At 41.8% G+C, this 72,089-nt stretch overlaps 1 protein-coding gene across 5 annotated transcripts; it reads right to left on the bottom strand.

Annotated features, from left to right (window-relative positions):
• Positions 1-42,891: 42,891 nt before the first annotated feature.
• LOC116315866 (polypyrimidine tract-binding protein 2-like) lies at positions 42,892-70,644 on the bottom strand. 5 transcript variants are annotated; one of them, XM_031734299.2, is made up of 14 exons: positions 70,457-70,627; positions 69,430-69,457; positions 67,016-67,076; positions 65,787-65,959; positions 65,388-65,528; positions 65,006-65,152; positions 64,818-64,928; positions 63,897-64,107; positions 53,415-53,530; positions 51,553-51,586; positions 50,756-50,848; positions 44,757-44,973; positions 44,437-44,514; positions 42,892-44,305 (listed from the first exon to the last, which is right to left on the bottom strand). In XM_031734299.2, the coding sequence occupies exons 1-14, from the start codon at positions 70,462-70,464 to the stop codon at positions 44,176-44,178; spliced, it is 1,548 nt and encodes a 515-aa protein (XP_031590159.1). In that variant the 5' UTR covers positions 70,465-70,627; the 3' UTR covers positions 42,892-44,175. The 5 variants fall into 5 exon arrangements, with proteins under 5 accessions (XP_031590159.1, XP_031590161.1, XP_031590162.1 ...); XM_031734301.2 differs by having other exon boundaries at positions 63,909-64,107; positions 70,457-70,626; XM_031734302.2 differs by having other exon boundaries at positions 67,058-67,076; positions 70,457-70,625.
• Between the last annotated feature and the right edge of the window lie 1,445 nt (positions 70,645-72,089).

Genomic DNA, 72,089 nt, shown 5'->3' with positions numbered 1-72,089 from the left:
ACGAGTATTTCAGACATGCTTTTCATAATCAGAAAGAGCAAGTCAAAGAAAAACAACTGAAACCTCTAATCATTCTCACAGCACACACATAAACTGGAGTAAAAACTAAAACACACCAGCATTTATTGCTCAAGAGAGGTTACTACTGAAAGATATATAGTGGTCACTTACTGTACATCCACAGTAATAAATTCAAACTCTATTTATACAATTGTAGTGAGCAAAACCAGCATCTCAGTCACAGGCATTTAGCAACATTTGCAAACAATAGTTATAAAGCTCAACAACACTCTAAACCGAGAGCAACAATCTCCATGCGCGTCACCGCTCCTCATTAGCTTGGTGGTGTCCACATATTTAATTCAACTTCTCAAACCTGTAGCTTTAGCTGTTGTATACAGGGTTTGGCTTATTAGTTGTTAGTATAGGTTTGCTCTTCATCTCAACAATGTCTCATCTAGGATGACAGGTTTACAAGCAGGTCAAGTGTCTCTATGCACCTGATTAGATTTGGTATTTTCCTTATTTTCTTCATCTCATATATCATTGTACTGAGTTTGAGCAAACCTTAAGCTTGAATCAGACTACTTTTAACAATCTTCCACCTCACATCATAACTGACTGAGGTGCCTCTTCTTATTAATAGTATGTCATTATTAATGTTATCATTGTATTGTTTTTCCTTTTTTATAACAGCAATAGTATATTACAATACACTACTTCACTACTTTACTACTAATATACAATAGTTTATTTTAATATTTTATTATGTATCCATCACGGGTCTGTGTGAATCTGCAGCTTCACACCTTCCCAAGCTGGAGACACACTTTCCTTGGCTGAACAATGACACAGCCGTAATATACCTTATGCATCTCTCTTTTTTATTTGATATATTTTCGTGTGAATTATCTGGTTTCATGCATTCTATTCATTCAGCTTGGTTGTCTTCCCAATTTTGTTTCATTTGTTAGTACCAATTTACAGGTTGGTATCCTTCCTATTATCAGTTTGAATACATTAGATAAGCTCTAATTTAATTTAACCTTTTGTTTATTCCACTTCATTCCTCTTTCCATGCTTTAAAATATTACAACTCTCGTGTACGCTTTGATTTCTTTTTAGGATCCTTTTCAGTATTCATTTCTGCTTGGAGGGTTTCTTTTAATGTAGTCAATGTGGAGGGGCTACATTTTCCCTCCCACGTGGGACATTTTGTTTTCTTAGGATTTCTTCATGTACATGCACTAATTTGTCCGGCGCCTGGACATTTTTTCTCTAACCACTGCTCGTCAGCAGTGAGTTTTGAAGCTTCGTTACCCATTTTAATCCTTTACAACTACACAACTGTGGCACCTTCTCTGGCACGAGAATCGAGAGAGGTAGTTGACACGGCCTTCTACTTTCAAGCTATTCTTGAAAGCGGTGTCATCTTTACGTGATGAAACACGACCTTTTTCTCTTTTCACCAGTACTTGGGTGGCCAACAGCAAACAAATTAGTGGAATAGTTCAGCCTCCTTATTGTGCTGTAAAATCAACTTATTCCACCAACAAAAATAAAACAACAACAATACCTTTTCAACGCGTTCTACGGCTTACGGATGAGGTTTATCTAAAAATGCTTCCAGCCCTTTTTCAGGCGAGCCTTTACTTTTAGGAATGCTACCAACCCCTCTGGGCGAGCCTATACGTTTTACGCGAGGTGTCTCAGAGTGTTAATATTCACCTGGTTGCTGATTCACTGCCGGTCTCTCAGGTCTGCCTCATCGACCCCCACCGCCGTGGACCACTTTTAAAAACGCTGGCCAGAACCCGAATGTCACGTCTCTGGACTTTATCCTGTACCTGGACAGGAGCTGTCGACAGACTTCAGCGCGGGCTTCTCACGACGTCAGGACTCGATGAGGTTTTCCTGTGGGGTCACACAAAAGTGCTGTGTCCCATCCGGCTCGAAGGACCAAGAAATGTCAGGAGATTTCCTGTATTGCAACTCAGGTCAGAATAAAGACACTCAGACAGGTTAACGTGTACACGGGTGAGACTCACGGAGACTTGCACCCTGGAACAGTTGTCAGGCTTTATTTATACCTCAAGCATATTCGTGTAACATGTACAGGAAGAGATAAAATAGAACTGTGCTGCATGCAGGCTTCCTGTTGAACAGAGCGTAACTTCTCTATTTAAGCTGAATACTGAAAGAGCAAACACATCTAGATAATGAAATGTACTTTTAAGCATAACATAATAAAAATCCTAAAATCCTAAAATCCCTTAACATAATGTTTTGGTACCGTTTGAAGAATGTGGTCAAATGTTCATGTTAAAAGCACTTTGAAATAATAACAAATGGTACAGGTTGAGGAGTTTTAGCCTAGCAATGTTTGTCTGTACTTTGCCTGTGCAATGCACATATGTTGCAGATGTATTTAGTGTCAGATTGGGCAGGAAAAAAAGTCACTGCAAAATGGCCTTCTTTTATGTAGTCCCCTCTGTTTATGGGGTTTTTTCAATAAAGTTGTTGCTTTTGAAGTCTATAGTTCTCTTTTTTTTTGTCTTATAAGCAGTAGGTAAAAGTCTTGAATATAGGGTAAATGCACTAGAAATAGAGAATTATTACAAAAAAGATTGCCTAATACTAGTAAAAGAATGCTAACTTTAATACATTTTGTCTCGAAATGCCAATTTCTATTCTTATTTCAAGTAAGGTGTTGGACTTAAACCTAGAATGGTGTCACATTTTTTAGAACTGAAAATAAGTTATATACACTTAAAACAAAGAGGATGATGTTGGGAGGTTTATAGAAAAAATGCTACTTTTGAGGGGAAAATACTACTTTTGAGCACCACAAACTTATTATGAGACACAAAACTTCACAACACTAGTAAAATATAGCTAAGAATGAGTTTTTCCAGCTAATTTCAAGATCTCATAAGGCTTGATGAACTGTCTTATTCCAAGAAATCTTGTCAAGAGAATTTTCACTTGTTCCATTGGTAGATTTTTTCACTTATTTCAAACAAAAAATATCTTTTATTAAGTTTTTTTTTTCTTGTTTTTGGAGGGCTATTTTTTCCAGTGTATGTATGCAGTTCCAAGCAGGAAAACACCAAAAAATCATCCCAGGCCTAAATGACAGAGAACATGCATCTCCTTTTTGTTTTGCATATTTATTTATATTTTATTGTGTGGTGGCTTGCAGTGTTTTGTGTTGTTTCACTTTAAATTTGTTTAAAAGGAAAAAGCTGAAAATCTAAATAGTTAAAAGTAGAATTGTAAATAGTTGGGTTTTGTATTTTATAATTTTTTTTTTATTTCATGTGGAGTGAATAAATAAAAGCATATTTATGTAATAAACATATTTAAATTAAAAAAACAATTTTTTTTACATTACTAATTCATTTTGTGCAGAATTTTCTATTGTTGTTGATAATAAATTAATTAAAGCAACAAAACAACCTGAAGAGCCGGTTGGGAGCCAAAAGAGTCCGCACTTTGTGTTAACATCTTTGTGTGGAATCCGTGTACCTGCACTCATTTGCTATTTTAACTGTTTAAATGGTTGTTGAAATAGTTTTGTGAGCTTTAACCTGAGATTCTGGCGTTTCTGGTGTCTGTGACAAAATACATTTATATTTAAAAATCGATTCAGGATTTAATGATTCGATATCCCTTTATTCAAGCTAAAATGGATTTGAATCAGAAAATTGATTTTTTTTAAACCCACCCCTACTATGTGATGGCCACAACATGAAGCTATGTTATTGTTGAATTATCAGTGATACTTTGATGTGTTTGTGTTGAGAAATGTTGATGATGTCATTAAAAGAAATCCTTACAATAGTGAGAAAAATCACTTCCAGGCAGACGGTCCTCCATTCTGGGGGATGGACCATATGGTAGTGCAATTTATCCCGATCGGCGATTGGTCAAAAGTCTATAGTGAAAGAAGTCTATGTGTAGTGCTCAGTTCTCCAATCAGATTGTAGCTCGCTGCGTCATGTTTCGCTGTGACCGGGTTTTATTGGAGTGAATGGATGGCTGGAGCCTACGGTGGCTGGGAAGTGCAAATTGCAACAAATTAAAAAAACGCAACAAATTAAAAAAAATCTGCAACAAATTTTAAAAAACCCGCAACAAATTAAAAAAAAACCCCGCAACAAATAATAAAAAAAAACAAACCCCGCAACAAATTAAAAATCCTTGACGGAAAGGGATTGCCTGAATTACCGGAAGTGACACAACGATTAGGCTTACTCCATATTTGTAGCTCAGAAAAGTGATTCGGGATGTCAACAAACGTCGAGAAACTCACTCCTCACAGCGCTTCCTTATTACCCTGACGGTGCTCGCTGCACTACATAGAGAACCGGAAAATGTTTTGCCCATTTTGTGGCGTTAGCTTCAGCCTCTTCACCCCTTTTTGTGCTTCCTGTGGACGGTCTCTGGAGCTGCTGCGGGACACAGACCAGGCTGAAGGGTCAGACAACCTACAGTACTGCATTAAATATTTCAATGAAGGTCACTCATATAGTGTTATCGTGGACATGATGTTAAGTTTGCATGGTGTAAAGATGAGTTCAAGGAGTCTTAAAAGTAAACTCAATAATGCTGGACTTTACCGAAGAAAACATTTTCACTCCAGAACAACGATCATTAACGCAACCAGAGTGGAGCTTCAAGGACCTGGGCGATTGTTTGGGTATCGAACAATGTGGCAGGTACTTAAACAAAAGCATCATCTTAAAGTGAAGAGGGATGATGTGATGAAAATACTCCGGGAGCTTAATCCTCATGGATGCCAGATGAGAACACGCAGAAGATTCATTAGGAGAACCTATCATTCGCTGGGACCCAACTACATGTGGCATGCTGATGGTTATGACAAGCTCAAACCATTCGGTTTGGACATTTCAGGGTGCATTGATGGATTTTCACGCAAGGTTTTGTGGCTAGAATGTGGACCAACCAATAATAATCCAGTGGTCATAGCTTACTATTACTTGTCATGTGTTGGGAGCCTTGGTGTTGTACCGATGAGACTGAGAACTGACTGTGGGACAGAAAACGGCATTATGGCTGCAGTTCAGTGCGCACTACGTCACCATTATGATGACCACTTCAGCGGAGAGTCCAGTCACATGTTTGGTTCATCAACGAATAACCAGCGAATTGAGTCCTGGCGGTCCATATATCGAAAAGGAAGGTAAATATAACATTTAAGTTTGCCTGATATTTAAAGGTGTAACAAATTTGAATGTTGTACAAAAGTTGATTTATTGTCAGTCTGCCCCAGGGCAGCTGTGGCTACAACTGTAGCTGCCTCCACCAGTGTGTGAATGTGAGAGTGAATGAATAGTGGAATTGTACAGTGCTTTGAGCGCCTCGAAAAGCACTGTACAAAATATAAATGCAATCCATTATTATTATTATTATTATTATTATTATTATTATTATTATCATTGTTATTATTTCAGTAATTCAACTTAAAAAGTAAAACCGATATTATATGCCAAACTAGACATTTTTAGCCCATTTAGTAATTATGATGATTATGATTTGGAACTTAAGAAAAACCCAACATCCTTGCAGAAGTCCACTCTGCAGGTGGGGGAGAGACACAGGAGAGGTGGAGAATAAACCTAACCTGGGTGTCTGTTGTCTTGTGTAGTCTGGAGATGATTGAATGTTGGGGTGGGTATAGTTTCCTCTGCGGTGGGGTGGGGTGGGCTTCCCCAGGTCCTGTGGGGCTTAGCGGTGCTGCTGCCATAGGCCCCGGTCTGGATGGGCCTGGGCTCCCTTGCCTTGGTGGGTACTAGAGGACGGGGTGCCTACTGGGGTCAGCGGGGAGCTGGCCCTAAGGAGGGGCATCTTGCCCTCCTTCTTTCCTCCCATCCCGGCTGCCTACCTCTTCCCGCTCCACCACACCCACCCACACAGGTAGGGCCTTGGGGTGCGGGTGTGTCACCAGGGTGCAGGGAGGCATCCCCCCTCTGTCCCCTTCTAGCCACCTGTGCCTCAATTTTATTTCACAACTTAGACATCCACATTATTCACACTCTCATAACACACACACACATATATATAGGGGGCCTTGAGGGTGACCACGTTAACAGCGTCCAGAGGACGGTCTGTGTATTCAACCCACCTCTGGCGCCGGTGCCCACCTCTCAATTTTAAATCCATGTAGACATTGAGGGTTCTCGGGAGGGCCGTGCTAACACCTGCTGCTCTCTGGCAGCAGCACCATGCCCTCCCTTGTTTTAAATGTACTTTAGAACAACACGCAGCAACACTACACATGAGCGGGAGGAGGGAGGTATGGGGTCTTCACACACCCCTGTTCTCTACTAGCCATCGGGCGGGGGCTGGGAGGAGGTGTTGGCTGTCCGATTGGCCTCCCTGCTGCTGCAGAGCCTGGGGCGATCTGCTTGCCTCCACCCCGGGGAAAGGGTCACATCTCTTGGGTCTGGTGCCATTTCCCCTCTGGGGCGAGGGTACCTGGACCCGGGGTATAGAGTATGTTTGGGGAGTATGATTGTGTGTACATGTCTATGTATGTCTGTCCCTACGTTGGGTGAGTGCTGAGTGTTTGTATATGTGTGCATGAAGGTGGGAAAGCATGTTTATGTCTGTGTGTGCCTGTTGTCTGTGTCTATATGTCAGGTCGGGTCTTAGACTCCACCTCCCTGGTACTCCCAGGCCCTCCAAAGTGTGGAGGCCTATCTCCCTCACCACACTCCCTGCTGGTAACTGATGCCCTCAGGGGTTGGTGCATTGGTGGTTCTTGGTGTCCGGGCTGGGCGCTCAGGTATGCACCAGCTCACTCCCGTGGCTACTTGGCGGGGGCCTGGTGCCTGTCGCCGGTCAGGCCTCTTCAGGGGCAAGGGGCCCTCGGGCCTCCGGCCTCGGGCCTGCAACTCGGTTCACTCTGGCACAGCTGGCTGCCGGCAGAGCCGGCGGGCATGCCAGTGCAGCCCCTCTGGCTTCTGCTCCGTGGCTACTGGGTGACCCCTCATCTGGGGATCTCCTCAGCCCTTCCCAGGAAGGTGGCACGGATGCCCCTCCGGTGGTACTCCTTGGGCTCTCGCACTCTGGGGCCTCTGGATGTCTGGAGCCTGGATCTCCTCCATGCCTGCTTCATGCCCTGGGGACGGGGCTATGGGCCTCCACACCCTCTAGCAGACCGTTACATGGGGAAACCTTTTTTGTATAGAAGCGTTGATCCACACAGGTGTGCACACGGGTGTTCACTGTTCGTGAGACATAAACTACACCTTTCTTAGCTGCTACTTCAAAGCACATTGTGCGCTGTCTGTCCTGCGTGCTGCACAACAACTTTCAATATTTAGTATTTACTGATGTTCACACTTAGCTAGATTAACGTGATGGTGTTGTGTTTAGTATGTTGCTTTGTTTTTGTTTGTTTTTTTTTTTTGCTTGTCTTCTCTTCTTTTTCTCTCAACAGGTGATCCAGGAGATTTTTTTTTTTTTCTCTTTGTCTTTGTAAGTGCCCTTTCTCACTGTCTCTTTTCCCTTCTGTTTTTCTTTTCCTTCCTCTCTTTCTTTCTCCCTTTCCTATCCCCCAGTCATGTCTGTCCCATCTGTAACAACTGAAAATAAAATAAATAATAACAACAAAGTTTGATCAAATGGACCAATACGGCAATGCCATGATGATCCATTTGGCAGAATAAATCCATTTGGTATCCTTGTTGGTCTTCAGACAACAATTCTGACGGCTAAAGAACCAAATGGGACAGACAAAAAGAAAAAAGAAAAAAAGAAAAAAGAAAAACCCAACTTCAAAACCAGAATATTGTGAAAAGGTTAAATATTTTAGAGTTAAAGTGCCACTCTACTATGAGCTAATTAATTCAAATCATCTGCAAAGGGTTCCCAAGCCTCTAAATGGTCTTTCTAATTCAGAAGGACTCACAGGATGGACATGACTGCTGTCCTGACAGCTGTGGGAAAAAAAACATAATTGACACCCTCCATAAAGAACACCTTAAAAGAAGTTGGATGTTCCCAGAGACTATCAAAGCACATTAATAGAAAGTTTTGTCTAATGTAAGTGTGGATGAAAGGGGTGCCACATAGTGTAGTGGCTAAGACCTCAAGGCTGCTACTGAAGCATCCTGGTCTTCCATAACACCTCAACAGATCCACAGACTGATAGCATCTATGCCATGCTGCATGGAGGCAGTAATTTATGCAAAAAGGACCCAAACAAATAGAACATACAAATTGTAAGAGACTTTGAATTTGTGTTTTTCATAAGTTCTACGTCTTAATCATTAACATTATAACAAATACTTGAAATACCTCACTTTGTATATAATGAGTTAATATCGCTAATTTCACATTTAATTTGAATTACTAAAATAAATGAACTTTTGCACATTACTCAAATGTTTTAGATTTTTGCCTGTATGCAATCCCTTTCGATAGAAAACATTTAAACTGACCGGAGTCAATATATAATTCAGTTAAAATGAACTGTAAAGTGCCATGCGATGACGTGTTGTGAAATGATGCCATGTAAACAAACTAAACTATTTCTAAACAATTTTTTTTTTTAAACAATTTCTGTAGGGCTCAGTTTTGGTTGGACCTGTTTGCGGATCTTTGAGACGCTGGACACTTCAATGGAAGTCACGAGCATCAGTGCCTTTTGAGATTTTGCTTCACTGCACTGAGGGTTTTCGGGAGGACCCGTGCTGCTCTCTGGCAAGAAGCACCATGCCCTCCTGTGTTTTAAATGCACTTTAGAACAGCACACAGCAACACTACATATGAGCGGGCGGAGGGAGGTTTGGGGTCTTCACTCACCTCCGTTCTGTTAACCATCGGGGCTGGGGAGCTGGGAGGAGGTGCTGGCCATCGGATTGAGGTCTGGGATGCGGGGCCTCCCTGCTACTGCAGATAAGGAAGCGGTCTGCTTTCCTCCACCCCAGAGAGAAGGGTTACATCTCCTGGGTCCGGGTACGGTTTGCCCCTCTGGGGGCAGGGGTACCCGGACCTGGGATATAGAGTATGTTTGGGGAGTGTGAATGTGTGTACAGTGTCTATTTGTGTCTGTCTCCACGTCGGGTGAGTGCCGAGTATTTGTTTGTGTATATGGGGGTGGGAATGCACGTTTGTGTCTCCGTGCGACTGTTCGTCTGTGTCTATATGTCAGCTTGGGTCTCAGACTTCACCTTTCTGGGAACATCTCAGGCTCTCCGAGGTATGGAGACCTATCTCCCCTCACCACACTCCCTGCCGGTGGCTGATGCCCTCAGACGTTGGTGTGTTGGTGGTTCTTGGTGTCTGGGGCTGGGCGCTCATGTATGTACCGACTCACTCCTGGTGGCCGATTGGCGGGGCCTGGCGCCTGTGGCCCGGCTGGGCCCCTTCTGGGGGGTGGGGTGCCCTCAGGCCTCTGGGCCTGAGGCCCGGTCCTCTCTGGCACAGCTGGCTGCCAGCAGAGCCCGCGGGCACGTCACTGCAACCCCTTCTGGCCTCTGCTCCGTGGCCGCTGGATGACCACTCATTTGGGGCTCTCCTCAGCTCTTCCCAGGAGGGTGGCACGGTTACCCCCCGATGGTCCTCCTTGGGTCCTCGTATTCTGGGGCCTCTGGATGTCTGGGGCCTGGATCTCCTCCATACCTGCTTCATGCCCTGGGGGACGGGGCTATGGCTCCCCACACCTCCTAGCAGATCGTTACATGGAGAAACCTTTTGAATACAAGCATGCTGATCCACACAGGTGTGCACACAGGTGTACACACGGGTTTTCACAGACACAAACTACACCTTTCTTGGCTGCTACCTCAAAGCACATTGTGCGCTGTTGATCTTGCTTACTGCACAATAAAATGTAATATTTAGTATCTACTGTTATCTACTGTTAGCTAGTTTATTGTGATGGTGTTGTATTTATTATGTTGCTCTTTTTTGTTTGTTTTCTTGTCTGTTTTTTCTTATCCCCATACAGGTGATCCAGGTGTTTTGTTTGTTTTTCTTTCTTTTTTTCTTTTTTTTCCTCTCTTCCCTCCTTTCTCACCATCTCTTCTCCCCTCTATTTTTCTTTCTCTCCCTCTCTTTCTTTCATTTTTTCTCCCTGTCCTATCTCCCAGTCATGTCTGTCCCATCTGTAACAACCGAAAAATCAAATCAAATAAATACATAATTATAATAAAGGTCAATCAAATGGACCAATACAGCAAGGCCATGATGATCCAATTGGTAAAGTAAATCCACTTGGCATCTTTCTTGGCCTTCAGACAACAATTCTGATGGCTAAAGATCCAAATGGGACAGGCAAAAAAACAACAACAAAAAACCCCCAAAACAAAACAAAAACAAAATAAGACGCAGTTGGTAGAAGCTAGATTTGACTACAGAGGACACTTGTTTGTCAAATTTGAAAGAGCTATCCAGCAGCACACCTAGATTACTAACAGTGTCAGAGAGAAAAGTGGCAAGGGATCCAAAGGTATCAACTAGTTGGCCCCGGGGGATATGACTGTCAAACACCACAATTTCGGTTTTCTTTTCATTTAAGATAAGAGAGTTGCCCAAAAGCCATTCTTTGACTTCTCTCATGCATTCTAGGAAGCAGTGCAGTGACAGAGCAACATCATCAGTTAGCTGGAAGTAAATTTGTATATCATCAGCATAGCAATGAAATGACATGTTGTATTTTTCAAAGATTAAGCCTAGAGGTAGCATATACAGTGAGAATAACATTGGGCCCAACACAGAGCCTTGAGGCACGCCACATCAGAAGGATACAGCAGAGGAAGAATAGGTACCCAGAGTGACAGAGGATGACCTGTTCGAAAGATAGGATTTAAACCAGTTAAGGGCGTCACCTCTAATGCAAACTGTATATTCTAACCTCGTTAGTAGAATATTATGGTCCACCACATCAAAGGCTGAGGACAAGTCCAATAAGACTAAGACCGCAGAACAACCTGAACCAGCAGTTAGGAGAAGATCATTAAGGACTCTCAGCAGAGCTGTTTCAGTACTATGACGTGGTTTAAAGCCAGACTGAAATTTATCACTGATGTTGTTAGCATCCAGATAGGCCTGGAGTTTAAGATTTTGGACAGGAACGGGAGTTTGGAAATCGACCTGTAGTTCACAAAATCATTATGATCGAGGCTCCTTTTTTTGAGAACAGGCTGCACTACAGCATGTTTCAAGGCTGACAGAACATGGCCAGAAAGCAATGAAGAATTCATTAGAGATAAAATACTGGGCCCAATTGCATCAAAACCATCCTTGATAATGCGTGATGGGAGAATATAATGTACAGAATTTGTATTTTTCAGTTGTTCAACTATTTGCTTAAGGGCAGTGAGTGACACCAGCTCAAACTGATGAAAGGTTGATAAACATCCTGGGGTGGAAGCAGGGCTCACAACTAAAGGGTGTGAAGACTTGAGAGATAAAATTTTATCTGTGAAGTAATTTAAAAATTGTTTGCAGAGAGCCGGAGAAGACACCATCGGCATTTCATGACAAGGATTGACCACTGAATTAAATATTTTAAACAGTGTTCGAGGATTATGGCCATTAGTCTCAATAATTTCACAAAAGAAAGCCACTTTAGCCATTTTAGCAGCATTTTGAAACTTCAGGCGGCTGGTACGTAAGATATCAAAGGATACCTGGAGCTTATCTTTTTTCCACCTCCTCTCAGCTCGGCAACACACACGTCGTAGGGCACGTGTAGAGTCATTTAACCAACGCTGGGAATGGGTTCTAGGACATTTCATTTTAATAGGTGCTACAACGTCAAGGATAGAGGAGTATGTGGATAGCAAAGAATTAGCAAAGTCATCAACTGTATGAGGTATGGGACAATCAATAATAGTGGGTACAGAATTAAGGAAGGCCACAGAAAAATAAGCCACAGTTTCAGGATTAATTATGCGCATAGGGCGTCGGAGGCCCTCAGGGTGCAGTTCTGTATTGCATAAATCAACATCAAAAACAACTCGGAAGTGATCAGAGAACCCAACATTGTCAATGTCCTTAATACAAATGTCCAGGCCATATGAAAAAACCAGACCAAGGGTATGGCCTTTAAAGTGGGTTGGTTCATTTACCCACTGAACAAGGTTAAGAGAGTCAGTTAGAGCAAGAAAATCTTTGGTTAATGGATCATCCTTACAACAGATATGAATATTAAAATCACCAGTGATAAGAACACAGTCATATTTAAAAAGAACAGATCCTAATAGATCAACAAAGTCATGAATAAAAGCCTTGTTGTATTTCGGCGGTCGGTAGACCACAACACAAAGAGTTTTAGAAGAATCAGCCAACTCCAATAATTGAACTTCAAAGCTAGGGCAGGTAGGGGAGGGGAGCTGCCGAATTTTATGTTTATTTTTAAAAACCGAGGCTAAGCCACCACTTCTGCCCGTAAGCCTAGGTGAGCTGAAGAAGGCACAGTCTGGGGGGAGAAGCTCGGAGAAGGAGAACGACTCACCAGGGTGAATCCAAGTCTCCGTCAGGAACAAAATGTCCAGCCCCGAGGTGAGGAAAAAATAATTTAAGAGAAAAGTCCTATTCACCAGCAACCTTACATGGCCTTACATGGCATTACCTTGGCCTCCAGTAATGCTGTGAGGAACCTTGGAGTCATTTTTGACCAGGACATGTCCTTCAATGCACATATTAAACAAATATGTAGGACTGCTTTATTCCATTTGTGCAACATCTCTAAAGTTAGAAATATCCTGTCTCAGAGTGATGCTGAAAAACTAGTTCATGCATTTATTTCTTCCAGGCTGGACTACTGTAATTCATTATTATCAGGAAGTCCTAAAAACTCCCTGAAAAGCCTTCAGTTGATCCAAAATGCTGCAGCAAGAGTCCTGACAGGGACTAGAAAGAGAGAGCAGATTTCTCCTGTATTGGCTTCCCTTCATTGGCTCCCTGTTAAATCCAGAATTCAAAATCCTGCTCCTCATATGCAAGGTCTTAAATAATCAGGCGCCACTGCTTATCCAGTTCATGCTGGTGCCAAGGTTGATCGTATGCCAACTGTTATAGGACAGATGATTTTTATGCGAAAGGGGAAAAATGTATTAAAGACTGGAGGGAAGGAAAACTTTAATCTTCAATTGTTGGTGTTTTGCTGTGCTTTGGTGTGCTATTCTACTTGTTGGGATGACCCTGCTGAGGAAGTACGCTGAAGAAGTTTTTGGACTCTTGCTCACAAAGTAAAAGTCATTTTTAAGGATTATGGAATCATTTCATGACTTTTTGTTAATTAAAGGTTAATGAAACAACTCAACTTGTCTCCTTTATTATAGGCTCAGGTGCGTTTGTACCCTGCATAGTTTTATTGTATGTATCCATGTATCATTTCAAATAAGAAAGGGAGAAAAGTTCTTGTCACTGTATCAGTTTTACATTTCATATAAAAAGACAGCTGTCCAGGACAGTCCAGGAAAGATGCAGATTGCTCAACGATCCAATTCAATTCACTTCAATTCAATTTTATTTATATAGCACCAAATCACAACAAAATCGCCTCAAGGCGCTTTATATTGTACAGTAGATAGCACAATAATAAATACAGAGAAAAACCCAACAATCATATGACCCCCTATGAGCAAGCACTTTGGCGACAGTGGGAAGGAAAAACTCCCTTTTAACAGGAAGAAACCTCCAGCAGAACCAGGCTCAGGGAGGGGCGGGGCCATCTGCTGCGACCGGTTGGGGTGAAAGAAGGAAAACAGGATAAAGACATGCTGTGGAAGAGAGACAGAGATTAATAACAGATATGATTCGATGCAGAGAGGTCTATTAACACATAGTGAGTGAGAAAGGTGACTGGAAAGGAAAAACTCAATGCATCATGGGAATCCCCAGCAGCCTACGTCTATTGCAGCATAACTAAGGGAGGATTCAGGGTCACCTGGTCCAGCCCTAACTATATGCTTTAGCAAAAAGGAAAGTTTGAAGCCTAATCTTGAAAGTAGAGATAGTGTCTGTCTCCTGAATCCAAACTGGAAGCTGGTTCCACAGAAGAGGGGCCTGAAAACTGAAGGCTCTGCCTTCCATTCTACTTATAAATACTCTAGGAACAGCAAGTAGGCCTGCAGTGTGAGAGCGAAGTGCTCTAATAGGGTGATATGGTACTACAAGGTCATTAAGATAAGATGGGGCCTGATTATTTAAGACCTTGTATGTGAGGAGCAGGATTTTGAATTCTGGATTTAACAGGAAGCCAATGAAGGAAGCCAAAACAGGAGAAATCTGCTCTCTTTCTAGTCCCTGTCAGGACTCTTGCTGCAGCATTTTGGATTAACTGAAGGCTTTTCAGGGAGTTTTTAGGACATCCTGATTATAAAGAATTACAGTAGTCCAGCCTGGAAGTAATAAATGCATCAACTAGTTTTTCAGCGTCACTCTGAGACAGGATATTTCTAATTTTAGAGATGTTGCGCAAATGGATATAGATATAAGATATATCCTGGTCAAAAATGACTCCAAGGTTCCTCACAGTGTTACTGGAGGCCAAGGTAATGCCATCCAGAGTAAGAATCTGCTTAGATACCATATTGCTAAGATTTTCAGGGCCGAGTACAATAACCTCAGTTTGATCTGAATTAAGAAGCAGAAAGTTAGCGGCCATCCAGGTCTTTATGTCTTTAAGACATTCCTGCAGTTTAACTAATTGGTGTGTGTTACCTGGCTTCATGGATAGATAGAGCTGCGTGTCATCTGCATAGCAGTGAAAATTTATGCTATGTCTTCTAATGATGCTGCCTAAGGGAATCATGTATAATGTAATTAGAATTGGTCCTAGCACTGAACCCTGTGGAACACCATAATTGACCTTAGTGTGTGGAGAGGACTCTCCATTTACTTGAACAAATTGGAGTCTATTAGATAGATATGATACAAACCACTGCAGCACAGTACCTGTAATACCTACAGCATGTTCTAATCGCTCTAATAGGATATTATGATCAACAGTATCGAACGCAGCACTGAGGTCTAGCAGGACAAGCACAGAGATGAGTCCACTGTCAGAGGCCATAAGAAGATCATTTGTAACCTTCACTAAAGCCGTTTCTGTGCTGTGATGAGCTCTGAAACCTGACTGAAACTCTTCAAATAAGCCATTCCTCTGCAGATGATCTGTTAGCTGTTTGACAGCTACTCTTTCAAGGATGTTTGATATGAAAGGAAGGTTGGAGATTGGCCTATAATTAGCTAAGACTGCTGGGTCTAGAGATGCTTTTTAAGTAAAGGTTTAACTACAGCCACCTTGAAGGCCTGTGGTACATAGCCGATTATTAGAGATAGGTTGATCATATTTAAGATCGAAGCATTAATTAATGGCAGGACATCTTTGAGCAGTTTTGTAGGAATGGGGTCTAAAAGACACGTTGATGGTTTGGAGGAAGTAATTATTGAAGTTAACTCAGAAAGATTCAATTGGAGAAAAAGAGTCTAACTTAACATCAATGGTACTAAAAGTAGCTGTAGATAATATTACATCTGTGGGATGATTATTGGTAATTTTTTCTCTAATGATAAAAATTTTATTTGTGAAGAAGTTCATGAAGTCATTACTAGTTAACGTTAAAGGGATGGTTGGCTCAGTAGAGCTCTGACTGTTTGTCAGCCTGGCTACAGTGCTGAAGAGAAACCTGGGGTTGTTCTTATTTTCTTCAATCAGTGACGAATAGTAAGATGTTCTGGCTTTGCGGAGGGCTTTCTTATAAAGCAGCAAACTATTTCTCCAGGCTAAATGATGATCCTCTAAATTTGTGACACGCATTTTCCTCTCCAGCTTACGGGTTATCTGCTTTAGGCTACGTGTTTGAGAATTATACCACGGAGTCAGGGACTTTGGATTTGAGGCCTTAGTTTTCACAGGAGCTACAGTATCCAGAGTCGTACGTAGTGAGAAGGTAAAATTATTAACAAGATAATCGACCTCTGTTGGAGTAGCGTTCAGATAGCTGCTCTGCTCTATGTTGGTACAGGGCATTGAAGATGATAACAGTGGGTGGATTATATTCTTAAACTTAGTTACAGCACTTTCAGAAAGACATCTACTGTGATAAAGTCTACTCTCCACTGCTGTGTAATCAATTATTGTAAATGTAAATGTTATCAGGAAATGATCAGACAGCAGAGGGTTTTCAGGAAACACTGTTAAATGTTCAGTTTCTATGCCATATGTTAAAACAAGATCTAGAGTGTGATTAAAGTGGTGGGTGGGCTCTTTTACATTTTGAGAGAAGCCAACTGAGTCTAATAACAGATTAAATGCAATGTTGAAGCTGTCATTTTTAGCATCTACATGGATGTTAAAATCACCCACAATAATTATTTTATCTGAGCTGAGCACTAAATCAGATAAAAAGTCTGAGAAATCAGAGAGAAACTCTGTGTAAGGCCCAGGTGGACGATAGATGATAACAAGTAAGACTGGTTTCTGAGTTTTACAGCTGGGGTGGACAAGGCTAAGCATCAGGCTTTCAAATGAATTAAAAGTCTGTCTTGGTCTTTGGTTAATTAATAGGCTGGTGTGAAAAATTGCTGCCACACCGCCCCCTCGCCTGTGCTTCGAGATTTCTGGTAGTTAGAATGACTCGGGGTGTTGATTCATTTAAACTAACATACTCATCCTGCTGCAACCAGGTTTCTGTAAGGCAGAGTAAATCGATTTGTTGATCAATTATTAAGTCATGTACTAACAGAGACTTGGAGGAGAGAGACCTAATATTTAATAATCCACATTTCACTGTTTTACTCTTTGGTTCAGATGTGGATACTGTATTGTTCTTTCTTTGTGATTTTTATGTTTAAGTTGTTTATTGCTGGTTTTTGTTTGTTTTTTGTCTGTTTGGGAGCTGACACAGTCTCAATGGAGATGGGTTTTGGGGGTAGCAGGAGGAGAGAAGCTGCAGAGAGGCGTGTAAGACTGCAACTCTGCTTCCTGGTCCCAACTCTGGATAGTCATATTTTGGGGGGTTTAATAAATTGGTCCATATTTCTAGAAATGAGAGCTGCTCCATCCAAAGTGGGATGGATGCCGTCTCTCCTAACAAGACCAGGTTTCCTCCAGAAGGTTTGCCAATTATCTATGAAGCCCACATCGTTTCTGGGACACCACTCAGACAGCCAGCAATTTAAGGAGAACATGCGGCTAAACATGTCACTCCTGGTCTGATTGGGGAGGGACCAGAGAAACTACAGAGTCCCACATTGTTTTGGCAAAGTTACACACAATTCAATATTGATTTTAGTGACCTCCGATTGGCGTAACCGGGTGTCATTACTGCCGACGTGAATTATGATTTTACTGTATTTACGTTTACCCTTAGCCAGCAGTTTTAAATTTCCTTCAATGTCGCCTGCTCTGGCCCCTGGAAGGCAATTGACTATGGTTGCCGGTGTCTCTAGCTTCACATGTCTGAGAACAGAATCCAGCGATGAGTAGCGAAGCGCTGCTGTCTTAAGTTGGGCTCAGGATTAGTGGAGATCAGCACCAGGTCTGTAATGAGCCTGTAATGAGCACCGCCCCGGAAGAGGAGAGAGAGAGAAAGCAGTAAACAAAACAACACATGTTGCCTAACACGGGGTCAGCCAGCGAGGCACGGGGACCATGACACATGTGCACAAAATTACTTAACTGACTTACTTACTCAGTAATTACTTACGCTGTACTTAAAACTACTTGCAGTACAATTTGTGTCTCCTTCACTGTAAAATACCTTGATGTTAGACAAGATTAATGGACGAGCGGTAGAAGGTCAGCAGCAGGAGGTAAGTGACGGAAGTGACGGACAAGGTAAGCGACTGACGTCAGACGCCGGAGATTTTGGCGGAAAATTAAAGCGAATGGTAGTTTAGATTTGAACAAATTCCTTTAAGGTTCAGTATTACCAAATACACTTATCAATTGTCTTATAACTAACAACATTTGTCTAAATAATCTCCAACACCCTGGAGAACAACGGGGAGAGTTTAGAGGCTCTCCAAGATTACATTGATCAGTGCTTTCAGGATCTCGTGATGAAGAAGGCCCAGTGTGCAGCTTCCCCGGCCAAATCTGAGACGCCGTCGTCGAAAAGACTTCGCCAGGCAGATTCCCCCGGCACAACATTGCCAGCCGGCAAAGATATTGCAGACATCCTAGAGTCAATCGACAAGCGATTGTCCAGTTTCGACGCAAGGCTGTCCTTGGTGGAGATTCTTCACCGGGAATTTAAATGCTTGCGAGAATCCCTGGAGTTCAGCCAGCAGCAGGTGGAAACGCTCGCTGCTGAAAATGCCACGCTAAGGGAGTCGGTGAAATGTCTCACTGAAAATGTTACCCAGCTACATAGAGAAAATAAAAAAATAAAAGAAACAGTTATAGATCTACAAGCCCGTAGCATGCGTGATAATCTGGTATTTTCTGGTATTCCAGAAGCCGCTGGAGAGGACGCGGAGACCACGGTGAAAAGCTTCATCAAAACCCACCTGAAGCTGCCGGAGGACACGGTGAAGAACATCGTCTTCGATAGGGTGCATCGCCTCGGCCCTATTCGGGCTGCAGCTGGGAGACCACGTCCTCTCGTGGCCAAATTCGGCCACTTCAAACAAAAGGAACATGTGAAAAGCCGCGGCAGGGAATTAAAAGGAACGGACTTCAGCATGAACGACCAGTTCCCCAAAGAGATCCTGGAACGACGCAGGGTCCTCTTCCCAATCCGACGCGCTTCATCCAGAAGGGCTCCAGCTGTCATCGCTGTGGACCGGCTCTCACGTGGACGGACAGCTCCATCGCGACCCCGACATCACTCCGTGGCTGTATTAACTTCACACCAGATAAGAATCCGCTACACCCTTTCCCCATTCACTAACACTAATTTGCATTAACATCTGTTTAACTTACCAGTATCAAATCACATCTTAAGTGTGGTATCATAGCAGAATTAACACCATCACTCTCCGTCAATGGTTTGATTGGAATGTTTCCGGGGTTTTCTTTCTTCTCGTTTTTTTTCTCTCTTTTTCCCCCTCTTGTTTTTATGCTGCTCACACTTGTCCTTGGTGTCTTTCTTTCTTTTTTCTTTCTTTTACTGCTTCGATCACCTGCTTCCACACTCATCCACAATCAACATCCTTTATTTCGACACATATGCACAGCACGATCACGCACAGTCATGCGCTCAACGGCAGCACATTTACATCAGTCACACAGCGCACACAGACCTACAGGATACACACACTTAAGCCAAGCGTACTCATATTAGTAAATATGCACACACATAGTCAGACTCAGGGAGCATCTCGCCACACATTTTTTCTCTCTCTCCCTCTCTTTATTTATGAACAAGTGATGTATTCTCTCCACCTGTCTAAGCGACACACAGCGTACACCCCTAGTTATACACAGACATCTATGGGTGCACTAAGATTTGTTACATGGAATGTAAATGGAGCTGGCTCCAGAGAAAAGAGGTTAAAAATATTTAACCAACTCAAAAAACTACAGGCAGATGTTGTCCTTTTACAAGAGACCCACAGACCTATTAGAGCTTTAAAAGAACTTAAAACACCTGAGTTTCCTAATGTGTTCTCAGCTTGTTATAATTCTAGACAAAGGGGAGTAGCAATTTTAATCCATAAAAATATTAATTTCACAGTACTCGATACAGTTATAGATCCAGAGGGCAGATTCTTAATCATTAAACTATCTATACTTGATAAAAAGCTATGTATTGTAAGTGTATATGGTCCAAATGTTGATGATCCCTCATTCTTTCACAGTTTTTTCAGTGCACTCTCTGAACACTTAGATGGCACACTTGTTCTTGGAGGCGACCTCAACCTTGGACTAAATGAAGAAATGGATAGGCTCAACACACCAGGAACTCAGCGCAATTGGCAGTCCACAAATATAATCAAACAGTATATGAGCGACTTTGGTCTTTGCGATGCATGGCGCTCCCTTCACCCCAACAGTAAGGAATATGCTTTTTTCTCACATGTTCATCACTCCTACTCTCGTCTGGATTATTTTTTGGTCAGCAGCTCACTGCTGAGTGATATTTCAGACACTGAGATTCACCCTATAGCTGTCAGCGATCATGCTCCTGTATCTTTAACACTAATGCACAAGAATAATTCTACGCCAAGTAAAAACTGGAGATTTAATACATCACTGCTTAAAGATGAAGACTTTATTAAATATTTTAAAAAAGAGTGGACTTCATATTTAGACTTTAATGACACTCCCAGAACATCAGCTTCTGTTTTATGGAAAGCAGGGAAAGCTGTGATGAGAGGTAAAATAATTTCTTTCTCATCACATAAAAAGAAAAAAGAAAACAAAAATGTTCAGGAATTAGAAAAAACCATCAAATCCCTAAAAGAAGCCTACGTGTCCCACCAAGATCAGGAAACATTGAACAAAATACGCAAAACAAAACTAGAATTAAATGAGATAATTGATAAAAAAACAAAATTCTTAGTACAAAGACTACGCTTACAAAATTATGAACATAGTAATAAATCCAGTCAATTTCTAGCAAACCAGCTAAAAATAAATAAAGAAAAAACAACTATATGTGCTGCTCAAGATTCATCTGGGAACACAATATATGAACCGAAACAAATAAACAACATTTTCAGGGATTTCTATAAAACGTTGTATTCACCACAAATAAACCCATCTAAAAAGGAAATTGATCAGTTTTTAGACAACATAACTCTTCCAAAATTATTAGACTCTCAAGCAATGGCACTGGATTTGCCACTGACATCAGGTGAACTCCAGGAAGCCCTGATAAGTATGCCCAATAATAAGGCTCCAGGTCCAGATGGCTTTCCTGCAGAATTCTACAAAGAATTCTGGACGATTCTAGCACCAGTTTTTTACAGAACGTTGTCGGAAATCAAAGAAAAGGGCAGACTTCCATCAAATATGAATTCTGCAAACATTAATCTCCTGCTAAAACCAGGCAAAGACCCTGTATATCCCTCAAGCTATCGTCCAATATCCCTTATAAATGTAGACCTAATAATCTGCAAAGCTCTCTCAAAGAGACTAGAGAAAATAACCCCCATCTTAATTCATCCTGACCAAACTGGTTTCATAAAAGGTAGGCACTCATCAACAAATACACGTAGATTACTTAATTTGATAGACTACTCATACAGTAAAAACATTGAAACTACAATATTTTCTTTAAATGCAGAAAAAGCGTTTGACAGAGTTAACTGGAAATTTCTGTTTGCAACTTTACACAAATTTGGTTTTGGAACCTCTTTCATTAACTGGTTAAAAATATTATATAATTCCCCAACAGCTTGTGTCAAAACAAATGACCAAACATCCTCCAGCTTCTGTCTCCTGAGGGGCACCAGGCAGGGATGCCCACTCTCCCCTTCACTGTTTGCAATTTTTATCGAACCACTAGCAGCAGCAATTAGACAGAATTCAGTAATTAAGGGCATAAAATGCAAGAACATGGAACATAAAATCAGCCTTTATGCGGATGATGTGTTACTTTTTCTCCAAAATTCACAAACCAATATCTCTGGGGTGATTGAATTGATAAACTCTTTTGCAAGAATATAAGATTATTCAATTAACTGGTCAAAATCTACAGTCCTTCCGATTAATTGCTCCTTCCATAATTCCTCTTCTACTCTGTCTACCCATATCTCTCTCTTAGTTGTTCCCCGTACACGACTGAAGACAAAAGGGGACAGAGCCTTTCAGTCTGTTGCACCAAGGCTGTGGAACAGTTTACCACTACAGTTACGTTTGCTTGACTCTGTGGATTGTTTTAAAAAACAGTTAAAAACTTTTCTGTTTAAACAAGCCTTTTGTTGATCTCTTCATATTTTATATTTTTTACATTATTTACATTTGATCTTTTATATTGTGTACATTGTCTATCGATTTTATTGTTTATTTTAATATTTATGTACAGCGCTTTGTGATTGTCTATCTGCGAAAAGCGCTTAATAAATAAAGTTTACTTACTTACTTACTTACTTACTTACTTACTTACTTATTTACTATATCACTCATGGGAAGGGTTGCCGCTATAAAAATGATGGTATTACCAAAAATAAATTATTTAGTCTCAATGATCCCAACTAAACCGCCGCAAGATTGGTTCAGATCTCTAGATTCATATATGTCCAAATTCCTTTGGAAAAATAAACCCCCACATATAAGCTTAAAAACACTACAAAAGACCAAGGATAAAGGAGGATTAGAACTACCTAACTTTCAGCACTACTTCTTAGCCAACAGGCTCCAATTTATCTCAGGATGGCTAAAACATACTTTCTTAGATGAACCTTGGCTAGATGTAGAACAAGCACTTTGCAATAATCTAGAGATTTCAGATCTACCATTTATCAGCTCAAACATCCAACGACATGAATGCTTCAAAAGCATCAACATCAGCTCCTCTCTGACAGCATGGTGGGAGTTTCTGAAGTTGACGGAGTCTTCATTAATCCCATGCAAACGTACACCTATCTGGAACAACCCTGACATATTACAAAACAATAATATGATAAACTTTCCAGATTGGAGTGGTAAAGGAATCAAATATTTAGAACATATACTAGAAGGAACAGAATTTATTCCATTTGACAGACTAGTTACACAATATGGGATCAACAAGAAAAGATTTTTAGAATATCAACAAATTAAATCCATAATGAAAAAGAAATTTAAACCGGGTCAAGTTGAACTACAAACACCACCAAGTGTGGTTCAATTTCTTACTCTTAAAACCCCAAAATTACTTTCCAAAATATACAGAATGCTTTCTAAAACAGATGAATCAATATCACTTCCTATTGCAAAATGGGAAGCGGATTTATCAGTTAACTTAGACCAAAACTTCTGGTCTCAGATATGCTTAAAAATCTTTCATCTAATTAGAAATCCCAGTCTTCAATTAATTCAATACAAAATACTACATAGAGTGCACTATACAGGTCATCAGATGTTCAAGATGGGCTTTACGTCTACCAACAACTGCTCACACTGCCAAACCAATTCACCGGACAATTATATCCACGCTCTTTGGTTCTGTCCACCAGTTCAGAAGTTTTGGCGTGAGATATGTGAAGACTTATCAAAGTGTCTGAAATGTAACATTCCAACTTCCCCTTTAGTGTGTTTGTTGGGCAGCTTAGATAATGTCACTACGGAAAAGAATATAGCCCATATGGCTTTCACTGCCCTATGCATAGCCAAGAAAACAGTCCTCATGAACTGGAAAAATAAAAATAATCTTAATTCTAACCAATATAGAAATTATCTATTAGATTACATTAGTCTTGATTAGAGATGGCACGATACCACTTTTTTATGTCCGATACCGATACCGATATCATAAATTTGGATATCTGCCGATACCGATATGAATCCGATATAGTGTGTTTTTTAATCAATAAAACTGTTTTTTTAATATCTTGCTGCATTTTGTATAAGTTCATACTCAAGTTTAAATAAACAATAACACTAAAGCTATTCTGTTATACCTGTATGTAAAAATACACTGCACCCAAAATATTTCATAGTTCAGGAACACTGATCAATCTAATAAACTTAATCCTCCCTATTCTGGTATTTTAAAGAGTACTTAGCAGAAATATTAAGCAACCTAACTAATAGGGTTGCAAACTCCCAGCAAAAAAAAAATAGGGAACCACCCCCACCCTCCACCTCATGATGCTTAATCGATGTAATCAACTTTAATTTGATGCAGGGTGAAAAAAAATGCACAGAAATAAATTATTTTTCAAGAATAATTAAATAGATTCAACATCTCTCTTCAACAGAATTGCAGAATTCACAGATGGTACCTTCTCAAAGAAAAAAAGTACTATAGCTTACTAGGGTATATTAGACTTAACAGTTACTATATACAGTAATGGACTTCTATACATTTTACATCAGATTAAAACTTTGGGTGTAAGATTCAGATAATTATTTATTAAAAGCTAGGCATTTTAAATGAGAATAAGAAAGAAAAGTATGTCTTTGTGCCCCTTTTCCCTGTTCATGCCCTATTGGCCCCCTGGCTACACTTTGCTAGATCCGCCCCTGCACAGTTACCAGCCGTCAGCTACGTGAAAAGGATCCTGGTGTAGAAAGTAATATTAAATACATTCTAACAACAGCTTATCAAGGTTAAACGTGCTGCTGTTGTTCAGCCGCTGGTTTCCTCTTTCTGGTGCAAAGTGGACCAAAAACCAAGAAGAGAGACGGACTCGCGACAGAAAAGCCGATCAGCTGATCATTAAGCAGTTTCACGATTGAAGTAGCCGCGGGAAGGTGAGGGAGAGAGAGTCAGTCGCTCCATATATCGGTTGTTAAGCTTAACATGGGAACGCTTTACAAACATTCAGAGATGAACTTACACACTTGCTTTACTTCTCTCTGGGATAACTTCCTCGGAGATGAAATGCTGGTTTGGTAGCGAGGCTACAAATACACACAGCCGCTCTATCACGTGAGCACACTGCTCCGACGTGCTACGGTTATGAGCCGAGTTACGCCGTGTCGCAAGTTTTGTGAGGTGTTTTTTTGATATTTAATGGATCAGATTACATTTTTTATTTCTCGCCGATATCCGATCCAGTAATTTAGGTCAGTATCGGACCGATACCGATACGTAATATCGGATCGGTCCATCTCTAGTCTTGATACAGCCTCTGCCACCACATCAGATCAATTGCTCTGGGCTCCTTTGATCAGCTCCATCACCTAGTGGGGGTGGGGGGTCATAGTTTGGTCCCACCTTCACTGTTGTGAGTGGTGTGGGGGTAGGGACAGGTTTAGGGCGTCGGGGGGTTCCCCAGGAGCATCTTCCTTGGGGGGCTCAACCCGGGGCAGCGGTCATGGCCAATTAGGGGCTCTGTTGGCTCTTAGGTCAGTGGTTCCCAAACTTTTTTTGCCAGGCCCCCCTTTTTTACAAGAAAAATGTTCGAATAGCAATGGGAAGGTTGTTCCACAGGTTAGGTGCAACCAGGGCAAACGCACTGTTACCTCTGGTCTTAAGCCGAGATCTAGGCTGTACCAAGAGTAATTGGGCTGATTATCTGAGGGCTCTCCCAGGGGTGTATGGTCTAAGAAGTTCAACAAGATAGCTAGGCACTGTATTATTTATAATTTTGAAGGTAAGCAGCAATATTTTAAATTAGATGTGGTATTTGATGGGAAGCCAGTGCAAATCAGCAAGGACAGGGGTGATAGAGGAAACCTTCTGGTTCCAGTCAAAAGGGATGCTGGAGCACTTTGGACAAGCTGCATTCTATGGAGAAGAGCAGCATGGAGACCAAAGTAAAGGGAATTACATTAATCCAATCTAGAGGTCACAAAGGCATGAATAAGCTTTTCAAGATCCTTATGTGGTACATAATGCTTAGCCTTCTAAATAAGACGACACTGCTGCTGCGAGTCTCGGTCTGGATGGGCCTTTCCCTGGCGGGTCGCAGAGTATGGGGGTGCCTACTGGGGTCAGCGGGGGAGCTGGCCCCAGGGAGGGGTCACTAGCCCCTCCCTTCCTTCCCTCCCCATCTCCAGCAGCCTCCCTCTTCCCGCTCCACCACAATCACCCACACACACGCAGGGCTTGGGGTAGGGGTGTGTCACCAGGGTGCAGGGGAGGCATCCCCCCCCCTCTGTCCCCTTCTGGCTGCCTCTGCCTCAATTTTATCCCACAACTTAGACATTCACATTACTCACACTCTCATAACACATACATATAGGATCTTGGGGGTGGGCACGCTACACAGACTCCAAAAGACCATCAGGGTGTACAACCTCTCCCCTGGTGTCGTTGCCCACCTCTCAATTTTAAATACACGTAGACATTGAGGGCTAGCAGGAGGGGCTATGCGCTTACCTGCTGCTCTCTGGCAGGTAGCTCCACGCCCTCCTGGGTTTTAAATGCACCTTAGAACACACATGCATCAACACTACATATGAGCGGGCAGAGGGAGGTTTGGAGTCTTCACACACCCCCGTTCTCTGCGGCCTGTTGGGGCGGGGGGGCTGGGCGGAGGAGTTGGCCATCTGGTTTTACTTACTTACTTACTGATTGGGGTCTGGATTGTGGGGCCTCCCTGCTGCTGCGGAGTCAGGGCGGTCTGCTTCTCCCCACCGCAGGGAAAAGGGTAACACCACCTGGGTCTGGGTGCAGTTTCCCCCTCCAGGGGCAAGGGTACCCAGACCCGGTTCTTAGAGTACGCTTGGGGAGTGTGATTGTGTGTACAGTGTCTCTTTATGTCTGTCTCCACGTTGGTTGAGTGTGGAGTAATTGCATATGAGAGCATGAGGGTGGGAATGGATGTTTGTATCTGTGTGTGCCTGTATGTCTGTGTCTATATGTCAGGTTGGGTATCAGACGCCACCTCTCTGGGGACATCTCAGGCCCTCCAAGGTTTGGAGGCCTATCTCCCCTCACCACTTCCCCTGCCGGTGGCTGACGCCCTCAAATATCGGTGCGTTGGTGGTTCTTTGTGTCCGGGGGTGGGCACCCAGGTACACACTGGCTCACTCCTTGGCGGCTGCTTATCGGGGCCTGGAGCCTGGGGCTTGCTCGGGCCGCTTCGGAGGTGGGGTGCCCTCAGCCTTTCGGCCAGGGGCTCGGTCACTCAGGCGCAGCTGGCTGCCGGCGGAGCTCACGGGCACGTCACTGCAACCCCCCCTGGCTTCTGCTCCGCGGCTGCTGAGTGACCCCTCATCTGGGACTCTCCTCAGCTCTCTCTGGGATAGTGGCGCGGCTGCCCCTCTGTTGGTCTTCCTTGGTCTCTTGTGTTCTGGGGGCCTCTGGATGTCTGGAGCCTGGATCTCCTCCACACTTGCTTCATGCCCTGGAGGACGGGGCTATGACCCCCCACACCCTCTAGCAGATCATTACATGAAGGAACCTTTTAAAAAACAAGCGCGCTCATGCTCACAGGTGTACAAACGGGTGCTCACACACACAAACTACACCCTTTTTGGCTCCTAGCTCAAAGCACACTGTGCGCTGTCGATCTTACGTGCTGCACAATAATGTTTAATATTTAGTATTTACTGTTATATTCACATAGATCATTGTGATGTTGTTTATTCTATTACTCTCATTTTCTTCTGCTTGTTTTCTTTTTTCTTTCTCAACAGGTGATCCAGGTGATCGATATATGTATTTTTTGTCTGCTTATTCTGTTGGTTTTTGTTTTTTGCCCTTTTCCCCCGTCCCTCTTCTCAGCTGTTTTTCTTTCCCTCTTTCTTTCTCCCTTCTTTCCCACAGTCAAGTCTGTCCCGTATTCAGCAAGTGATAATAAAATAAACAATAAAAGGTGAATCAAATGGACCACTACGACAAGGCTGGGATGGTCCATTTGGTAAAGTAAATCTGTTGGGCATCTTTCTTCGCCTTTAGACAATAATTCTGATGGCAAAAGAGCCAAACGGGACAGGTTAAAAAAAAAAAAAAGAGAAGATTAAGTTACACATAAACAGGTCTCTTGGGAAATGGGAGTAGTAGCAGGTTTGTTCTTATTAAGACCGACAGATAAACTTCTGAAATCCATAAAACTGATAAAGAATTCCAGAAAGCATGTGTCATTTTTAAGAAAAAGAAACTTGTGGAAGTTATAGGTGGAGTGGCTATATTAATTTCTTAGCGTTCTCTCTTTCTCTTATATTTAAAATAACCACACTACGGACAGACAAGCGATTGTTTTTTATGCGTCGGTTCATCGTGTGGCTCCGCCGTTCACCTGTTTATTTTCCACAAAGACTTTTCACAATAAAGCTCAAGATCCTTTGAGAGTTTTCAAAATAAACTGAAATGATGACAATATACATTATTGTCAAACATCAAATTTCAGAATATGCATCAAACAAGTTACCTCAAATTGAAAAATGAAGTAACTATAAATGGCGCTTACAATGGGTCTGTTTTGTCTCTGTCTTTTCTCTCTACGACTTCTGTGTGGCGTCCTCCTATATCACAGATTTTCAGCTCAAGGCAGCAGAGTGAAGCACAGATGTTATCCATCTTCTGTGACAATGAGGGAAACAGAGAAGAGTCCTGCCCATAACATACTTTGTGCAATAGTGGTTGTACACATTGATGATCAATGTAAGTCATAAAAACCACAGTGACATAAAAGAAGAGCTAAATCTCCTAGATCGTCAGTGAAGCAAAACACATTAAACCAGGAGGCTGGGGTTTTCATGGCTCTGCACCTCAAGGGTGAAAAATGCTAATAAAATACAGATTATAACAAATGGATCATGTGTGGGCTTTGAAAGATGAAGAATGAAGATTCCTCTTTTAATTTGTATATCCTGCTGCGATATTTGAGATGAACAAACCATGTCTTTTTTTAAATAAATAAACACAATCTTTATTGCAGGTGTCATGTGAACTGAAGCACCGAATGAAGTCATGAATTCATCTTAGAAAGACAAAATTGGACATGGGAGGTGTAAGAGATGAGGCCAGTGGGACATATAAATAATAATTATGATATTCATAATTCTTCAGCACAGTGACAGAGGTACGCTGATGTAAAATTAACTTTTTTCACTTGCTTTGCTCAGGTAACATCAGCACTGTAGTGTGCTGTGATGTGGCTGAAGAAACGTGCCTTTTACAAGTTTTCATCTAAAAATGTGTCCTTGTTGTAAAACAGAATAGGAAAAGTGATGCTTTCATCCTTATTACATGGCTATTATAATAAGCAAAAATGCTATCTGTGATAACTTTATAATAGAATAAATAGACACGTCAATGTTTTACACAACCTCTGCATGTGTGACTTCCCACACTGTTGCACACACACTTACTGTTGATCTTGCTTTGAGTTTGTTAGGAATTGAAATATTTTTAGGCTTGTAGATTTTCATAAGTGCAAATATAATCAGATTTTTTATTCTGTCACCCTTATTTGTGTTCACTGGCTGTTCACTGAAAACTGCAAACTAACTTATATTCTCCTAAATGTCACCATCTAAACCATTTTTATATTCGACTGCTCATAAACTATGAAAATGGAATCTTATGGTAAAAATCAGGAGGGAGCATGCACAAAGAGAGAGTCTTAGGGAGGACCAAAAGGGTTTAACAACTTTACAACAGCTATAATTTGTTCACTATCTGAGAGCTGAGCAGCTCTGTCCTTCTCTCTGCTGACAGACGCTGAACTCAGCTTTCCAAATTTCAACTCCTCCTGTAGGAAACTCAGTGACTCTTTTTTCTTTGTTTGGCCAAGAAAAATGCCCAAAAGATTTATTTTCTCAAGTGGATCATTACAGCTTGTGCTATACTGGTCCACTTGATTGTCATAGTTTATTTGATCTTTAATATATATATATATATATCTAGATTAGAGATGGACCGATCCGATATTACGTATCGGTATCGGTCTGATACTGACCTAAATTACTGGATCGGATATCGGAGAGAAATAAAAAATGTAATCCGATCCATTAAATATCAAAAAAGCACCACACAAAACTTGCGACACGGTGTAACTCTGCTCATAACCGTAGCACGTCGGAGCAGTATGCGTCACGTGATAGAGCGGCTGTGTGTATTTGTAGCCTCGCTACCAAACCAGCATTTCATCTCCGAGGAAGTTATCCCAGAGAGAAGTAAAGCAAGTGTGTAAGTTCATCTCTGAATGAACTTACACACTCTGAATGTTTGTAAAGCGTTTGTAAAGCGTTCCCACATTAAGCTTAACAACCGATATATGGAGCGTGAAACTGATCAATGATCAGCTGATCGGCTTTTCTGTCGCGAGTCCGTCTCTCTTCTTTGTGTTTGGCCCACTTTGCACCAGAAAGAGGAAACCAGCGGCTGAACAACAGCAGCACGTTTAACCTTGATAAGCTGTTGTTAGAATGTATTTAATATTACTTTCTACACCAGGATCCTTTTCTACGTAGCTGACGGCTGGTAACTGTGCAGGGGCGGATCTAGCAAAGTGTAGCCAGGGGGGCCGATAGGGCATTAACAGGGAAAAGGGGGCACAAAGACATACTTTTCTTTCTTATTCTCATTTAAAATGTCTCGCTTTTAATAAATAATTATCTGAATCTTACACCCAAAGTTTTAATCTGATGTAAAATATATAGAAGTCCATTACTGTATATAGTAACTGTTAAGTCTAATATACCCTAGTAAGCTATAGTACTTTTTCCTTTGGGAAGATACCATTTGTGCAGTCTGCAATTCTGTTAAAGAAAGATGTTGAATCTATTTAATTATTCTTGAAAAATAATTTATTTCTGTGCATTTTTTTTCACCCTGCATCACATTAAAGTTGATTACGTCGATTAAGCATCATGAGGTGGAGGGGGGGGGGTGGTTCCTATTTTTTTTTTTTTGCTGGGAGTTTGCAACCCTATTAGTTAGGTTGCTTAATATTTCTGCTAAGTACTCTTTAAAATACCAGAATAGGGAGGATGGAGTAGGTTTAAGTTTATTAGATTGATCAGTGTTGCTGAACTATGAAATATTTTGGGTGCAGTGTATTTTTTACATACAGGTATAACAGAATAGCTTTAGTGTTGTTGTTTATTTAAACTTGAGTATGAACTTATACAAAATGCAGCAATATATTAAAAAAACAGTTTTATTGATTAAAAAAAACACACTATATCGGATTCATATCGGTATCGGCAGATATCCAAATTTATGATATCGGTATCGGACATAAAAAAGTGGTATTGTGCCATCTCTAATATAGATATATATAATATGTATGTATATATATATTAGTTTGAAAGAGAAGATGAGAAGAAGAGGGAAAGAAAAATAGAGGAGAAGAGGGACAGAGAGAAAAGACACTGAAAATCCGCTAGATCACCTGCAACAAAAAAAAACAAGCAAAAAGAGAACAACACAGTAGGGAAACCACGGCAACAACCAACATAAGCATAAGTAACAGTAAATGATAAATATTGAATGTTACTGAGCAGCATACTGTACTAATAATGCATGATATGTTTGGAGGCAGCAGCCAACACAAGATGGAGTGTGTCTGTGAAAACACCTGTTTGTACTGTTTGTCTGTTTGTACACCTGTGTGTGTGAGCACCCTTGTATTTATTAGGTTTCTCCATGTAAGTGTCTAACAGTGTGGTGGTGTGTGGGAGCCATAGCCCTGCCCCCCAGGACATGAAACGGGCATGGAGGAGATCACGACATGGGTGGGGGACCACCGCAGGGGCATTCATGCCACCAACCCAGAAAAGAGCTGAGGAGTTCCCTGGGCTGCTGGTAATATGGTGATACCATAACATCACCATATTACCAGCCAACAAGGGAAGGTGCACTGTTGTTCTAAACACAGAGGATTATCACACAAAAATGACTACACTCCTCAGTGACAACAACACCTATGAAGCCTTAAGACGAGACCCCACAAGCAACTACAAAAAGAAAGTTATCAGTTACCTACAAGAACTTGAAAAGGACAAAGTCATTGACCGCCCTACATATCATTGTCTAAAGGCAAGGGAGGCCATACCCTGTATTTACAGACTTCCAAAGAGCCACAAAGAAGGGGTCTGTCAGGTTTATATAGTGGATTGTCATTTATGCTTAGAAATATCTACTCATATATGCTTAGAGTTTTATAATCAATGTCATGTTGGTAGAGGGTTGATCCTTAATAGTCTGCAAAGACCTTGTGTGCATTCCAGAGTGTTCTGGCATTCACACCCACATCCTGGGAGCATGGGAGAGGGCATACCTTCTCTTATTGTTTTATGGTAGAATAAACGTATCTATATCTGTTTTGCTCTAAGTGCCTTTTGTTTAGATCAGGGGTGTCCAAAGTCCCCCCCGCGGGTCCATTTTTAATTGGCCCTCAAGTAATTTTATAAATAGAATAGAAAGTGGCCCGCACTTCAACTTTTGCTTGAGTGTATTGCACTTCTTAGTTTTAACACCAGGGGGAGCTACTGTTGATCAAGGCAGTTGCTCCACCAAAAAGGACAATCGCAGAAGAAATTTACCCGAAGTTACTAAACATGGCAGAACCAAAGAAGCAAAAGGTCGAAAGTGAGTGCAGAAAATTTCAGACACGGTGGGAGAGTGAATATTTCTTCAAAGAATTCAAGTGTGTCTGTTTGATCTGCACTGAAACTGTGGCAGTTATGAAAGAGTATAATGTACGACGTCATTATGAAACCAAACATCAGGCCTATGCATCCTACACTGGTGCTGAGCGAGAGCAGAAATTAAAGCAAAGGGTAGCTCTCCTGCGGGGTCAGCAACAGTATTTTTTTCGTGCTCAAATTGTCCAGGAAAAGGCTCCAATAGCAGCTATGAGGTCGCCCAACTCATCGCAAGACATGGCGAGCCTTTTTCAGATGGAGACCTCATAAAACACGGCCTCGTTAAAGTCACCGAAATAATGTGCCCGGAAAAAGTGCAGGACTTCAACAACGTCAGCATGTCCAGAAATACAGTTGTGCCACGCACTGAAGACTGTCAGCCAACATTAAACTGCAACTGTCTGATAAAGCTGTGCTTTTGATTTTTACTCCATTGCATGCGATGAGAGCACCGATGCCACAGACGCTGCACAGCTGCTAATTGTTTTTTCGGGGAGTGGACGAGAGCACGAGTGCTTTAGGTGAGTAAAACTATATTCCACAGTACCCATGTGTTAATAAGCATGCATGTGCAGGTACACATGCTTCAAATATCAATAATGCGCATCAATTCTGTCACTACCCTGCTTTTGCGCACCACTTTCTTATATGCGTTTTTCTTGTTAACACACAGAGTACACACCGCTGTGCACAGCGCACGCACACGCAAAGTCAGCTGATCTCATCTGATGCAGATCTGCTCCTTCATCAAGTGACATTTGTCCGGATTTTTGGCACGAGTGGCGTACGATCAGCACCAATAATAAATCAATAAAGATCCATTTATGGAAAGCTGTGATGAAGGCAGTTTTGTCTTTAATTATATTCAACAATATAACACATTTGACCACTTTTAAGTGATTTTTCTAACTTTAATACACTACAGTTAAGGTTATATACCTAATTTCTAGTAAGTGGCCCAGCCCCTCCTATATTTGTAAGTATGTGGCCCTCAGTGAAAAAAGCTTGGACACCCCTGGGGTAGACGAACTGCTGGACTTCCAGACCAGCAGGTTTAGGGAAGTCGTTTATCGGGTCACACTCTGACCCCCCCCCCACACACACACACACACACACATATACTTACACAACGCACAGGCAAGGTACTCTTTGTGTGTAGGTAGATGTCATATGTTAACCCTCTGGGGTCCCGGGTATAATTGGCCGTTTTTGACTACTTTTGATTTTACCTCTATATTTCACCTTTAAAATATGTTTTTCTTGCCTTGTTTGGTATCATTATTTTCAGCACAACCTCAAATATCTGAAATTTGAGTTATTTTTTCATTTTGGTATACTATATTAGCACAATTGATCTAAATTCAGACAAAAAATTCAAAATCCAAGTAGAAAAAAGTTATATTTTTTACTGTAAAACCCACAAACATGTTTAACGAATCATTTTCATAACTTGAAATGCAAATAGAAATTGTACATTTCTAAAAATTATGCACAAGTTTTGCAAACAACAAAGTTATATGGTACCATTTACCTAAAAATGCAGCCAAGGCCTCAGGCGTTTTTTATATGACCATTTAAAACTATTTAAAGAACAATCAGGTGCTCTGCATCAAATAAGAAGGCACACAAATTATTTGTGCCAGTCCCATCAAAATAGTTTGTGTTCAGTATAAGACAGAGGAGAACACCACAGGCCTAAACCCTGCAGCTCTGACTGCAGGAGGTGGATCAATCCTGTTTTTCATGTGGACACAGCGTTTACACTGAAATCTGCCTTTTATGGCTTTTTTGGAGCTAATATGACATTCAGCAGTCTAACTGACACACAATACAAAACAATAACTACACATCAAACTAACTACAGCCTCCAAACACGCTAAACCTCACTAATGTCTCACATATCACTCGCTCTCTCTCTTTCTTTTGCTCGCCCGCTTTCCATGGGGTGTCCCTCCTAAAAACTTCCCCTTCTCCCTAAGCAACCAAGTGTCACATGTTCCCATATCATTTTTTGATTGGCTGACATGGAAAACTCTAACACCAATAGGGAAGGGGTGTTTTTTTCTTTTTCTTTTTTCACTCGCAAGCGGGGAGTGTTTGCTAGCGCTGTCTGTAGAAAACGCTGTTTTTATCGTTCCTCCCGCTGTAAACACCACTGTTTTATTCAGAAAAAAACATCGCATGTATTTTTTATCATAACTGTGGTTTTACGTGGCCCATCGACACAATTCAAAAACTGGGATATAGTTTGAAGTCCGCAGTTTCGACCCAAGTTGAAATGGAGACTCTGGGTCGCTGCATCTTTTAGCGGTGTCATCTTAAATTGGTCATGTGATTTTGACGCGCCGGCGCGTCCGTCGACCCCAGAGGGTTAATGAACCTATGTATATTCATGTAACCTAAATAAAAGAGCAGTGTTACGAGGAAGCAGACGAGAGCAACTGGGGTCAAGCGAAGGAACGGCGTTTGTCCAGTTGGTCTCCCTCGTATACGAGAATCATAAAGAGCTCTCCTTGGTGTTTAATGCTTTTGGCTGTGTAGTTGAATTGTCTTGAATGTTCCAGCGAATAGGTTTAAGCTACAAACCTATCAGGGTCCCACTCAGACCCATTATTAGCAGCATAAACTCAGCCACATACAACATTTCCAAACACCTTGCCACCATCCTAGCGCCCCTTTTTGGAACACCCCCATTACATTAAAAACTCTACCCATGGTCCAGAAAATTAAGCTCAATCCAGATGAAACCATGGTGTCCTTTGATGTAGTCTCTCTCTTCACTTGCATTCCTACAACTGAGGCAGTGGAGACTGTCAGAAAATGACTATAAGAAGACAGCTCCTTGGAAAATGGAACCGGCTTCACCCCCAATCAGATTTGCACACTTTTAGACCTCTGCCTTACCACCACATATTTTAAATACAATGAGGGTTTTTACAGACATAAACATTGATGTGCCATGGGCTCCCCGGTGTCACCTATTGTAGCCAACGAAAAACACTGAATACCTGGAAGGAGGCTCCCAAACTGATGGCACCATCATAATTGACAACGAGGAGTTGAAGAAGACAGAAGAGTTCCGCTACCTGGGCTCAGTCATCAGCTACGATGGAAATATCACCTCCGATGTCTGAGCACAAATAAATGCAGCCTGGTTAAAATGGCGACAGGTCACCAGTGTCCTTTGTGACAGAAGAATGCCAGATCGACTCAAGGGAAAAATCTACAAATGGACTACTGGGTGGTCCTCCCAGTAGTCCTGTCTCCGCACGTTGGCCTGCATCGACCATACATGAGCAGGCCCTAAACACCATGGAGATGTGCATGCTCCGATGGAGCCTGGGAATTACGAGATGGGACCGTGTTATGAACAACGACATATGGAAGCGACTAGGTGTAGCCCCAATCAAGGAAAAGATGCTCGAGTCCCACCTGAGGTGGTATGGACACGTGATTCGAAGCGATGAGAACTCCGTAGCAAAGACGGCTATGAGGACCAACCCAGAAGGACACCCGCTTCGAGGCAGACCGAAGAAACGGTGGATGGACAAAATCAAGGAAGACATTAAGACCGTCAACGGATCACCTGAGGACACCTTGGAGAGAACCAAATGGAGAAACCTTTGCCGAAGCACTTTCATTAACTGGCTAAAAATATTATATAATTCCCCAACAGCTTGTGTCAGAACAAATGACCAAACATCCTCCAGCTTCTGTTTCCAGAGGGGCACCGGGCAGGGATGCCCACTCGCCCCTTCACTGTTGGCAGTTTATATTGAATCGCTAGCAGCAGCAATTAGACAGGCTATAGTGATTAAAATGCAAGAATGTAGAACATAAAATCAATCTTTATGCAGATGATGTGTTGCCTTTTCTCGAACTCAAACCACTCTCTCTGAGGTAATTACATTAATGAACTCTTTTTCAAGAGTTTCAGATTATTCAATGAACTGGTTAAAATCTACAGTTCTTCCAATTAATTGCTCCTTCCATAATTCATATTCTACCCCACTGCAATCTGGAAATATTAAATATTCAGGTATTAATGTCTCTCCTAAGCTTGCAGATTTAACTAAATTAAACCACATTTCACTTCTAAAGAAAGTAGAAGGCGATCTGGCTAGATGGAAATCTCAACCCTTATCACTCATGGGAAGGGTTGCCGCTATAAAAATAATGGTCTTGCCAAGAATGAATTGTTTATTTTCAATGATCCCGAGTAAACCATCACAAGATTGGTTCAGATCTCTGGATTTGTATATTTCTAAATTCCGTTGGAAAGATAACTTAAAAACGCTACAGAGGACCAAGGATAAAGGAGGACTAGATCTGCCTAACTTTCAATACTACTTTTTAGCTAACAAGCTTCAGTTCATCTCAGGATGGTTAAAACACACCCTCTTAGATAAGTCCTGGCTACACGTAGAACAGGCACTATGCATTAATCTAGAGATTTCAGACCTACCATTTATCAGCGCAAACATCAAACGAAATGAATGCTTTGAAAGCATCAACATCAGCTCCTCTCTGACAGCATGGTGGGAGTTTCTAAAAATGACTGAGTCTTCAATTCAATTCAGTTCAATTCAATTTTATTTATATAGTGCCAAATCACAAGGCGCTTCTTCATTAATCCCATGCAAACGTACATCCTGCTCACCTCCTCCATTACTTGCCAGTAACCATTTTTCCCTCTGTTGCAGCGCTCCTGTGGTTCTGATCGCGACCTCCGTGGACAGCCTTCCCCGTGGTCGTCCCCATACCCACCGACTCCTGTTCACTCTTGTTTACCTTCGTTTTGATCTCATTCATTCTGTAAATAAAATCTTGTAAATAGTTGTCAGTGAGGGAATTGAGTCTGCTTTTGGCTCCAACCCCGGTTCTTGACAGAAACCTTATGAATATAAGCGTGCTCACGCACACAGGTGTTCACACAAGTTTTCACAAACACAGACACACACTGTGGCTGCTGCCTCTAAACATATCATGTACTATCAATCCTGTATGCTGCTCAGTAACATTCAATATTGATTATTTACTGTTACTTATGCTTATGTTGGTTGGAAAAATAAATCTGTTGGGGATTTATCTTGGCCTTCAGACAATAATTCTGATCGCTGTAGTGCCAAAAAATTAAAAAAAAACTTTTTTGTAGGATCATTTAGAAGGGTTGTAATCGGTCATTTTTCCAGAGGCTATGCCAGTGTCAAAGGGGTGTTACCAGGTTTCTCCATTCCAGTTTAGATGGATCCCCACTGGGATGAAATACTTGGGTATTAGGTTATGCTCTGATTTAACTAATATTATTTCTGTAATTAAAGTGCATTACACCAGTGTTAACTTGATGGATGTGGTACTGGTGGTTCACAGTGGGCAGTGCAGCAGCTTTTCACTGACCTTATTAATCACAGGAAATGTTTAGAACAAAGCACCACATATTTCCAACAGAAGTACCCATGCACATACATATTGTTGTGCAATCGGAGTGCTTTATGTCTGGCCATTTGTATTGCACTAAATGCTAGCTTGCAATTAATTATATTATGTTTAAATTTCAGTTAGGCCATTTTAAGTGGCTGTATCTGTTGCTGAGCTACAGAGCAATCAGCCTCTCCGATCCTCTAACCAAAGTCTCCTACCTGTCCCTCGCTCTGATTTCAAAACTAGAGGTAATCGTGCTTTGGAGGTTGTTGCACCCAAACTTCAGAACAGCCTTCCTGAGTCAATTAGCTCTGCTGACTCTACTAATTGTTTTAAACTACTACTGTAAACAAATTTTTACAGGTTAGCTTTCCCTTAATCTTTGCCCCTTTATTTTCAGCCATAGTTTGGAACTAGTTGTGTATATGTGAGTCTGTTGAAATGAATGTCTGACTGTGTGGTTGATTGTGTCTGCATGTTTTAACTTGTATACTTCAGTGTGTGGGTTTTATTCAAACTGTGAAGTACTTTGTAACCCTGTTTTGTGCTATACAAACAAAGTTAGTATTATTATTTCAGACACAAAATGAATGAGAATTTCCTACTTTCAAACTCGTAGTTCCAATGTGTTTTAATAGTCAGGAGTGCAGAAACCCATGAGGTAACAGCAGCCATGAGCCTTTGTCCTGTCATCTATAATCTGGGTGACAGAGAGCAGGATCAGAGTGTCCAGCCCTAGTGATGCATTGCATAGACTAGATATTGATTAGCTCCTCTGGTTTGCATTGATACATCATGTCATCTTTGTTTTCAGAGCCCAATCCAGGACACAAGCACTTCCACTGAACGCTCACAAAATAAAAACCCATGGCACTAATAGTGAGCTGCAAGCGTCTGCATGATGATGGATCAGGCCATCTGCGCAGTCCCAGGACTGGACTGTGGAGTGCCATCTTCATCAAACAATGCCTGACAGGGGCGTCCATCATCACAAATTCATGTCGATGTACCCAGTCCCTGATGGAACGAAGCCTGTTTACATCAACACAGCGACAGCAACTTTATTATTTTCATTCTTTTAAACGTTCCACTGTTCTTTACAAACACACGTTCAGTATTGTCAGGTTATACATGCTAGGAGACATTCTTTGTAATGGATTCCCCAATTACATGAACAAACTGCAGTCTATTGATACAGTGCAGTACGTTTACTACCTATAGCATGCTGTAATAGGGGTAAGATAATATTACAGTCAATATTGTGGAGAACTGGGTTTTTTTTGGGGGGGGGGTTGTGCTCTTGACGAAGGCGGTTGCACTTTTCTCCTCTCCTCCTCCTCTCCTCTCCCTTAGCTTCCCTGCTTAGCCTCTTGTGTCCTTGTCTAGTCTCGTGTTTTTTGTATTACTTTCCCTGAAACATTCTCTCACAGTCTGTTCTCTAAAACCTAAAAGAGGAATTATGGATTTGATCAACTGGTCCCTGAATGCAATTGACACCCTTTTCTCAACGAGAAGTCTGGGCTTGGGTGAGCCTGAGTGCTGAAGATATCTACCTATTCGGAACCATGATAACAGGGTTCTTGCTGATCGGAGCTGGCTTGGCCCTGACTTATCGAAGAATTAAGGAAGCGGAACCGGCTGTTCAAACCCCCACAAGGCTGCCCGCTGGGATTGAAACGATGGGACGAGGCGTGAGTTTCTCAAAATGGGCTCATTGAGTGCAGCACGGATAAGATCTTGGAGAAACTTACGGCTGCCGTGAATACTCAGAACAAGACCTCTGAGTGCAAACTGATTACATCTTGGAGAAGCGCACTGCGGTCGTGAGTTCTCAGAATCGGCTCTTTGAGCACAAGAATGACAACATCATGGAGCGTAAGTCTGATAACATCAGATCCTGATTTAAGAAATATCTCTACCTTCTCTCTCTTTAAGTCCCAACTCAAAACCCACTTGTTCAAAATAGCTTATCCCACATAACCTCTCCACTCTGCTATTTTAAATTTGTTTATGTTTATGATTGTGTAAACTCTTTGCTTTTATGTTGCTTTTTACTCTACTGTGTACAGCGACCTTGAGTGTTTTGAAAGGCGCTTTCAAATAAAATGTATTATTATTATTATTATTATTATTATTATCATGGAGAAGCTCACGGCTCTCCAACGGGAGATTGAGAGACCAGTGTCGGACTGTTAGAACAGCTTTGAAATTCATATGAGTTGTTCGCAGTAAAGTAAAAACCACCATCACTTCATGCGGAGACCCCTTCGGCGCCAGCTGTGGTCTCAAGGCTGGAGCTGAACAACAACACCCTGATAACAGACTGTGCTTTGACTGTTCTTCCCATTCTATGCAAGGCCACCTGGGTTGGCTGGAAGACTGTTTACTTAGCCTGGCAGGGTGAAGGACACTGTCTCAGCTGAACTCTGGACACACACACACACACACACACACGCAGACATATATACACATGCAGATGTACACTCATCCCCCCTCCCCCCTCCAAACGCCTTCGACGCTTATTCCCTTCCGATGCTGACGGTGGATCATGGAGACCAGCGCATAGGCTGCAGGCCCGGATGTACTGTCTACATTGGCTGTCTCTCACCCTTTACCCGCCCCTGTTCCTTGTCATGTGTTTCTTTGGTGTATTAAGAGTTTTTTCATGTGCTATGTGCAGAGGTGTTTTTTTCTGTTCTCAAACTGATCTCCCTGTTGGAGCTCAGTCTGGGGGGAGTTATTTCTTTCTCCTTATCTTTCCTCATGTTGTGCTTTTCCATGTTATACCCCTCTGACCTGTCTTCCCCATGTGATGTTTGTGTAATGTATGTATAGTCGGAAGGGTAAGACGGCGCTGGCACGGCTGGCAGCCTTAACCCAATTTCCTTTGGGATGAATAAAGTATGATCAATCAATCAATCAATCAATCAATCAACTGGCAGGACAAGCAGGGAGATGAGTCCACCGTCAGAGGTGAAGATTATTTGTAACCTTCACTAATGAGTTATTATCTAAAGGCTTTTTAATTACATGGGTTACACAGATAAAAACACTGTCACTTGTAACAGGAACAGGAAGTGATAGTCTACTGCAGGGAGACCCAACACCAGGTGAGGTGCTGTATGGTGTGTACTGGTTAAGTCTGTGGCACCAACACTTTAGAACAGTCTCCCAGTACAGCTTTCGTTAGCAGACTCTCTGGACTCGTAGAAAGCAGCAATTTTGTTTAACCAGCCTTTTATTAAAATGTCAAAACTGTCTTTTAAACGACACAATGACTTTATTTGTATCAATTTTCCTTTTTTATCTTCCCGTTTTGTTCTATAATGCTTTGCAGCTGCTTATTGTCCTTTATAAATAATTTTTTCTTACTTTTCCTTTATTGCAGAACAGAAAACACAGACAATAAAAAATCAGAACTAAATACAAAAAACACAAGTAAAAGACAACACCGTGGATTTGTGTATGTGGGCTTATTCTACTTTTCACTTTTTCATCAGTAGAGTCTGATGAATATGACAGAAGCAAGTGAGCTTTTAAAGGGAAAAAGGGGAATATTAATGTTATTACAGGTAGCATTGTCACCTTATGAAAATGATTGTGATCAGTAAATGGAAAGTAGTGTGTTGACTCTAACATGAAGGAGGAGACAGGACACAAAAAGCACCGGTGAGAGGGCGTTTGTGTTTGTTTTCAGTAGCACTGCCTGATTTTGGCTCCTTTTTAAGTTACCTCTAGACCTAAACAGGAGGCAGCAGGATCAGTGGGCACATGGTGAACATTAGTATCAACAGCTTTGTTCTTTCCAGTCCAGCAAAGACGTTGCCAGTTCTTGATCTTTTATTCCTTTAAGTGCCGTCTCCAGTGGTGGAAGATGCTCTTGTTCAGACTGTGAGTTTAGTTGGTGCTGGTAGTGATGACAGTAATTTTCCAGTGGTTTCCACTGTTAGTGGTTCCATTTATCAGAGCGGGACCCACCCCCACCCCCAGCCCCCAGACATCTTTTCAGACTCCACCAGACTGTCAGGACATTGAATGCCTTCCTGTCTTTACCCACTCGGCACTCCAGAAGACAGGACTGTAAAACACATCCACAGGTACAAGCACCATGCCTTACACCCAACTTTTGAAAGAAACTTGCTCTACATCAGTCATGTAGTTTCCACAGTAGTCGTTTCTTTACACTACTTCCAAGCACTTTGCAACTATTTTATTCTCTAATGCATGCCTTTCTCATTTTGTATATATCCCTCAATTTTATATATTTATCCTGTTTGCTATTCAGATTTTAATCTGACAGAGTTTGTTGTCATCGTACATGTACAACAAAGTTGTGGTTGCTCCACACAAAGGGCTATTCTATTCCAGTTTAAGATACAACACTGTTCACACTTGGTGTCCCTCACAATCACGGAGTGACAATCACATTTTTCCACGTTTGTTAATCACTAGAACTATACCATTGGATGCACTGGTTTCTTTAAATTAATAAGAAAACTGTGGTATAGTGTGAGTACTAGCACTTCTTCCAGTGTTTAAGTCATTTCTAGCTCGGAGAGTAAATAGTAAACGGACTGCATGAGCAAAGTCAAGTGCTTTGTCTTATCCAGCCAAGCACATTTGTCTATGCTTTTCTAGATAAGTGCTTTCTATCCATCCAGCTGCATCGGAGAGCAACTTGGAGCTATAGGATATTTGGCATGTAGACTATAGCACCAACTATAACCACCAACTTTCTGGTTAACAGAAAGAAGTAGATTAATAGTGCTCTATTAACAGATTGAAATTCACTTTTAATCTGCAAATTTAAGTGCTGTGTCAGTTACATGTAATACCATTCTATACAATTTAATGGGATCTGTCAGCTTCCCAGTTTAAACCCCCAGCTCAGCTGGAGGCCTTCTGTGTGGTTTACATGTTCCCTGTATATTGTATATTGTATGAGGTTTATTTCTATTGTAGACCCGAGTGCCGGCTAAATCAAAACCCTTCACATTTTTGTGCAAGGACTAAAAAGTGCCTGTTACTGATGCCTGAGGTTGTGTCAAGCTCTCCCAAACAGATGGTCAGGACAGCAGTGGTCCTTAGGCTAATCAGAAAAAGGGGAAATACCAGAGGAGAGAAGATCGAGATATTAAAGGAACAGATTGAGTAAGCTGGCAGAGTGGGAAACATATCGAGAAAGTGTCCTATAATCTAGAACCTTCACAGGGTTCAATCTGGCTTATTAGAGCTTGTTTTCAAGTGTCTCCAAATTGATTTTGGTCTTCTCCCACCTAGGACTGAAGATGGGTTATGAAGTGAGGAGAGCAGACATAAAACAGAGGAGTGAGACAGAGGAAGTGAATGCAGAGCTACAGAAGAGTTTTATTAGACATGCTGCAAAGGTAATGCACATAAGAGACACCATGAGAGGGGAAACTCAAAAAACAGAAAACCAAGTTGAACCTCTGTTGCTAGAAAAAAGAAATAATCCTTTAATTGCACCAGCTTGAGTCCAAATCCTTACATTTTGAACTACATTTAAATAAAAAAAACATAGCTTTGACGATAAAAAAAGAAAGAATATACACCAGGATTAGTTCAGAACAAATGCCTATGAAATCAGGTTTGTGATTTAAAAATAAAACAATTCGGTGAACACTTTGAATCGTTGACATTTTCCCCACATACACAACAATTCTGAGTTTAAAATGCTCTTTTTTGTTCATATGACTTAACACTAAAGGCACAGAAACTTTGGTCCAACTGAGTAGCCCTCTCAAGTAAAGTGTCACATGACAATGCAATCACAGTGGACTCATCTTTTTACTGCTTCCACAGCATGCAACACTTATGTGAGATCCTATCATCATGCATGCTTTGAAAAACACTGTCACCAACTATTAAACCTCACTGCTATAGAAAAGAAAAGCAAGGAAGGCTTCAAAAATCACATAACAAAATACTTTACTACATTGTCATAGTTTCTTATGCATGGATTGTGCTAGAACAATCTTCCTTTGAACATCCCTTTGAAATAAAGGCGTTCCAGTTAAACCGCCTGTCATAGGCTACCAAAAACATTTTGCCTCAGGAATATTCAGTCCTCCTGCTGCTAAACTAAAAAGGAAAATGTCATCTAAAATTGGAGAATAAAAGAAAAACACGGCTATGCCCAGTCAGAGGCACAGCTTCTAGACTGTTCTGTCTAGATGAATAGAAAACAGCTTGCATTCTCATCAACTCCCAGAAATATTCAATACCAATGTGCCTCAGTAGGAGTTTGATAAATTAACATGTCCAACTGTAGGAAAAGATTGTTGAGTAAGGCACACGAGTACTGTATCTTTTCATTTAAAAATTAATCACCGATTTACACCCAACTAACGTACAGGGGGACAACCAACCATTTCAAGGTTTTGCTTGACAAAAAAAATAAGGAGATACAGTTAAGAAAGAGCTGGGGAGATCCAATGTTGTTCTTTTTAAAGAAAATAAAAGGATATACAAACATATCGAGGAATGATACAATCAAAATAACTGATTCAATCTATGTGGTCCCCCTGGTGTTCAAACAGTCTAAGAGCTTTAAATAGTTAAACCATCATAGTCATACTGTCAGGAGCCTGTGGGCCACATTCTTAAATGGTGGACTTGGAGAACGAGACTCTCAGGTGCTGGTTGCCTCCCATGTTATAGTTGTGAAGGTCGATCAGTGCCTGGATGGCTTCCTCCACTGTTGACATCTGGATCAGAGCCATCTTGCGATCTCTTGAAAACATGAAGCAGAGACAAATACCACAGATTAACTAGATGGATGGAAGTGGTAGGATAGAGCTTTTCGGGAATCTTTAACAAATATTAGCCTGGACTTGTCCAGTAGGTAGGACAGCTGTACATACTGGAAAAATTTGAATGCTTTCACAGTGCCTCCAGTGTTGGAGAAGAGCAGCCGCAGGTCATCTTCTGTCACATCTTGTCTGCCAAAGTGAAGGACACAGACTCTAATCAGACATGATTTTAGCATCAGCTCTTTTCTCCAAGTCTAATCATTTGGCAGTTTTAATATAAACTGTTAACACTGAGATCTGTTCATTAGCCAACACACCAATGACACAGTTAATCTCTTGCATTAACAGCTGTGCTAGTTAGTAGGGGTATTTCAAACATCCTTCAGTGGCATGTCCTCTTTGTGATGCCGACTGACCTGACTCTTACTTACGGGATATTGGAAAGGTGAAGAGTGGCAGAGGGTGGAAAGATGTTCTGGAAGTTCTTGGAACCTGGTTTCTTGAAACGATGAAGTGGGGAGTTGGCAAAATCCTTGGTTAGACCTTGATCGTCCAGGCCGTCCCGAGGCAATGCCACCGTCTGGTGCTTGGACAGTGTCACCCGGATGATCTTCCCGTACATCTTTTGGCCATTCAGGTGGCTCATAGCTTTTGTGGGGGTAAAAGAAATATCAGAAGGATGAATGCTATGTATCAACAGATCCCAAAGTTTTTACATTCCTATGCCATTTTCACACACAGTGAAATCTTTCAACACATCCACTCAGATGTAATGTAAGATGGCAGTGCACGTGGATGCAGTGGCTCGTCTAGGGACAAGTGAGAGTGGAAGTTGTGTGTGTTTGCAAATCCAACATTCTGGCTGTAAAACTTACGGCCAAGAGACCTTACTAAAAATCAGGGCAAAGTACGTTGTTGGAACTACAATGCTTGATTGTGACTTGAACATATTAAGTCGGTAAGCTAAATGCTAACCTCCATCACCCATATTATCCAATGTCCGCTCCCTCGACAACAAACTGGACAAGCTACGTCTGCTGAGAGAAGCCCACAGGGAGTGGAGAGACTGCCTTCACGGAAACATGGCTCCAGGATAACATACCGGACAGCCATACACCTGGAGGGAATGACATTGTTCCGAGTGGAAAGAGACGCAGCTAGCTCCGGCAAGTGTCGAGGCGGAGGTCTGTGCATCTATATTAATTTATATTAAAAATCATGCGTTAATGTCAGCTGAGTGCAGTGTTGTGTGACTAATGTGGCAGAGTTTCTCATTGTGAAATGCCAGCCATTCTACCTGCTGAGAGAATCTACCATTGTTATCGCAGTTGCTGTTTACATAACGTCCAGCGCTAATACCGAGGCCACTGCTAATGAGTCACTTGAAGGGATACACGACGCCATGAATGAGCTACAGACGAAACATCCAGAAAGAAACCCATATGCTGTCTAAATGACTACCATCCCATTGCATTGACACCAATTGTGATGAAGTGTTTTGAACAGTTTATCAAACTACACATCATAGCCAGGCTTCCTGCAACATTCGCTCTAGTTTGCTTATCATTCCAACTGCTCCACAAAGGATGCAATATCCACCTTGCATTCTGTTATCACCCATCTGGACCGCAAAGACACCTATGCTAGAGTCGTGTACATTGATTTTAGCTCAGCGTTTAACACCATTACTTCAAAGAAACTGAGAAACTCCTCTTACTTGTCCTGAACACAAACATTTATGTCTGTGGATCCTGGACTTTCTGACTTGCAGACCTCAGTCTGTCCGTGTTGGGAAAAACATCTCCAAACCCCACTGTGTCCTCAACCTACTGTTGTATGCACTGATAACACACGACTGTGCATCCAGATATGAGGGGAACCTAATTATTATGTTTGCGGATGAATCACTGTACAGGAGAGAAGTTGAACACCTTGTGGGCTGGTGTAGCGAGAACAATCTGGTGCTAATCATAGCCACAACGAAAGAGATGCTCTTCGAGATATGTACATTACATATCTCAATCAACAGTCTTGGTAGGGTTTTAGTTTAAGGTTTTAATATATCTATCATTCTCACACAGTTTTATTATTATTATTATTATGTATTTCATTTTGTATTTATTTAGTTTTTTTCAAGTGACTATTTTATAGCGACACGTCTGGCATGTATAATATACGAGTGTCTGAATGTGGGGGATGAGCGAGAGAGATAAATATAAAGCCATACTGGCTCGGACGTTACCCGGATTAAAAGGTCCACATCAGGTGTTGAGGAACCAGGGCACCCTGATGGGAAGTACTACTGGAACAAGACGGCATCGGTGGGTAAGAGACAGTAGCTGTTGGAATGCTACTACGCAAGTAACCCCAGCGGAAGGGGTTACATGAATAGGATGACGGAACTATGGAATTGTCGATACCCAGCATCCACATTCATGGCAAATCAACTAGGACCTCAGTGTTGAATGAATGGTGGTGGAGAATGACCGAGCTAAGATCCTGTGGGACTTCCAGATACAGACAGACAAAATGGTGGTGGCTAACCAAGCTGGAAAACTACCAAGAGCTCAAAGAAGAGCGTGAGAAGATGTGGAGGGTGAAGGTAACAGTGGTTCCAGTGAATCGAAGCACTCTGTGCAGTGACTCCCAAGCTAGCCGAGTGGCTCCAGCAGATCCCGGGAACAACATCCGAGATCTCTGTCCAGAAGAGCGCAGTCCTAGGAACAGCTAAGATACTGCGCAGGACCATCAAGCTCCCAGGCCTCTGGTAGAGGACCCGAGCTTGGAGGATAAAGACTGCCCACAGGGGCGAGCGGGGAATGCATTCGATCTCAAACACAGCACTACAAGCATTTTGTTATGTTAAATAAATAGATGGATACTTTATTGAGCCGATAAGGGAAATGTTTGTGTTACAGCAGCATGATAAAGTAAAAATAGTAGATTCTACAATACACAATAATAAACAACAGTTAAAAAAAAAAAAAAAAAAAAGAGTGTCACAGGTGTCCAATAAGGTCCTTTTATTATGAGATATAAAAATTCCTGCACCATTTACAACAGTGACAAACAAACAAGGAAAAGTATAAATGGTTAAAACAGTAAACGTAAGACTGGCACTGTGTAAGAGAGAAGTGTAAATTGCATTAATGAATAATATGTAGACTATAAATCTGCCTCAGAAGTGTGGAGTGGAGAAGGTGTGATGGGTTGTCCATGGTGGAGAGCAGTCCTGTCCCTCAATGACTCAAATGCCTCCAAGTTCTGATTTATGATACTTCCAGCCTTGCGGATTACTTTATTGATCCTGCTGCCATCTCTGGCACTGACGTATCACTGCAGACCCCACCCACCCTGGCAATGGACTGTTTAAACTGCATCCATCTGGTAAGCGGTATAGAAACATACAAACACGCGCCACCAGACTGAGAGACAGCTTCTTTCACAGACCTGTGAAATACATCTAAATTCTATCTGTGACTTTCTGCACACATGCACATACAGATAGTGTCCATTCAACTGTTCTATAGTGCACCTCAAACCAACTCCAGTCCTTTTATTTGCTAAACTGATAATGACATCATGAAGGAACTGCCCACACCTGGCCATGAAATCGTCTTTGAGTCAATTAGCTAATTACTTTTGGTACATGTTAAGGAGCAAAAACTCCTAAACCCTTAACCCAATTTGAATGTGGATACCCTCAAATAAAAGCTGCGAGTCTACACATTGTCCATATCTGTTATATAACTATAATTGGAATATGTTTCAGTAAACAGGTATTAAAAATAAATCAATAAAAAAACAAACAAAAAAAAACAAAAAAAAAAAACTTGTGTCTGATGTGTGCCGAGTTACCAAAACAAAACTTCGTTATGTGTGAACATGTATTGACAATAAAGGATTCTTGCTCTTCTTCCAGCCTAATCCAAATAGTTCCTCACCACTCCTGCCCAACCGTAATACACCCAACCACTGCAGTGTCATCAGAAAACTTCTGCAGGTGGCATATTTCACTGTGGTACTGGAAATCTGACATGTACAAGGTAAAAGAGGTAGTCAGCAATCCAGGAGACTGTAGAAGTGGTGATACCCATCCCGAGCAGCTTCTCACTTGAATTGGCTGGATGGTATTAAAGGAACTGGAAAAACAAAGAATATGATTCTCACAATGCTACCAGTTCCACGCATGTGAAAGCGAGCACATTACAACAGGCAGATAACACCATCATCTACCCCCACAAGAGGCTGGTAAGCGAACTGAAGAGTGTTGAGAGCATGTTTCACCTGGAAGCTAAGTCGGGCAAGAACCAGTTTCTCCAGCACCTTGATGATATGTTAACGTCAAGGCAACTGGTCTGAAGTCATTAAGACCTGATGCGACCAGGGTCTGTAGCTTTGCTTTGGTGTAGCCCCTCCACTTACGTTCTTAGCTGGACACCAATCACAGTCATGTATGAAGGGGGAATTTTAGAGGAGCGTGGGAGTGGGGTTGGTTCCGAACACCCAATCTCTGCATGGAGAAGGGGATGTGTACTGGTGGATTGTTTGATGGCTGAGGAGGTGTTAAGATTGGTGCTGAGTGTGGAGGGGCAGCAGGGGGTCCAGTACTGACCCTGTTAAGATAGAGAGTCAGTTCATTGTTCATGTTGTGTCCAGGCTGCTGCCAATTTCTTTGATTGAGGGCACCAGCTGCACCTCTCTCCACACCTCTTTGATGTTATTCAGCTGGAGTTTGGTCTCCAGCTCCTCTCTATGCATCTACACCTTCTTAGCCCCACATTCAACTCATCTTTGTTCCCAGACCTGAAGAGCCTCTTTGTTCGTTCAGTAGGGCCTTCAGGTCACTGTTGATCCAGGGCTTATTGTTGGAAAAACAGCATACAGTCCTGGCTGGGATGATGGCATCTTCACAGAAATGTATGTAGTCAGTGATGCAGTCTGTGTTGCTGTTGATGTCATCCCCATGTGGATGGTAAATGGCCTGTATTTGTATAGTGCTTTACTAGTCCCTAAGGACCCCAAAGCGCTTTACACATCCAGTCATCCACCCATTCACACACACATTCACACACTGGTGATGGCAGCTACATTGTAGCCACAGCTGCCCTGGGGCGCACTGACAGAGGCGAGGCTGCCGGACACTGGCGCCACCGGGCCCTCTGACCACCACCAGTAGGCAACGGGTGAAGTGTCCTTGGGCACTGTCCAAGCCGGGGCTCGAACCGGCAACCTTCCGATTATAAGGCGAACTCCCAACTCTTGAGCCACGATCACCCCAGAGCATGTCCCAGTCTGTAGTCCTGCAGGGGCTCTGTCTTCCTTACCTCGCCTTCTCACAGATTTGGTGGCAACAGGAAGCCTTAGAAATGCAAGAACTGTGCATTGTCATTGTCATAGCAACACCGTTGGGCGTTCTGTGACGTAATTAGTATGTGACGCGAACGCTACAACAAAAGGTGGACGGTCGAGGCGATGATATGCCTGCTGCTCGGTCTGTGGACCGTGGCGTTGTTTTTTCTAGCCATTTCCCTTGTTGCCAGGTTTTAAAAACGGCGGTTTTGATTTTCATGAATGAGACGCTCTCGTGACGCCACTGACTAGCCAATAGGTGGCATGCAGTCTGTTGACATCACATTTTGGGATCATTTGGAACCACGGCCAAGTAGGTTCTAATAAAGGACCTGGTACCTGGTACTATGACCTAATGGCAAACCCTGAAAACTGTGGCGAGCCGACGTGAATATGTACTAATGGAAAAGGGGCTTGAGTGTGCTGTATGTTGGCACACAGAAGAACTCTTTATTTTTTATTTTATTTTGTTTTTGCACAAATGGATAACAATGCGCTGGTAAATTGCAAACTGCATCCAGGACAAATAACCATGTTACACTGCTAACTTCATCACTTTTAAAATACCTGCAGAAAACATGCAGACACAGAACAAGCCAATGAAAAAGCTGAGTGCATGCTGACCCCGAACCACGTGTAACAAAGGCAGCGATGAACAGTCAGGCTTGAGCACTGTAGCCTCTATTTCTACCTATGCGTGTGTTTCTACAGTAAAATCACTGGTTTTCATCTTTGCTTTGTGTTCTTATCTAAAAATGTAAAAGACAGTGTGTATGTGTCCTCATGATATGCATTTGTGCTGGTGTGTGGGACTGTAGCCTAATGTTTGCATTGTTAGCTGGCAATTATACAAACCTGCATTTCAGCTCATTTTACTGAGTAAAAAAGTAACAGAACAAGTCGTGTACAGAATTACTTTCTCTGGCAAGTAATGACTGTGCTGCATTACATTTAAGAAAAGTAGCAAGTGTAATGATCAACACAGGACCAAAATATCTATTACACAGCATACTACGGGACTTGCATTACAGACAAGTCAGACATCCATATAACAGAGGGTGAGACGATATCCACTCACCTAGCTGGGCCTGATTGGATTCGGACATCTGTATGAGAGCACTGTCCTTCTTGTTGTAAAGAATTTTCACCCTCTGGACATCACCATACACTCCTGTGACAGACCCAGAAGCAGGCAATAGGAGAAGAGGTTGGGATGAGAAAAAGCAGACAGTTAGAAAAATCTCAAGGTTTCAAAGGAGACAAGGATATTTAAAAACAAGGTACAGCAGAGATGACAGCATAGAAACACAGGTTTATTTTAGACTGTAGAGTGTGAGATGTATGAAAGTGTGTGAAAAAACAGATAAAGGATAAAGAAGAAGCACCCTCTAAGCAGAAACGTTATCAAGCTATGTGAGATGGCTAAAAATAAAAACAGCATGCAAAAGCCAATGGCTTAGCCATGCATTAACTTCTTACTGAGTAGGAAATTTTAGGGCAAAGTAATGATATGACATAACCCAAACCAATAAACAGGTGGTCAATGAGTATTCAAAATGACCCAATCTACAATCAGCAAACAAATATAGAAAAGCTTGTAATGCTAACAGTAACACTAACAATACTACTAATAATACTAATAATAATAACAACAATAATAATACTAACTATGAAAATAATAATAATAATAATAATAATAATAATAATAATAATAATAATGGTAATAATAATAATAATAACAACAATAATAATAATAATAATAGTAACAACAACAACAACAAAATGTCAGAATGAAAGTAGAATAGAAAGAGTAGATATAAGAAAGAAAAGTAGAGCTAAAGAAAGAAGAGAGAGAGAGAGCTAACGATAACATACCGAAGAGGGTAAACAGACTTTGGGGCGTAACCATCTTTAGAGGGAGAGAAGAGCAACAAGCAGCGTGAGACAGGTAGAGAGGTAGAAGAGTCGGAGCGGAGCGGAGGTAGAGATGGACAGATCGATCCAGAACGGAGGTAGGTAGGAGGAATGGTGGTTTTTGTTTTTCCCCGGAGAGTGATGGAGGTGGTGGGTCATGGAGGAGGGGAGCAAGCGGTGGATGGGGGGTCATGGAGGGGAAGAAGGGTTGGTTAATATGGGAGGAAGAAAGGGTGATTGGAGGTTATAAATTTATAAAATCCCCACCAGCACACGGAGTGAAGGTGGAGCAGGGTGGAGAGAGGGAGAGAGAGAGAGAGAGAGAGAGAGAGAGAGAGAGAGAGAGAGAGATCAGGGAGGCAAATGCAAATTTGGGTAAGGAAATTTAAAAAATGAGGAATGGGGGAGGGACAAAAAAATAAAATACAGGTCAGTACACTGGAATAATGCAGGTAGTTTGGTCAGAGATAATGGCTTGGATCAATGTTGTCTTTGGAGAAAATAGAGCAAAGTTTAAAAAAAACAAAACTGGCTTTCATCCTGGACAAGCATGGGATAAAGGTACATTCATCTCAAATCATAATAAATCATTAATATTCAGACTCATTCACAACAATGGGAGAAACAGAACATGCAGCAGCTGTGAGAAAACTGAAAGTCTTTCAGCAGTGGTATGACACGAGTTTACAAGGAGATTAGATAGCATGCAGTATAAAATGCAACACAATCTTGCATGCAAGAGTTGATGTGAAGGCCACTTCAGTATAACATGGCATTCACACAAATCCAAAAAAAGCATAAGAACAGTATCTTAACATCAGGACTTTAAGTGGTGTAGATACTGTCCAAAGGCAGAATAGCACAACCGTTCACAGTCAGAGATAGCAAAGACAGAGGAGAAAAGTCAGACGCCAAATCAGTTTAAACACACAAACCAAAAACAGAAGAAAAGGGATAAAAGAGCAAGCAGCAGCTGTTTGTTCCCAGGGCTCAGACACAGTTAGGAGACCACAGAATGATTTCATATGAGCTTTCATATGAGCTGAGGAGAGATGAGGAGAGCTTAGAGAGAAAAAGAGAAGACAGACAGTTAGCAGAGTTAGATGCAGTTTGACAAGAGAAGGGAAGGCTTGATTATCAGAACAGGAAAGAGAGGAGAGGGTTCGGGTGCCTATGAAATAAACGACAAATCCCGCAGTCGCTTAGTGGACCGAAAAAGGAAAAGGGGGGGAGAAAAATAAGTTCTTGCTGTGAAGAACAACACAAAAAATACAGTAAAGAAATGTTCATAGGAAAAGTATTTAATAAAACTAGACCTATAACAGGAGCCCAGAAGTAGAACATCAACTGCTCCACACAGCTCAGTGATTACAATGAAAATGATGTCTACACACGCTGGTTAGGAGGCAACACATACAGGCAACAGGCTATCTGAACGCAAACAAATATTATAGAATCAAATGAACCTTTGGGAAACTACAGCTTACATAAAGGAAGCCTTGTTTTTCCTGGAGTCCTAAGACTAGAAAGTTCATGAAAACCAAACTGTCTGTTCAGTCTGTGTGTGTCTCAGCACAGATCACACAAAAGCAAAGTAAACTAAATTATGAAGATTAACAGATTCAAGTTGTAGACATGAGTTTATTTTTTATACACGTCTTTAATGACAAGCACAAGAAAACAAATCTGGAAATAGAAAAACTGACCCACAGCGAGCAACAGAAAAAACAGGAACAGATGAATGGAGGTGGTGTGTAGGAGCGGTGGAGTTTTAATTGTAGACGTTCCATTTTACTGGTGTTACTGGTGTAAGTATTACTAACCTCCTCATTGAGGTTGCTAACCAGCAGGACCCCACTGGATCCTGTCTGCCCAGTGAGGGCCACCCTCCCCGCTGCAGCAGCAGCAGCTGCCGCCGCACTCAGAGGGTTCAGGGCTCCTGACGGGAAGCAGACAGACAATCATGGAGTGGAAAATCATTTTGTTACAGCAGTTGAAACGATAACATTGATGATGGTGACAATATATCATGGCAAGAACACAGTACAACCCTCTCAGTGGATACAAGTATCAAAATTGGCACTTAGCATCAAACCCTGCATGTCTGACCACACAAAACAGTTTCTTTGTACCATACACAAAGATGTTTTCTATTGTTTGATACACTTTCTCAATTTTTTCCAAAAATGATAATAACTGCAACAATCACAGTAATGCAGCCCAGACACGCTGGGTTGTGTTTCTCCTCCTCCTGGGTATCTATCACATGTGAGGTGAATGGTGTTACCCTCTTAAAATAATCTCAAAATAAGAATGTGGACATGTAGTTGTAGGAATAGTACTTTGTGTTTCACCCAACCAACTCTTACCAGTGGCATTTAGAAGCTGCGATTTCACACCAGTAACCAGGGACACAGTTCAGCTTTGGATCAAACTGAGGGCAGAACACAGACTGTTGTTCTACATTAGACCCTGACACAAGACAGAGGTTATATTGAATAGAAGGAACAACTTACTTATATAGCGTTACAAAAATTACCTATGGTCGTTAACGTTCTATTTTGAGTTTCCTTTACGGTAATTCAACACACACAACTTGACCCATGACACCGTAATGACTCCAATGATGACAGGTTGGGTGAACGACTCTCAGGATCACCTCCTAGGTGAAAACTCCACTACTCCATTTATTCTCTTTTGCTTATCCTCATCATGAGCGCAGAGGGGGGCAGAGCCTATCCCAGTTACCACAGGGTGAGAGGAGGGTACACCTTACACAGGTCACCAGTCTGTCGCAGAGCTAACAGAGAGAACCAAACAACCATTCACAATATGGGCAATTTAGAATTGGACTGATAATCTGGCCTGAAGAGCCGCTGCGCACCAGCTGTACGAACACTGACAGCAGCCTGTTCTTTCATTTCCATTACTGACACGGTATTACCCAATCAAATCTCTTAATGCGTTCAGCCCCTCCCCTACCTTCATTGTGATCTCCCACAGCTGCTACAAAAAGTTTATTATGGAAAAAGTGAGGTGGAGCTGAAATGGTGAGAGAAAACAATAAAAAGAAACTAAAAATGGATTCAGCAAAATATGTCAAATTAACCGACATGTTAGCTGTCAGGGCTGCCGCACCGTGAACAGTAATACCAGCAACAACTAGTAACCAGGCCTCAGAGTCACAGGAGGCTGCTGCTGCTAGCTCTAGCTGTAGAGAAGTGAGGAAGAGACGGTATGATAAGCTATGTACATTAGACTATACGGCAAGATTTAAGAAAGGGCACTAACTCACGTGAACACGAAGAAACTTCATCGAGTGGTTTAAGGCTAAATAAAGGAAGTGAGTCAGTCAGTGGTGTGTTAGCCAATAGCACCAAGTCTCATGTTCAATTCAATTCAATTCAATTTTATTTATATAGCGCCAAATCACAACAAAAGTTGCCTCAAGGTGCTTTATATTGTACAGTAGATAGCACAATAATAAATACAGAGAAAAACCCAACAATCATATGACCCCCTATGAGCAAGCACTTTGGCAACAGTGGGAAGGAAAAACTCCCTTTTAACAGGAAGAAACCTCCGGCAGAACCAGGCTCAGGGAGGGGCGGCCATCTGAGTTGTGGTGGTGATGGTCCAAGAAATGTGACTGGTGCAAAACCAAGCTTTTACCTACTGCAGGAACTGTCAGAAGCTGACAACGTGTGGATGCAAACCTGAGTCTGTGGTCTTATCTGCACAGAACTGTGCACGTGCAATATCTGAGACCAGACACATTTCTGCAATTACACAGATTTGGGGGTTTAAATTAAATTTTTTTGTTGTGTATTAGATACACCCTTACTCTGCTCATCCTCCACAGAGAAAATGATCAAGTCAGTATGAGAAGAGGGACACCTCAGTATCAACCATGTTCATTTAATTTTGTGAAACATACTGGGAGTAGGTCCAGAGTATGACTGGGAAGTGAGTGAGCAATTTAAAAATCTAAGTGGCTAATTGGATTTTTTCAAATTAATGGTTCCAGAGAGACAAACATTTCTGGTGCTTGAATCCACTTTTGAAAGGATGTGGAGTTATCTGCAGCAGGAACAACTGGCACTTTAAGATCCTTCCTAATATCTTTGCTTCTTGCCACTGTATTCATACAAACCTGAATCCTCCAGACCAGCAAAGGAAAAACAAACAAACAGCTAAAGAGGTGATCTTATGATCAATTGGGATCAAGTGCATCCAAGTGTATTACAGTGTCTAGCTGCTACTTAACCACTTAATTCCTATGGAAGCAGTAAGGGTGTGCTTAGTTTTTGACAGGCCTGCTTCTACGTATAGTTTATGTTAAATAAATGTCATGTACTGTCGTTCATCAGTCTATAAAGCATTTTGAGTAGAAAAGCACTACATAAGAACCAGTCCTTTTACCATTTCTCTGGGACTGTATTTAGCTCACTAGCCTGCTGCTAAGGACAAGATTATGTTAATTATGTGGAAAAGAGAAAGTTGTTTTTTTAGTTGTTAGTTTATTTTTATTAGTTTATGTGGTTATTGTCAGAGTGAATTGTTAAACGTTTGTCATTTTTATTCTTACCATTTGTACTTTAACTGTGTGTTGAAAGGAATTCTTTTGTTCTCCCCTCCCCAGATTCTCGAGGTTCTGGGTGAGGGGCTAGTGTTTTATTGCAGATACATCCTATCTGGAAGATCTGCTTCTTTTGATGTGGTAAAACTTCCTGCCCTTTGTATGGCTTCACTGTGTTATCTAGGGTGAACAATAGATTGGGTGTGGGGAGGTTACCCTCTTTATGACCTAGGATGTTGTTCCTGCTTTATGACCCTTTTGGTCAGCAACACACACACACACACACACACACACACACACACACACACACACACACACACACTTACAAAACCACAGGCAAGGTACTCTTTGTGTGTATGTATACATCATATGTTAATGACCCTATGCATATTCAAGTAACCACAATAAAAGGAGTGCTGTGGGGAACCTGGCTGAGAGTCTGATGGAGGTCAAGTAGGTGGAACGACACTTGGCTCCAGGCAGGCCTCCCTCATGCATGAGTAACCCAAAGGACTTTGCCTACTTCGTGTCTTGCTTGCTGTGTAACCACATTGCCTTTAACGTTCCAGCGAATAGGTTCAAGCTACAAACCTATCATTAATTGGTCCTTCGACGACGGATCCCTGGAGTCGACATTCACCGAGGGGAGAGGAGACACGCTGAAAGACCGACGTCAGACAGGAAGTTCCTGTGGATTAGCTGTCTGTCTTTCCTCCTCGATGAATGACGATTGGCGGGATTCGAGGCTGATATTACACGCTAAGCAACACCGAGTAAGTTTGGAGTACAACTCTTTAACTGTACGTCTTCGCCGCTCAGTGGGGCGTTGTCCGTGGCCGCTTAGTGGGGCTAAAATTCGCCATCTTAGTGGGGCGATGTACAAAACCGCTCAGTGAAGTTGTTGTACAGAAGCATTAAGTCGCAGAGTTGCGCAGTTCGAACTTTTTTGGTTCGCCGTCTTAGTGGGGCGAGTTCCGCGGAGTCCAGACTGTGCTGGACAATAGGCCTATTTTGTGTTGTTGTTGTTGTGTTGAGTGTGTTTGTGTTAATGACTGCGGAGCAGGCGTGGTCTGGGACATGGTTGTTGTTGTTATCATGGGTTCCTAAGCAACCAAGAGTGTGTCCGAGCGTGACAGACGTTTATGTTGGACTTCACTCCTGGGAGCGCACAGTATTTTTAAAAAAAAAAAGTGACGGCTCCTTAGCTGCGCGGGTTCACGCGAGCACGGTCGCGCGGGTTTCACGCGGACCTGAGCCGTGCGGTTAATCGCATGCTTATAAATGGAAGAGATTCAAATGTTAGAAGTCTTTAGGAAAACAGCAACCTTGAGGAGCGTGTGGAGAAGGCCAACCCACATCAGCAGCAGTTAAGATATGCTCTGGTGAATGGCTTTCCCCCACCCCTTGCTGACACAAAATGTTTAGATGATTTCCCTGATCAACAACGGCCTGTGCTCCAGACCATTAATTTTGTTAAAAACTATCTGCATTAAGCTTAAGGTTGCTCAAATTCAGTACAATGACATGTGAGATGAAGTAAAATAGATAAATATTTTACCTAATTACATGCATAGAGGCACTTGACCTGTTTGAAAACTGTCATCCTATTATGAGCCATTGTTGAGATATAGAGCACACCTGTGAAAACAACTATTATGCTGAACCCTGTGTGAAACAGCTGAAAACTACATGATGGAGAAGCTGAGTTGAATATGAAAATGTAAGTCTTTGCCACTGTGGGCAAAGCACGCAACCGCTGTGTGAGGTTGTGTTGCTGTCTCTTCTGAGCTGATGAGCAAGCTACACATTATCAGATCAGGAGCTGGCTGAGAACTCATCAAAGAAAGGGGAAGAGAACTATGATAACTCGAGTATGTAGCGTATCCGTGAGTTCAGCTTCTTCTTTCAGATGCGCAGCAGTTTTCCTGGATCTTGACTCATGTGTGTAGAGTGTTCATAGCATCAGCATCATGTTTTTGTTTATTTGTTTTGTCGGGTTGAAAAATAATTAAACAAACTTGTGATCATACTTATGGATCACCATGGCACATATCATCAGCCATATGATTTATTTATGCAGATGAAAAAAGTGAGTGTGAATGTGCCTGACGTCGCAGTGTGTGTGTGCACTGTGTAAACGTAATTGTCACAAATTGTGAGAGCGGTGGTTCTGCAGGTCACCAGCTAGTGTAAAGAAAAAAAGAGTAGAAAAGAGACAAAATCTACATTGTAGATGAAAAATCATAGGAAAAAGGTTTTGTGTTTATCAGCCAAGAACAACTACAATCTCATTTTCTGCTTTTAAGAAAGGAGAGTTCTGTGTGTTGGTTAAGCAGTGATAATAATAATGAAATGTCTTAGTTTTGTCACTTTCAGATGAAAAGCAGACCTGGATCAGTTTTCCACATGCAGCAGTCGGAATAAAGTTATAGTTTAAGATCATTGGAAACATTCAGGCCAACTTCTGAAATTTCTGGCTAACTTATTTACAGCACCATGTGTCCCTCAACCTCACAAGTGAGCTCTCACTCCTCCCTGAAGACAAGGAATGCAGTTCCAAGAGCAATAACATGGCAGATAAAGAGACAGCAGCAAGTCCTGAGCAAAGAGACCCAGCAAGCAGCAGCAGTGTGGACAAACAGCATCAGAGAAGAAGAGCAAACCATCATCCTGACTGATTGGATGAATGACACTGTGTTTCCAACAAGCTGCAAAGTCACTGTGCTTGTGAAAAGAACGTTTGAGGAGAACTGAGGAGACTGTTGGAGTTTGACATTTGCCACTTGCGGAGTAAAATGGAAAGAAGAGACAGTGGAACACAGGACAAAGCTGAAGAAGAACTGCCGGCTGTTGAACTGTTGAAGTGGGAGAAGACAACAGGGTGAGAGGTGGTAAGAACACAGAGGAAAGCTGGTGTTTAATGTGGGAAATCAAAATTTGGGTTAGCAAACCTGGGGAAAAGAAAACTGACTGCTTAAGTAGGAAAATTGCAAAGGAATCTGAACCACTGCAAAAAGGAACATATACAAAATCACACACACAAGCAGAACATGCATTAACCCTACTAACACAAACACAAGAGAGCTCATGAAGATTAGACAGCATCTTGAGCATGTGAGTCTGTTTATCACCTGGTGTGATGCAAAGATCAGTGGACTCATAGCACATTAGTTAAGAAAGGATCAAATAATAGCAGAGAAGTGTGTAGGAAAGGCAGCTTTAAGAACATGCCCTGCTGGAGATGCAGCTCCACAGACATTGATTAAACCTGCCTAATAAGAACACATGCACTGAAAATCAGCTTGTTATCTCTCATCAGTGTTAAAATAGTGTAAATTTAATTTAAGCTATCAAATGCTGAATTTATCCAATGCTGACAGTTAACTCTCTGGGTTGCAGGACAACAGTTTAACTTTTGTGGGGGAAAAGATTCTGGTTTGAACAACCAGTGATCAGACAATAAATTTAGTTGTTAATATAGTAAATTGGGAGATGCTTTCTGCCTGACTGATGCAGCACAAGTAATTTACTGTATGAGGGAAATTCTATTTTTGTGATAATATTTTGAACATGCATTTCTGTTGTCCTGTCAACTTAGTGGGTTAATAGCTGATATGCAAATTAGTTGATGGTTCTTAGATTAATGAAAGGTGATTGAATTCTAGTACGAGTGAATGAGATGTGTTGGAATGGAGACTCTAAAACACTGAGTTTCCTGTTGTGATGTGCGAGTGAATCCTGCACCCAGATACACAACTCTGAATACATAAGAACAAACTTCTTTTGCGAAATGCATGACAACATGTCACATGTTTTATGATGACGGGGGAAAAAGTACAGTCCCGGGGATTAAAATTCATAGCTAATGAGACATGAGGCTTATGTTGTGTGTTGTGTGGCTGATGGTTGGTTTTGAATTAATCTAGCTGATGATTTTTCTTTTGTTGTGAAGTTGAGCCTGCCATTTAGTATGATGGTATGATAAATCATGCTAATGGTATGATTTACCCTCCTGAGATGAGGAGCGTGTGTCATGACTTAACGAGGCCTTTTTATTTTGATACTTTCACAGTGCATTGAAAGTTTTGTTTGATAATCTCTGTTTGAGCAGATCTGCACGATTAGAACAAAAGCGCTATACGACGCGTCGTCGAGAAAATTGTTGCAAGTGAGTTTCTCCACATTAAAATGGGCTCAGGAGAAAGTCACTTATCTGGGACAATTAGAACATAAGTTCCTGTCCAAAAGGATTCAACGAGAAAATCCAGTCTAAATTCTTTTCTTTTTGAAATGACGTCATTTTGCTGAGAAGTGGAAATGAAAATGCGACAATTTCCACCGTCAGCAAAGAAAGAATGAATGAATGCATGAATGAATGAGTGAGAGAAAATAAAATTGACTGACTGGTAAAAGCGGACAGAAGCTGACAGACTGACTGACATCACTGTGCGGTTAACCCCACCTGACAAAGGTGCAGATGAATCTATGTGTGTTTCTTTTTACAGGAGCAGAAAGATGACAGCAACATTTGAGGTTGCGTGAGCTTTGGCTGTACCGATTTAACCTTTTAAATGCCACTTTCTGTGTCTGTGCATCTACCAGGGGTGTTATTCACTACCTTGTGTTGCTCACAGAGGTAACTGTGAGAAAGTGTGTGTACACCTGCGCAGCGCCAACTTTTCTACAGCATTACAGTTCTTCATGTGAGTTGATCATGTGATTTATACCAGGATAGCTGGTTGATGTTTTCTACTACAGGATTTCTGGGTTCATGTGTGAAGAAAACTGTGTTTACAGGTTATGACTCGCTGATGCTGTTACACTGTGTTTTTGGGAAAATGTTAAAGGTTACTTTGACGATGTGAATAACATGCGAGACATTCCCTGTGTTGAACCTAGTGTCACTTCTTTCCACAGCTATGGATGGCTAACTTTATGGTCTTTTTACAGCACCTCTGGACCCTGTCAATTTGTACCTGACCTCCAGGATTGTCCATGTGTGTTGCTAATGTTTGTTTTTCTAAGAGTGCATGTAGAGGATTCAGCAGAGACGGACAAGTAACATGAGAAAGCAACTAAGAGATGCAGTGTTTGTGGAATAGTTTGATATGGGGCTCATTAGCTGGCCACTACTGAGCTCCTAGTGTTAAATACATGGAGTGACTTTGCTTAAGGGAAGTCACCGATTACACTAATGTTAACTGAGTACATGGGATGATCCATGTCTGAGGCAAATTATGTCAATAATTGTGATTTACTGATTTGAGAAAACCTGCACGTGATACTTGTCCTGCTGATGCTTTATTACTCTAATGATACAATTGTTTATAAGTGTGGAGTTTGATTTCACTTCCAGATCTTGTTTTCCAGGCCATGATGGTGTGTATGCAGGCTCCAGGCGGAGCCAGATGTGAAGCGAACTTATTATGCAAAACACACTAACATCTTTTATTGCAGGGTTACAGAGCTACTCCAGAGGAGGTGAAGCCCGGAGGGTGCCTGGGACATGATCTAGCTAACCTTTTTCTTTCAGACAGGAATCTGGTTTTGATGAGTTGACTCATGGGAGTGTCCATGTGTCAAGAGGAGGGGTCCAGAATTACATGAAACTTTTTATGTTTTCTAAACTATGTTTTTATGATTTTTGTGTGATTAACAGTTCATTTACGGGTATTAAACTTATGTAAAGTGGTGCATCCATGTTCAGATGAGGCTTTGATGGTCCATAGATGAAGCTCACTGAACTAAAGAATGTGGTTTGATGATGATTGACATGCTTTAGGAGTTTCTCCTCCTAGCAAGGAAATACAGGTGCAGCAGTTAAAGTACTGCTGAAAGGAATCTCCTGAGAAATCTTCTGAGGCCCAGTGAGAAGCAAACCCATTCCAGGCATAGCTGACAGTCCAGGCAGTGGTTGAGGTCAAAGGTCGAGCTGTTTGGGGCCCATCATGAGATCAGACTTTGGAGCCACAGCAAGGACCATGAAGCTGCGTTGGAATGAGAGCTGTGCCAAGGGGGCTTTCCAGAGGCCAACAGAGGAGATTGTGGACGACAGACGGGCACCTGAAGGATGAGGGGAGCGTGCCAAGCTCCATCGACAACGCGGGTGGAATTCGAGGATGGCATCATGATTCTGTGAAAAGCACAGGAACCAGGAGCTATGGTGGTGATGATAGCAGTTTCCTATGAACATCACCTAATGCTGTGTCACTGTACTGTGCATACGATGGCACACTGAAGACTGCTGGGATCATAACAGCAGTAAGATAACTGGATCCAGTACCCTTTCCACAGAGGGTTTTCCTGCAGAGGATGGACAATGGAGGATATGTATCCCCCACAGTACAGAGGCCTGAAGTGAGGTGATGGGGGTTGGTAGAGGCCATAAAACTAGAGTGTTGACGAGGTCTGCAGCTTTGAAGATGAGACCCATGTTGACAAGCAATAAAACCACCTGGTATGTTTGACTGTTTATTCTACATACATTTGGACTCTGGTCCTATGGACAGTGATGGGAACATCTGGAAGAGACAATTATGACGCCCTATAGAGCTTAAACCACTCTACAGAGAGACATGCTCTTTACATGTCTTGCGGAGGAGCACCACCAAACTGGAGTGTTTTTGAAGTGTTGCTTTCTTATTTTAACTATTAAAGTAACAATTCATTTGTTTGCTTATGTATAGGATGCATTTTGCCGTGTATAAGATCACTGTTAACTAAAATGATTTCTGATACATTTGTTAATTATGTACTTTTACAACAATATGAAATGACTGAAATGAATGACATGACAGAGGCCTGTGTATGAATGACGCCTGCACTGAAAATGTTAAGCAAGAGGTGCATGGCTGAGAATATACTACATAGGAATAATTTGGAGCATAAAAATTACAAAACAGGAGGGAAATGTCAGAGTGAATTGTTAAATGTTTGTCATTTTTATTCTTACCATTTGTACTTTAACTGTGTGTTGAAAGGAATTCTTTTGTTCTCCCCTCCCCAGATTCTCGAGGTTCTGGGTGAGGGGCTAGTGTTTTATTGCAGATACATCCTATCTGGAAGATCTGCTTCTTTTGATGTGGTAAAACTTCCTGCCCTTTGTATGGCTTCACTGTGTTATCTAGGGTGAACCATAGATTGGGTGTGGGGAGGTTACCCTCTTTATGACCTAGGATGTTGTTCCTGCTTTATGACCCTTTTGGTCAGCAACACACACACACACACACACGCACTTACAAAACCACAGGCAAGGTACTCTTTGTGTGTATGTATACATCATATGTTAATGACCCTATGCATATTCAAGTAACCACAATAAAAGGAGTGCTGTGGGGAACCTGGCTGAGAGTCTGATGGAGGTCAAGTAGGTGGAACGACACTTGGCTCCAGGCAGGCCTCCCTCATGCATGAGTAACCCAAAGGACTTTGCCTACTTCGTGTCTTGCTTGCTGTGTAACCACATTGCCTTTAACGTTCCAGCGAATAGGTTCAAGCTACAAACCTATCAGTTATCGATCTGAAACATAGTTAATCTGATAATTTACCTTTTTTTAAAACAAAAACAAAAGAAGGGAAAAAAGTAATATTTACAAATGTAAGTTTGATGAAAACATCTCCTTTGAAGATGCATGTGTGAATTCCCATCACACCAACCTAATTTAGAATGTAGAGTGAGAACAAACAACATCAAGTTGCAAAGAGGAAAGATAAAAGTGGGATCTACCTGGGATCTTACCGAGGAGAGAACTGGAGTCTTTGCTGAAGGCAACGGCAACTGTGGGGTCAAAACTGGGCTGGCCATCACCAGCTGGCAGTTCAGGTCGCGTGTAGTCGCGACTCTTATCATTGTTGTACTTCACATTCAGGTTGACCAGCTTGGAGAAGTCAATACGGAGTGTGCAACAGGAATTGTAGATGTTCTGGCCATCCAGTGCCTAGGAGGAGGAAAATTACATCTATGCTCAAGAACTGCAAAAGATAGCTACACAATTTGTTATTACTGATGGTAGCAGCACGATGCCGCTTCACTCAGTCTGGCACATTGACCATTTAACTATTAGCCACATTAGCCATATTTTATAATTAACGTAGCTGCTACTGGACTGTGGCTAGATAAAAGATGAAGAGCAGACTGAATACTGAGCCAGGAACAGATTACAAATCCATGATCATGCTAGCTGTGGGGGAAGTGTAGATGAACTCTGCAGAGTCCAGAGCATGGATAACTAATCCAGGCAGGGCAGCCTGGGCTTTCAGGCCTGAGGACCAGAGGTGAGGGCGTGAAAAGCTGCAGACTGAGGGAGGCTGAAAGCAGATGTGGACAACATGGTAAAAAGTAACTTTTCTACTTTTACAGTAACTTATAATGTTTTTGACAGTAAGCGCTCAGGTTTTTATATGATAACAGAAATAAAATCCAAAAGTTAAACACTTATTTTGTAAAATATAACTTATAAATGGGAAAATTTGATGAAAATTAACAGGCCAAGTTTTTCGAGATAAGACTTCATCATCATTACTTTTATTGTTGCAGGATTGGGGGTGTGTCAAAAATGATATAGAGTACTTTCCTAAGACTCATATAGAGTCTGAAAATCTAGTACTGGGACAATCCTATTAGACCTGCAAGAAAACATGACCTTACCAGTTTGGCCTGCTGTGCACTGACAGGATCGCTGAACTGCAGAAGAGCTTGGAACTGATTGTTCTTGGTGAACGTGATTATCTTCATGACTGTGCCAAACTTGGAGAAAATCTGTCAAGCAAAGAAACTGGAGGTTTCTTGTTCAGCCATGAGCTGCAAATACTCTGTCATAGTTAACTGCTGCCTACCTGTTGCAATACGTCCAGCGTTACAGGGTAGAACATGTTATCAATAATGATGCGCAGCACAGGACTGGAAACTGCAGCCAGGACCTCCTGTACCTCGGAGCCTGGTGACTGGGCTGCTGACACTGCCTGCAGCACGGCCTGGGTCCGCTACATCCAAACATAAGCACACCACACAGCTAATATTAAACAGGCACCTTCTACGGCTGTTGTTTTTTTTTAATGATTCCAGATATTTCCAAGCATTTAATGGAGCCAGATAACAGCATGTATTTGCAATCAAGCAGTGATGAGGCACACAAATAGAAAGCATGTTTTAAAAACATGTTTTCTGGAAATGAAGCTGTGCAACAACTAACATCTCAGTCTGTTAGTTTCCACTAACCTGATTAGCAGCATCAGTTTTGAGTTCTTTGTGATTGGAGTACTGAATAAACACTTGGATGTTACGGATAAGGGGAGTTACTTTGGAGTAGTAGTTAACCATAGTGACAGCTGCCTCCTCTGTCCCCATCTCCAAGAACGCCTGAACGTTAGAAGAGAAGGCAAAAGAAGAAAGAAAAAGCTCAATTTGTTGACTCACTCTTACTTGGTCGTTTTAATACTGAAAATTCAACATGTTGCAGTTCGACTGCGTCTGGAACAATTGTCAGACGCATTTACATGCTGTTGTCTAAGAATGGCTTGTCCTGTGTGAATTTATCTGTGCTTTCAAATTGAGCCTAACAACTGTTTTGCATGAAATTATACAAATGCTAAACAGCACACTGCCTGATTCACATACCTGGTTCTTTCCCTTCAGTGTGAGAATATTGGTTACTTTGCCAAAGGGGAGGCCGAGGGCAATGACCTCAGCCTCTGAGGCCTCGTTTGGCAGCTTCCTAATGTGGATCACACGAGACGGCGGGGCCTCCTCCACCCTTAGCTTCTTACTATCACCACCATTGGGAGCCCCATCTGAGATTTCAGGAAAAATGCTGATTAACTGAAGGGTGCACTACAATGGCACACTGGAATCTTAAAGGTAAGGCTCATGATTTCATGTTACTGTCAACAAATGTCTAGAATTAGAAACAATGAGGCAAACTTTAAAAACAAAACAGAAAATTTGCTGCATCAGTATGCTAGGATCCACACGACTCTGGGAAGATGAAATTTTTTGTGATCACATGAATTTAATTGTGGAGACAAAACTGCAACGCAGTGAGTGAAAAGGATTATCAGACGAGTTGTTCAAGAGCCAAGGGCGACGTGTGGAGAGCGACAGGAATCAGCAGGTACAACTGTTTCAAAGAACACCCAACTGAAAATCTATGGAAGCTAAAGCTCAGAGTTCATAGAAGGGGCCAAACAGATCCTTCAGTTTAAGACTGTGTGGAAGACTGGGCCAAAATCACTCATGTCACTAGTTTCTCCATACAGGAGCCATCTCGAATATTAAATACATTTCAGTAAGCCTGTTCAACAATTTTTCCTGCATTCAGCAGGGAAAAGAAAAGCTGAGCTTGTGTCCAGATAGATCCTTGTGAAACAAGGAAACTCCATCAGAGTATCGAAATCTAGCAGTCCGGGAAGTTCAACTGCACAAGGAAGCTGGCAGTTATGCTTAGGCCGTGTCACAAACCCGACAGGGGCAGTGTATGAAGTGGAAGAACATCAGAAAAAAAATCAGCTGGAAAGACTTGTGAGAAACGGAGGCAAATAGAGGCAAAAATCTTATGGGTTATTTTTATTAAAGAGCTAACCAGCCCAAACCTTCATGCATGGAATGATAACATTTAAACAGAGAGGAGCGATATCCTCCATGTCTGTTCCAGCCACTGGCTATGGTGTGTAGGTGCCCTCCTACTAAGGAGCGTGATGTTACACACCAAACAGATCTCTCCACCTAAACTCATGCAGCCTATTTCACCTAATCCTTAGGTCTTCGTTAATGCCACCTGCTGTATCGACTGGCTGCATGCAAATTCCATCAATCCCCTCCCAGTTCATGGGCGGTTGGAACGAACTCACCGCTGTTACTGCTCATGCCAGAGTTGGAATTGTTGTACATACTCAGCTCATCCGATCCTCTCTGTGGAAGAAAAAATAAAAACAGCATCAGGCACTGCTGAAAAAAAGACCTGTACTTTCCTGACAGGCCCTTGAACACAAAACATCACAGTAATGGTTTCGCTCCTCTGCCTGTGTCAGTTTAACTTGCTGAAATAGGGCTGTTCGATATAACGATATATATCGAATGACGATATAAAAACGTCTATCGTTTCATTTTACGTTATCGTTTGTTTCGTGGTGTCGCAAAATCAACTGTTTACAGCAATATTTTTTCATTATTTTGATGGTCACTGTAGTGGCTATATGAATTTCCTAAAGTTCTCTCTTTCTCTTATATTTAATATAACCACACTACAGACGGACAAGCGCTTGTTTTTATGCGTTGTCGTTAGCAACAACGACGGTAACACCATCGCGTGTCCGCTTGTTTATGTTCCACATAAACCTTTCACAATAAAGCTCAAGATCCTGTTGAGACTTTTCAAAATAAACTGAATCACGTGAAAGATGCAGAGTATTTACGGATGAGAAGCAAAAATGAGCCGCCAGGTGCTAAAAAATAAACCTTAGACTCAAACGTTAGAACAGGCTTTTCCCCGCAGCACGCCGTGTAATAAATACTCACAAAGAAAACGGCGGCCGTTACAACCTATGTCTAAAAATGTATCGTTTCATGCATCAGTTAAAACACTCGACTCCAGCTACATGACGCGCAGCTGGAAACACTTCACGCAAGTCGAGCTGCCCGACATTCAGAGAATTTACAGAAAATGTTAAATTTTTGTGATTTATATCGTTATCGGGACGATAGATGTCTTATATCGGGATATGAGATTTTGGTCATATCGCACAGCCCTATGCTGAAAGTAAGATGTAAAGATGTGTCATCTCACCCTGAGCTATACAAGGTCTCTGAAGGCCTGCTGGCACTGCCAGGCACCCTCTGCTCTTAAACCCTGACTGATGGGATGGCAACCAACATGGCTAGGGACCCATCTCACACACAACTTTCTAAGAGTTTCATATCCCACCTCCTTGTGGAGGTGTCACCGAATTTGAACTGTTTGTTCTTCTGTCACTTGCAGGCTGAGCTACAGAAACATGGTACAGATAAATTCAAAGGGGAAAAGTAGCCTGAATAAGGCCAAAATGGTGAGCACACAATGTGCCAGAGCTAATAGTGTAGGAGTAATGTGTCTTCTAACAGCTGGAAGCCCTCTGGTCTGGCCTCAAACACTGAAATACTGATGAGATAAACCCATTTCCCAGGAGCACACTACCAGAACAATCTGGCAGTTCAGCCTTTACATGCCTTAATGTACCTGGCACTCAACAAATAAGATTAGCTCCCCGGAGAAGCTATACGCATTCTCGAGCAAACAAGTGTGAAATGTGGAGTAACCTTTCCACATGCCTACATGCATATTTATTGGAGAAATGGTTTATAAGGTTTGAGGTGTATCCATTCTTATCCTCAGTCTGAATAAACACACTGACACAATAACTGAGAGGCACATGTCAGATTAAAACACGGATGTTTTCAAGTGGAACCTGTTTAATAGTCAAAGCACATAAATCCATCTGTTAACCGATAACAAATAAGTCACACACACATATTTTGCTTCCTTGCAACACATTAGTGCTTCAGATGTGATTATTCAGAATTTAAATAGAAACTAATTCATGTTTATGAATGGACTCCATCATTCCCTGAATTAAACATCATCCACAGGTTGTGGATAGTTAGTGGTTAGTTCAATACTGCAGGACAAAAGTTCTATTCCTAAGAAAATTTAACATTAAGCTCAAACAGCATGCTCTTAGAAAACAGTATACATACAATAATCATTACTAATGCAGCTTCTTCCTTGCCATAAGGGGTCACCTATTTGATGTGGCAGTTTTACACCAGATGCCCTGCCTGAGTTTGAACCAGCAACCTTTCACTTGCCAAGCAAACTTATTGACCACCACACTTTGGAGCCACGCTAATGCAGCGCACACAAAGACAAAAACAAACAAAAGAGCACCTGCTTTATTTTAGGTGGTCTCAAAGTTTTAGTTATCCCCATCTAGGGATTGGAACCAAGAGCTGGTTCTTGTAGAGAACAGGAGTCTCTGTTTCTACCTGTCAATTACTCCCAGGAGGATTAAGTAAAGTCACTTCTTTTCAATTCAGTTTATTTATACAGCACCAAATCACAACAACAGTCGCCTCAAAGGGCTTTATATTGTAAGGTAGACCCTACAGTAACACACACAGAGAAACCCAACAATCATATGACCCCCTATGAGCAAGCGCTTTGGTGACAGCGGGAAGGGGAAAAAAGTGTTCTGTATGTTTAAATATGTTCATATGTAAAGAAACTCACCTTCACACCAACTGCAACATCACTGATCCTGAAAGAAATAATTTTCACGTGTTCACAATTAAGGGATTTAAAACAGCAGCGCAACATAAACCAGAAACATACACGACAGCATTAGATGTGAGTACTACATCAGTGCATAACACACAGAACCAGAGCTGCTTCTTAACTTCACACTGTGCACTGCCTGAATACATGGACTCTTTATCAATGCTATCACAGCCGCTTATACATGCAGGCTATTTCTTGTTCTGTGCTGATATGTAAATAGCTTTGCCAAACGTGTATTCCACGCCTACATGACCTACTGCCTTTCCATCCACCCGCCTCCCCATGAGCTCACTTATGATTCATAACATCTTAATTAACGTTCAAGTTATTCTCGATTGAACCCCAATGAACAGATACTATAAATGACGCACTGTAGTACACTTGTAATACTAGTAAGTCAACTTGATACATCAAGTTTAAGTTTGATATCAACAGGAGGTATCGCTTAACTGTTTCTATGCTTTAACCGTAAAACTCCACAAAATAGGATGGTTTTAACCGGAAATTGGGAATACTGATTTAAAGTAAGGGCACATGTCACGCTCTTTACTTTTTACATATACTGGTTATTTAAAAGCAGTCAGGTGCTACACAAAGGAGCAGTGGTAGTGTAGCATGTAGTTAGCATAACGGTTTGCTAAACTTTATTAGCCGCGTCGGTAGCAAGCTACTGTCAAGTACAACTTAGAACTATATAAGCATTTCTCCCTGAAAGCGTCGCTTTATATGAGAGGCTTTTGAATAACAACTAGAACAGTTCATAAGAAAAACGGCGAGTCGGAGCTAAGTTAGAAAAGCATGCTAACATTAAGCCGTTCCTAAATAGCAAAGAAGAATGCGCCGCTATGGAAACCCGCTAACACAACATTCCCATTTCCCCCACAGCTCTCTCATAAAATGACGTTTTCACATAGTTACACCTCTGCTGCCGTAATATGTGTGAAATGCCGTGCAGTTAGATTCACTGATTTAATATTACCCGTCCATTTCGGTAACAATTTCTCAGCGCCTCCGTGTTTGCTCCTGTTTGTCTTCCGTTTATGCCGACACCGCACACAGGCTGCCATGCAAGTGAAAGCAAAATGGAGGCGGTGTGGCCCGAGTCGGTGACGCAAACACCCGAGAAGTGCCGAAGCTGTGAACGCGCTGCTTCACTGCAGTGGTCCTCAGTGCTGACTCGCTCCGTTCACTCCAATGGACCGTTTTTAGTTAGCAACATACATTAGGCGCTCTAATGACTTATTAGGGCCCGAGCACCGAGAGTGCGAAGGCCCTATTGTATCTGCTCCGTTTCTTATTATTAGGGCCCGAGCACTGAGAGTGCGAAGGCCCTATTGTATCTGCTCTGTTTATTATTATTAGGGCCCGAGCACTGAGAGTGCGAAGGCCCTATTGTATCTGCTCTGTTTATTATTAGGGCCCGAGCACCGAGAGTGCGAAGGCCCTATTGTATCTGCTCCGTTTATTACTATTATTAGGGCCCGAGCACAAAAGTGCGAAGGCCCTATTGTATCTGCTCTGTTTCTTATTATTATTATTATTATTATTATTATTATTATTATTATTATTATTATTATTTCGGCAAATGAATCGGCCTTTTGAGGGCCTAAACATGCTCGAAAACTCATGAAATTTTGCAGACGCGTCAGGTCTGGTGAAAATTTACGTATTTTAATGTCCGTAGACATGTCCAGGGAAAATTGGCTCAGTAGCGCCACCTAGAAAAATGAGAAACGCGAGCCCCCGAGATGGGTATGACCTACATGTATAAAACTCGGAACACACATCTAGCGTTCGGAGACGCACATAAAAGTCTATTATGGCCATGTCCTAAACCCAACAGGAAGTCCGCCATTTGGAAGTGAAGTTGACATTTTGGCTCTAATTTTGCCATTTCCATGCCTCGAACTTTTTCGAACTCCTCCTTGGGATTTGGTCGTATAAGCTTCATTTTTTGTCAGTGTCAACTACACACCTGGGCCATGTTAAATTGCGGAGCTTTTGAGTTTTCGGGTTACTGTGAGGCCGTGGCGCCACGGCGAATTTCGATGACTCGCCATGAAAATCTTATTGCCTCTCGTTCTGTCATACATTGTCCGACCTTGACCAAAGTGGACACATATGATAAGGCTCCAACCCTGAACATATTTCAACTGCCATATTTGACACCAGGGACAGCGCCACCTAGTGGGAACAGGAAATGTCATGTTTTACACTTTGGGGTACAGTATTGTAATGGGTGACATCTGCAGCCTCAAATTTCTCCAGGAAAGCCTTAAGGAGTTGGTCTTGGGTTACAGAGAAAACTGTGAGTTTTCGCTGAAGGGTGTGACCCCAGCAGCATGGCTAACATTGAGGTCTCGCCATGAAGAAACAAATTAGTGTAACTCAATGAAATCCAATCTGATCAGTACCAGATTTTACAGGGATGATGTCAGACCCGCCCTGAACAGATTGATATGCCCATTGTCAGGAATACGTAGAGCGCCACCTAGTGGCACCAGGAAATGTCATGTCTTTCATTTTGTTGTACTGATTTTCACAGGTTCATCGTGGCCACCTCAAAAGCGGTGAATATCACCATCAGTCCCTCTTGATGCTTCAGTGAGAAA

The sequence above is a fragment of the Oreochromis aureus genome, linkage group 9 (genome assembly GCF_013358895.1).
Source record: "Oreochromis aureus strain Israel breed Guangdong linkage group 9, ZZ_aureus, whole genome shotgun sequence".
Classification (NCBI taxonomy): Eukaryota; Metazoa; Chordata; class Actinopteri; order Cichliformes; family Cichlidae; genus Oreochromis; species Oreochromis aureus.
The sequence above is the reverse complement of the archived record's forward strand: the minus strand, read 5'-3'. Positions and strand labels throughout refer to the sequence as shown.

Bases quoted from the DNA above. Each gene is read 5' to 3' on its own strand.
- LOC116315866 (XM_031734299.2), bottom strand. The intron at 64,929-65,005 runs GTAGGCAGCAGT...TTTGCTTGACAG, and splicing joins CGCTGGACGTATTGCAACAG to ATTTTCTCCAAGTTTGGCAC. The intron at 44,515-44,756 runs GTAAGTAAGAGT...TCACTTTGGCAG, and splicing joins CTTCACCTTTCCAATATCCC to ACAAGATGTGACAGAAGATG.